Genomic DNA, 72,089 nt, shown 5'->3' with positions numbered 1-72,089 from the left:
TTAGTCTCTTAAGTAGAAACTTAAGTTGGAAAAGTCAACCGGATGTTGACATATGTGTAAACAATCTCGGATTTGAATTTTAATGGTTCCGTTAGCTCCGTTAGGTGATTTTGGCCTTAGGAGTGCGTTCGGAATGTGATTTGGAGGTCCGTGGTAGAATTAAGCTTGAATTGGCAAAATTAGAAATTAGGCGATTTCGGTCGGCAGTGAAAAATATGATATCGGGGTCGGAATGAAATTCCAGAAGTTGGAGTAGGTTCATAGTATCATTTGTGATGTGTATGCAAAATTTTAGGTCATTCGGACGTGATTTGGTTGGTTTCGGCATCGGTTGCCGAATTTGGAAATTTAGAAGTTCTTAGGCTTGAATCCGAGGGTAATTTGATGATTGGATGTTGTTTTGAGTGATTCGAAGGTTCGACTAAGTTTTTATGTTGATATATGACTTGTTGATATTTTTGGTTGAGGTTCCGAAGGCCTTGGGGTGATTCCGGGTGGTTAACGGATTTGTCGAAGTTGGAATTTGCAGCTGGAGCTGCTGCTACTGCTATTTTCGCACCTGCGGAAGAAAGCCTCGTAGGTGCGAGGCCGCTGGTGTGCGTGGGGAGTGCGCAGGTGCGGGCAATGCTGGGCCAAGGCTGGGAACGCAGGTGCGAAGAATTGGCCGCATCTGCGAGCCCGCAGTTGCGAGGCCTTGAGCACAGATGCGGAGATGAGAATTTTGGGCCGGTTTTGCATATGCGCACCAGGGACCGTAGATGCGAGTCCGCAGGTGCGAGAAAGGTATCCGTAGGTGAGGAAGCTGGAGGATTAAGTGAGTTGCACAGGTGCGGCTCCTTGGACCGCAGGTGCGATCGCGCGGGTGCGAGAAAATGGCCGCAGGTGCGAAAAACCTGGGCAGAAACCATAAATAGAACCCTTCGCGATTTTGGTGCATTCTTCACCATTTCTATTCGGTTTTTGGAGCTTTTGGGAGAGATTTGAAGAGGGAATCAAGGGGGTTTCGTTGAGGTAAGTTACTTGAGCCCTAATACTTGTATATATGGTGATTTTTCGTTATTTAATCATGGTAATTAGTGAAAATGAGGGGTTAGGGCTTGGAATTTTTGGAAAGTAATTTAAGGATTTGAAGAAACAAACGATGTCGGATTTTAATGAATTTGGTATGGTTAGACTCGTGAGTGAATGAGCTTTCTAGTTTTGTCAATTTGGTCGGATTTCAAGACGTGGGCCCGGGGGCCGGGTTTGAGCCAATTTTGGGTTTTGGTCTAATTTTGAAGCTTTTCTTGTGGAATTCATTCCATTAGTATATATTGATAGTATTGTACTGATTGTGAATAGATTTGGAGCATTTGGAGGCCGAGTCCAGAGGCAAGAGCATTGCGGGGTAGAGATTTGACCGGTTTGAGGTAAGTAACGATTGCAAATCTAGTCCTGCGGGTATGAAACCCCAGATTATGTATCATTCTACTATTTTTAGTGACACACATGCTAGGTGACAGGCGTGTGGGCATGCACTGTTGGGGATTTGTGACTTGGTCCATCCCGTAGCAACTGTAAAGTTGCATACCTTGTTGAAACCATATGATACTTATATGTTTTAGAAAGAATTCCTGTAAATTGGGCTGAATGCCATATTTGGGCCTTGCGCCAATGCTGTTTGGACCCTTAGGGGCTGTTTCTTACCATCCTCTCATTGCTTTCGATTGAAAATCTATACTCAGTCATGTTTATACTTGTTTACTGTATAACTCAGTTTTATGACTCTATTTTGATGCATATAAATATTTTGGGCCGAATGCCCTATTTTACTGAAATGCGTGAGTGGCTTGAGAGGTTTATGACTAAGTGAGGTCGAGGGCCTGATTTGTGAGGATGAGTGTGGATCGGGGCTGCCCGCCTGCAGCATACTTTATTATTATGGCACGTGAGTTGTCCGTGCAGCACGTAAGTTGTCCGTGCAGATTATAGCGCTTGGGCTGAAGGAGCCCCTCAGGAGTCTGTACACACCCCTAGTGAGCGCAAGTACCTACTGAGTGCGAGTGTCAAGTGCCGAGTGCTGAGTGACTGGGAGGCATGAGTAATTGTGAGGTATGCCCGAGTGACAAGAGTGATTGTGAGGTATGCCCGAGTGGCACAAGTGACTGTGAGGTTTGCCCGAGGGGCTGTTTATGAGTGATGTTTTGCCCGAGGGACTGTTTATGATTTTATCATTTTTGCTCACCTTTGCATTTTTCCTCTGTCTGAAAACTGTTGAAAAATAACTTTAAATGATTTTTTTTCTGAAACTGGGTTAAACGAGATGTTTTGATTCAAATCCTGATTTTTAAAAACATGTGGTATTTTACTGAGATTTCCCGATATGAATGTTATATGCTTTATTGCTCGTCACTACTGCTCAGTCTTTATTTATTGTTGTTACTTACTGAGTTGGCGTACTCACGTTACTCCCTACACCTTGTGTGCAGATTCAGGCGTAGCTGGTCACGGTAGCGATTATTGAGTGTTCTGGTTACAGATTTTCTTGGAGATAGCAAGGTAGCTGTTTGGCGATCGCAGCCCCTGCTCTTCTCCCTCTTATCTTCCTCTAGTTGTATTTAGCTATTTTTCAGGCTGAGTTAGCCTTGATATTATTAGACAGATTGTAATAGATGCTCATGACTAGTGACACCCCGATGTCGGACTTTTTCTTCCGCACTTTTATTTTGATTGGAACTCCTTTACGAAGGTTTTTATGTTAAATAATCTTGAAATTATCTTTAAAATAAAAATATCGGTTTGTTTTGGAAATGAGTCGGCTTGCCTAGTTTCACGATAGGCGCCATCACGACAGGGGTTAGTTTTGGGTCGTGACACTTTCCCTCACCGCCAGACCCAAGATCGAGACCCAACACCAGCATTACTTTACTTTTTCTTACTTTTTCCCTTTTTTAATTCAACGACAGCTTAGTACTCCATATTTAGTAGTCAACTTGGTTTATTTTTTTTTTAATTCAAACATTAATTTAATACTAGTACATAGAAGTCACTTTTTTTTTTCTTTTAAAAGCTCTCCATCTAACGCTCCAAAACTCAACTTCTCTTCACGATCTTCTACACAAAATAGAAAAAACTCTATTGGAGATACATTTTTCTAGACTTTGAAAAGTTAATAAAGAGACATAAAAATATTGATTAAAGACAAGGAGGAAAGGGGGATAAAATATTTCATTATATTAACTAGTTCCATTAATCAATAATCTTTATCTCTAACCATTTTTTATTATTATTTTATTTAAAAAAAATAAAGACAACTAAAACTCTTCTCCTTCAACGTTTACTTCGGCAAAGTAGCAAGTATCCATTGAATCTGCAACGTCGATTGAGACTTTTTGGACTACTTACAGACCTTTATTAGTCTTGATTTTGTTTACGTTTTTTATATTTTTGAACATTCTTTCGACCACGAACTCGTAATCAATAAGTTTTTAAAAAGTTGCACGCCAAACTTTATTACCAGTAATATTATTTTTATATTTACGTTAAAGATAATGGTGTCCCGCAGCGTTCAAATTCTGGGTCCACCTCCGGTTCCACATATGCGCGTTTGGACATAAGAATTGTGAAATTCCAAAAAAAAAAGTGAAATTTTTTTCAAGTGAATATGTTATATAAAATTAGAGTTTTGTTTGGACATGAATACAATTTAGTGTTGTTTTTGAATTTTTGTGAGTGATTTGAAGTGAAAATTTTAAAAAATAAGTATTTTTTGGAGTTTTTCAAATTTCCAAAAAATTTCGAAATTCAATTTCAAGTGATATTTGAAATTTTCATAGCTAAACACTGATTCCGAAAGAAAGTGAAATATTTTTTTATGGCCAAACGGACGCAAATCTCCTCACCTTTTGACTTTGGGATATTTGCTTTTGATCATATTTTCAAAATCCCTAACGATCGCCTATATCCCTAACAAGCATTCAATAAAGTGTGAGTCCCTAATATAATGTTGCCACAAATCAACCGCATGTTTTGTTTAAAACTCACACTTTCAACAAGGGCATAAATGATTTCTTCTTAGTACACGCAAGAGTATTAAAAAGGTTAGCTGGAGTTCCTTCTTCTAGTTATGGTTAACTGGACTTAATAGAAACTAGACTAGGGAGATGTTGTTGTTGTTGTTGTAGACTAGGGAGATGAAATTTTATCTGTTCTTTAAATTTAGTTGGCACACCAAATCATCCATTAATATGAATGACGTTAATATCTTTGTTCTTACTACTACCTCACATGAAACTTTGGAACTTAAGCCTCTTAAAACAATATACAATCAGACTTAAAAGTTATAGTGAGATGTTATGATAATACCAGTTCGTAATACTATCAACGCCAATAAGGAGGGATATCTACCGCATTAAGCCATTCAGGAAAAAAATATATATATTTTTACTCTAAAGCTTAGGACCTCTCTTTTTCTGTTTCCTTTTTGTAACTTTCGATTTGATATGAATATACATAGAAATGATCTTTTCTTTCTATTAGTCATACAGTTTCTATTACCCTATACTTTTTACTGTTAAAGGTAAAACAAATATGCATATGATCTTAAATCGTTCACTAATAAAATAACCCTGAAAATGCAAAACAGGATAACGAATTGGGATGGAGGAAACATGATATACATGCTATCTGGAGTATTAATGAAAGAATACTTCTACGCATTTGTAAATCATCATTAATATAGATCTTAAATTCCTACACAAGGAACAAATTGACAATAAAACAAATAAAATCAACAATTTGACATGATAATCATTATCATGACTCTTTATTTTATGAAATTCATGAATTGATGTTATAACATGCTAGCTGCGCTGTGACCATAACCGGAAGAAGACTGTCCATTTTCAAGAGCAGAAGGGATTATTTCTGAAGATTTAGCATGCAGATTTAGAGCTTCTAACTCTTTCTTTTTCCTAACTCCCTAGGTCTATCAAAACACGTTTAATTTTAAAATCTTAAACATTAAGAGAAATTATCAGGGTATCGCTGTGCGGTAGTAGGAGTCCATCGACGTCCTCCTCCGTGAAGATGATATCGTCCTCGGCGACTTCCTGGAGTCTTTTGCTATGAGTCACCGATACATTTGTCTTCTTTGCTGCTGAAAAGGATACACCATTAATCTCATTCCCTCTGAAAATTATGTTGATCATTAGACGAGAAGGATCTTCTCCTGTCTTTGAGGGTTCTGCATTATCCCAGTTGCGGCAGTAGTTATTTTTAGCCTGGTTACTTAAGAACTCTCTGAGATGGCTGTTTTTCAGCAATGTCGCCACCTCCACGCGTAGATGTCGGCATTCCCCAATTCGGTGACCATTAGTCCCGTGATACTCACACTATAGATTAGGATCCCTCTGTCTGGGATCAGATTTCATCGGCCTCGGGAACCGTACTTCCTTAATGTTCCTCATCGCCGATACCAGTTTTACTACGCTGACATTGAAGTTATACTCGGACAATCTAGGGTAAGTGGAATCCCGGGAACCTGATATCTTTTTGTCTTGTAACGATCTGTTATTTTGGCCACGATAAACTCTCATATCGGTAGCGAACCTGTCCGTCGTTCGAAATCTCAGTCACGTCCTTCGGCCCTTTCGTAGGGCAAAACTCGGCCTTTAGAAGACCGTCGATCTATGTCGAAATCATCCTTCAACTTTTCCTTATTCTTCTCTCGATACCGATCGTTGGTTGATGTCGGAAACCGAGCTAGTCATCCTCTATTCGTATCTCAGATTCATAGCTATTGTGGACATCTGCCCATGTTGTTGCATGGAACTCGACAAGACTTTCTTTCAGTTTTCGGGAAGCGTCAGAGCTCCTCGGGTTCAACCTTTTAGTAAATTCCTCAGCTGCCTATTTATCTGGAACGGCCGGTAGTAGCATCCGTTCCTTCTAAAATTCGATCACGAACTCTCGCAGCAATTCAGACTCTTCTTGCGCAGTTCTGAATATATATGCCTTTCAGGCATGTACTTTCCTAACCCCGACATTGGCCTTGATAATAGAATCTGCGAGCATCTCGAAGGAATCTATTGAGTGCTCGGGTAGAAGTGAATACCATGTCAAGGCCCCCTTTGTGAGGGTCTCCCCGAACTTCTTCAGCAAGACTGACTCAATCTTGTACGGAGCTAAGTCATTTCCTTTCACTACCGTTGTGTAGGTGGTAATGTGCTCCTGAGGATCCAAAGTCCCCTTATATTTTGGTACGTTTGGAATTTTGAACCGCTTCAGGATTAACTCCGGTGCCGCGCTCGATTTGAACGGCAATTAGGTGTATTTCTTTTAGTCCGGTCCTTTCAACACTGGCATCGCACCCGGGATTTGGTTTATTCGGGAGTTTATTTCCCTCATAAATCGCATGAGTTCGGTTTTAAAGGGAATATTCCCATTATTGTTACCACATCCATTGTCATTTTCCCTGGCTCCGTCGAAGTCGACTCCACCCCTCGGGGTGTTGTTATCAACCCTTTGTGCTGTTTGGTTTGCGGGAGCACTTGGAGGAACTAGACCCCTTCCATTCACATTGTTGGAAACACCCGACAACGCTTGTCTCAACTTTAATTTGTCATGACTTGATCTTGTCGCGAGAGATGGCCCATAATAGCCATTTGTTGTTCCCTTAGGATTCTCATCGTTTACACAACGTGCTCGTCTTCAGCATCATCAGGAATTTCCTCCCCAACTTGTCGTGGATATCGTCTGCCATGGACCGGTGTGGCTACATCCTCCTTGTTGCGGGTATCACTAATCAAATCTTCGTGTTGAGGTTGATTTCCTTGTGCCTCAACGTTGTGTGCGATGTTGACATTGTTATCTGCCATTTCTTTTTATGATTTTTCGCTAAGAAATAAAGAATTAAATAAGTTAGTAATAGATGCAAGGATCAACTCAATTACGCAACTGTCTAAGACCCACGGTGGGCGCCAAACTGTTTACCCATAAAACAGTATAGTTGAATTTGTAATGTGGTTTATAGACAAGCGAATCGATTTGATCTCAAAATGATAAATAAATTAAATAAAATGCAAGGCTTAGCATTGAAATCGAGATAAGGCAGCAAATAGCTTGGTTCCGGATGCAGAGCTTCCGAAGGCAATAATCAGAATATCAATAGACAAGAAATAAAGTGCTATTAATCTTTAGAATAATATGTAACACAAGTTTATCAAAAAATTCGCCCCCTTTACAATGGTTGTTGAAGTCACTATTTATAGTTGTACCTAGGGAACAAGGTCCTAGGATCAAGCCCCTCTTAAATGACAATTATGGGGGCCATTGATGAATGTGTAATGGCAGGCTATGAATGCCAAAATTCTCTATAACGGATACTGAAGAATATTCTTCATTGAATGTCATCGGGTGGCAAACATTCATTTGTCTTTATTAGCAATATTCCCTTCAGGGTCTTTCCGGTGCCAACCGAAGCTGCTGTCCCCGGTCTTGATTTCTACTTGCCTCGCTTTTTGTTTGTTTATATTCGGTAAAACGTGTCGCTCTATTATTCGAGTACTTCATACGAACTGATTTTACCCTGTACACCTAATTCCCAAACTTTTTTTCTCTTCAGTTTACCCTAATGTGCAAATTGCTCAAATCACCTGAACCTTTTATCTAAATCCACTATTAGCGGCGCTTGGATGAATTGTACGACAAATCCAAAGAGGAAGTGAGGCATTGACACCTTCATTCCCAGGATTTCATTTCTCATTCTACTTCAACTTCAATGAATTAAGGATTTCTGTTGGCATTTGATTCACTTTTCAAGTGCGTTTTAGGCATTTTTCATGGAGTTTAGAGTTTGCTTCAAGAAATTGAGCATAACGTTGTTGGCGGTCCAGTGGCGGATGAAGTGTACTAGTTATGGATTAAATTGAACCCATAACTTTTGATGTAGAGTAAAAAATTTTGTATAAAAATTCATTAAAACTAGAAAAATAGTAGATATGAACCCATAACTTTAAAAATATAACGAGTTCAATTCTAAAAACCTTATAATTTGAACCCATAGAGTTTAAATCCTGGATCCGCCTCTAGTTGTTGGTGATGAACTTTACCTATTTGGTGATGAAATTACAACAGTAAGACCGCTTTGCTTGCTCTCTGAGTAACTCAAATAATTGGAGGATTAATTAAAATGGTTTCTTTGTCATCAGTGATTGTTATCTCTTTATGCGTTTTGGTGTGTCTTACAAGTGATAATCAAATGGCTACTTGGTTCTTGGTATTCAGTACATTAGAATCTTTATAGACAATCTAAAAAGTTTTGTGTTAATCCAGAAATGCTAATGCAATACATCTTTACTTTTTATCGTTCGACTGTTATTTGCTAATGTTGATTTATCTCACTCTAATAGAAGTTGCAAACTTCAGTTATGATGATTGTTCACTATACGTCCTTCTGTGGCTAGTGTTTCTTGATTTCCGCATTCCGGGAACTTTGATTCTCTTACAGATGCTATTTGGCTTGAGCGTTGTTGAGGCTGTAATTTTGCTAGTTTTTGAGTTGTTCTAATACTTTATTTTTGTCTCTTCTAGCATTTTATGTTCTATCTTCTGTTCAAGTGTACTTAGTTGTAAGAATGGGCATTTATGTTTCTTCCTCGTTGCTCTCGATCTTTATCTTGCTATCAAAGTCATGGTAAAAATAGCACGGACTAGTCAGTTTTTGAACTGGTAATTGAAAAATAATCAACATTTGTAAAGTTATTGAAAAATAATCACTATTTTGCTGCAACACGGAAAGTTGCAGCATAATATACTGGAGATTGCAGCACCTGTGTATGAACTTCCAGCATATTATGCTGGAACTCCAGTATATTATGATGGAGTTCCAGTGTATTTATATTGGAACTCCAGTATATTATGATGGAGTTCCAGTGTATTTATACTAGAACTCCAGTATATTATGCTGAAAGTTCACATGTAAAAAATTCGAACTCCAGTATATTATGTTGGAATATTTTTCGGATTTTAAATAGTGTTTTTGTTCAGATTTATCTTTACATGAAAAGTAGCTAAATTTCGATTAATTTTGAAACTGTGGCTATTTTTCAATTACCACTTGTAAATCTGGTTATTTTTTAATTTCACCCCAAAGCATGTGGAGCTGAGATTAAAATCCATTATGCTTAGGAAGTTTTTCGAGAAAACTACCCTCTATAACCCCTCAAAAATTTAATAGCCCATATTTTTTTTCACTGACACGAAATGGCCCTTCGGCCCAAACTTATTGCATATAATAGCCCGAATTTTGTATATTTTTTGTATAGTGATAGTCTGTTTTGTATATTTTTTGTATAGTGACGGTTTATTTTGTATAGTGACAGTCTATTTTGTATATTTTTTTTCTATAATAACAGTCTATTTAGTATATATTTTGTATAGTGACCGTCTATTTTGTATATATTTCGTATAGTGACAGTCTATTGTATATAAATTATATAGTGGCAGTCTATTTAGTATATTTTTGTATAGTGACAGTCTATTTTGTATAAATTTTGTATAGTGACATTCTATTTAGTATATTTTTTTGTATAATGACAATTTATTTTTGTATATGTTTTATATCGTGACAGTTTATATTACTTTTGTATAGTGACGGTCTATTTTATATAACTTTTGTATAGTGACAGTCTATTTTGTAATATACCAATATTTAAATCTATTTTCACCGAAAGAAATATATAAATATCCATGTAAATATATACTAATGGTGGGACTGAAATTATGATTTCCATCAAAATCAACTAATGACATACATGTGGAAATAGAAATTTATTTGGTGAAAACTAAATGGAAAGAGAGAACTAATAATAATAAAAAGAAAAAGGGAAAAAAAATAAAAATTGCAATGGAAAATTTATTAGCACACTATTTGCTGCAAATTTAACTCTACCACTCATCCTAAGTAGTAAATACGGTAACAATTCTGCCCTAACTCTATGGTAGATACTTTATACATATTTTTTCACTGCCCCAAATCTAACTAAATATGGTCTTTCTTCGATAAAACTCCACCATTCCCAGCAAAATATGGCACCTTGGCTTAAAATTTTTGCCAAAATGACTCCCTCCTCTCCATCCAGCATGGTGTTCATATTCCATATTTTGTGTTCCTTCCAATACAGGGACCATTTTCTATGGTCCACTTGCGTAAATGGAGCAATACAGGATACGACGGTCATTAGGTGAAGGCGGTCCCCTCGGTAGTGGATCACGACGAAGGGTGTTGATTGGTGGTTCAATACGGAGGCGGCGCTTGCGACGGCAGCGTTCGGCAGCGGCTTCTTCAGCTGAGGAAAAGGGGTATGATCGCTGAGGGAGAAGGAAGTTAGGGTTTTGAGTGGCAGTGGTTTTGGGCTAGCCTTTTAATTAGTTTTGGGCTGTTAATTGTATGGGGTTATTTTGTGGCCATCAGGTGATATAAGTTTGGCCCTAGTGGCTACAAATGAACTTTGCTCTAAGTTTTTCAGCAATGCTCATTTGTTGCAAAATATGCAGCAAATATGGATAGTATGAATATTCATTTTATCCGCCGGTTAACCTACATCATATTAAATGTGGACGGATCAGATAATATATTCATTTTTGTCTAACTTGTTTTCGACCCACTTATACTTTACCCGACCCACTTGTTTGCCGCTCTTACTTATAAAGTAAGGAATCCTAAATATTCGTTCATTCGTTATGGGGTTTTTAGGGTCGAGATTAGCTCGAGAATATAAAACTCCTTAATATTCAATTGCCTATATGTTTCTCACCACGTCCAAAATCCAAATACCTAATGGCTTGAATTTACTCAAAGTTTTGGGTAATAATAATTTTTTAAGGAGAAAAGTTTTTAAAAAATAAAATATATTCCATAGTTAAATTTTAGCTGCAACCAATAAACTTCTTTGCAAAACATTAATTAGAAAGAAATGTTGAGGCAAAGGCACAGACGAAATATATGGTGAGTTTAAGTTTTATATATCGATGATTATATTTACAGAATCTCTTCTTCAGAACAAATAAAATTAATATGTAATTTTAAATCGGCCATAAGCAAGAATAATCATAAAATTCGAAGTAACACATTGAATTGGGATGGAGGAAATATACTCTATGATATACATGCTCATTATAAAGGATATTTATATATATATGTAAATCATCATTAATATAGATCGTATTCTCACGCAAGGAGCAAATTGACAGTACTAAACAAAGAAAATAAATAATTTGACATGATAATTATTCTCATACACATTCTATTTATTTTACATGAAAATCATGAGTTGAAGACTGTCCAACTTCAAGATGAGAAGGGATTGTTTCGGAAGATTTAGCATGTAGATTTTGAGCTTCTAACTCTTTCTTATTCCTAATAATGTCATCATCTACATGCAAATCTTCCTCCATTGATAGCACCACAGTCTCTGGTCGTCCATGTGGACCTTCAACAATGGCTTCCTTAACTCTCAGATGCTCGTCAATGTGCTTAACTTCTTTTTCTTCAACCATTGTTGTCTTGCTTTTCTTCTTCTTCTTTAAGTAGCAATGTAGTGCAAACAAAGCCATGCATAACAAAATGAAACCGAATGCTGGGAACACAATGATTATGAATGTGAAATTGTCCAAAATGGAAGCCATTGAAATGTTTTGAGATTTGATGAAAATTTCAATGGAGTTTTTGAAGGTATTGGGATGAGGAGGACAGAGATTTTGGCTAGTTATTTATAGGTACGAATTAATGCGATTAATTTTTATATGGATCTTTTTTTCTTGGATGTGTGTATTGCTTCCAAGATACCAAAGACTTGACGCTCATGTCAAGGGTAAGAGACTTAATGTTGATATTTTGATTGCTGTGGAAAACACTACTTCTTTGCAATATATATATATCCAAAATAAATCGTGAAAATGATTGGAGTGCTTTTGAGAAAATATTTATCTAAACTAAGTCTGTTTTATGGTTTGCAAGACAAGTCATCTTAACTCACTTGAATGGTCCACAAAGAATACTAAAATTAATGGTACACGGCCTCCAATTGCAACATTCATTCTTATTGTAATTTTTTCCAGGTAGCCATCTAAAAATAAAAGTTCTTTACTCAATATCAATGACAGTTTTAGAGTACATAACTTCAGTATCTAACTCGGCATAATAATAGACGTAAGACTATCTACCTTGTCATTATAGGCGGACTCAAAAATTGAAAGTGATAAAAAAAAATTCTAATGTCAACAAATTAAACCGATTCTGAAAAAGGATCGAACATACCGAATAGAAATAAAATCCAACATTTGTCATCTATTGCTCGCTGAAAACTAAAGTAACACCATGTTCGATCTTTTGTTATGAAAAGAATTTAAAAGAAGTAGCCTACTACAACTTCCCTCCCTCTTTTGTAACTACTCCTTGTATGGCTGGCTCTTTTAACGCTACAACTACTACTAGTCAAGGAGGTCTTTTGTTTGATGAACAAGTCTCCCAAGAAACTGGTTCTAAGCACTTTTGGGTTATGTAAATTCGGCTTAGTATTAATATAACTGATGTTAAGCTAAAAATCCATATTTTTGCATGTAATTTGCCTTGCATTATGCCTCGATCTTGTTAACTTTGGTGTCAATATTTGTGGCTCGAGCTTAATAATGAAGTTTATATGTATAGGAGTCAATTGGAAGTGATTTGGCAAGCTTGCATGCAAATTGATATAAAAAGGAAGAATTTAGAGGGAGTATGACATTGATGCCCAGGTTCGTGCCAGGCACCAACCAAAATATCAAGGGCAACGGAGCACAAAAGTGAAAAAAGTTTGGTGTCGAGGCTCGCGCCAGGTGCAAAGCGGGATGCCCAAGGGCGCATTGCGTCCTCTTTCGGCTAGGATTTGGTAGTTTCAACCCTACACACACCCAACATGTATAAAAGGAGTTCTAAAACTATTTTTTAGGGGAGAGACATTATTGGGGAGACATAAAGGCTACAGGAAAACTTGGAAACAAGGGATCACAAGAGTTTTCTCTCAGTTATTCTTCCTTAATCTATAGTTTAATGCTTTCAATTATTATCATGATTGTTAGTGTGGTTATGAGTATCTAAACTCTTTTATCTAGGGTTTGATGGAACCTTTAGAGGATGATTTTCTATTGCGTTTAATATAATTTTACCGTTGGATTTTATCTACTTGTTCAACTTCGTGATTATCTTAGTTGATTGAAGGGCACTCAATTGACTGTGCCTATTTAGTATGTATTGCTTGGAAAATGGTGCATATTTAGGTAGTTGTTGAACAACATCACTCCTACCGTATGTGAGGAATCAATATGGAAGGTTTAAAGGTGGATTAGGAATAACGAAACCTTAGTGCGATTTTAGTGAGCAGTAAACTAGTGCCAGCTAGAGTAGTTCGGAAGAATAGGTCTAATAAATTGTGGTAGTTGCTCGGAAGAAAATTACGGCACCCGAAGTACTCACGATCGGTAGATAATACTTAGGCGAATTTATATAAAACGTAGCGAGAAGAATTCCGATAATTGGGGAAATCATAACTCTAGGCTTCCTTAATCTTGTCTTCAACCCTTAGTAACTCTAGTTATTAATTTACTACTTTAATTTGCTGGTTAATTAGTTAGAAAACAGAATCTTAATATTTATAGCTTAGAAATTGTTCGAGCTTGTCTTCTTAGTGATACTTAACAGTTACAGCAAAACCTTAGTTCTCTATGGGATTTGACCCCAGACTCTTAGACCGGATTATATTTGCAGCGATCGCTTAGTCCTTTTTATAAGGCATAATTGAGCGTGATCAAATTTGGCGTCGTTGCCGGGGAACTAACAGTGTAGTTATAGCTGTAAATATTACTTGGTATCAAGTTTGAATGTTTATTTTGTTTTGTTTTTATTTTTTATTTGAGAGACATGACATCTTGGAATTATGGGAGTTTTGATGTTGATAACTCTACTGTTGATCTTCCTTATACATATTATGGAGAAAACCACTTGTGCCAAAATTATCAATATATTTCCGAGAGCGAGTTATGTGCACCAACTCAATCTTGTATATGGAATGTGTAGTGGTCAAGATGGTCACGTTTATGATTGTGTTTATGTTTCTTATCCTCCCCAAGCTCCTTATTATGATGGGTCTATTTCTTCTTGTGAAGTTAATAGGAACAAAAGAACCCGGAGATGCTGACCTAAAGGATATTATGGTTATGTTAAAGTGCCTTCTGGAACAATATGATGAGAAATCATCGCCGATACAAAAGTAAGAGGCAATTATTTACGACTTGAAGGCTTAAGTGAGTCAACTAGTTGAACCTTGTAAAGCACAATGAACTGACATTGTAGATAGAAGCCAAGAAGAGCGTGAATTAACGGCAGAAATCAATACTATAATGGAGCAGTTAAGGGTTGAATACCAACAAGCTAACCAACAAGATTATGATGATGTCGATGTTGAAGAAGTGGCATTTGAGTCAACCAAGAACCTTAAAGTGCGCTTGTCCTCACTCTAAGCATTTTTTTCATATTGTGATTGTATGATGATATGTAAATAGAACCATGAGAGCCAATTGAGGAATCAAGGTATGAGGAATCAAGGTATGAGGAACAAGGTGCCTACATTCTGGACTTTCTCGTACCAGAAAGACATGATTACATACTTAATCTAAAGGCCAAGAGGTGTAGAAGATTATATTGGCTACTTGGGTCAGTTAGAGTTATTTCACCACCCCTAGAGCATAGCCGAAACCTTGAAGAAAAATTGGGGATCCAATCCATAAGTTTAAAGTGGAGGCAAAAAGTGACTCACGTCTTGCCGCGACGTTAAATCAGGAGCTTGTTGGGAAGCAACCCAAATTTATTATATATTTTTTATTTGTTTACTTTTTTTTAATTGTGTTATTTTTGTAGGAGCATAGAAAGAAAGAAATTGGAAGGAAGCAAAAACAAACCAGATGGTTGGAACTAAGTGTGAGGTACTCGCACGAAGGACCAGGCTTGGAAGAAGTCTAGGTATCCCATGAGTTGTTGATATTTCGGTCTTTGGCCTACCAGGGAGTTTCTTTCACGCCCTTGTTATTTATGAGTGTGCATTGGGGACAATGCACAATTTTAAGTGTGAGGTGAGGATATTATCTAGGTGATTTTCTATGATATTTTAGTTGTGGTAGTTTAACTAAAAAATGAGACTTTTCCTGATGATGGATCTCTTGGAAAGATTTCTTGAGGGTTTAAGGTCCAATAAGAAATCCAAAAATATTTTTTTTATTTAGTCGTAGATAGATAATAATCCTCCTTGATTTATCTTTTGGCATCGATTCTTTTCCAGGGGATGTAACTTGAACCGGATAATTTTTATTTTTAGGAAATTGAGGGAAGAAAACTTAAGTTCTCTTATGTGTTTTGTGACCTGTTTGATGCTAACATAGTTAGGCCTTAGCATGCAAATTACCTTCCTAACATGTTTTGATGAAAAATTAATGCCGTGAAAGATTGAATAGCATGTCTGTGACGCTTTCTCTCAGTTACTTGACTCATTGTTCAAGTAGTGCTTTATTACTTAATATTTCTTGACTTTGTGATTACTTGCCTAAACTTGAGAGTTGGAATGGAACCATCCCAACTGGGGTCATGTGCATTGTATGATATGAGGTTTTGATTACATTCTATGATATCCTATGTTTGTCTAGAACTTGCCATATGTGCTAGTCGAAGCAAAATAAGAGAGCTTTGGGAGTCTAGGAGATGATTTAGGTATTTTTTTGATTGTCCATTGAGCTATTATGCCACTATAAATAAAATTATCCTTAGATAGCCTATTTGAGCCTACAAGCATTTTCTTTGGCACCTACACTACAAGTCGAGTCCCATATTATTCTTAATTGAATTTTTGTTGAACATGTACTTCTGAAAGCACTTAAGTCGCTAGAAGAATAAGGTGTGGTTGGGGTAACTTTTGAGTGGAACCATAGTAAGGCCAAAAGGTACATGTATGTTTTGGAAGATTATTAATTAGTCGGGCAACCTAAGTTAGTGGAGAGTGTTGAAAAAAAAGGAGAAGAAATAAAAAAGCAAAGAAAATACAAAAAAGGGATATATATATATATATATATATATATATATATATATATATATATATATATAGACAATACACCTTCTATTCATCGTGATCTGGGCTAGTGAATACATAGTTGTGCTTAAAGAAGAAGGGCCAAGTTGTATATGATTTCGTGGCATTGCTTGAATTGGTCATGAGAAGTGTGTATTTGAAAGTTAAGTGTAGTGTATTAAAGTACTTAGGAGGGTTAGTCACTATACCCAAAATATATCCTACCCGTCTCTTTCCTACATTATAACCCGTAAAGACCTAATTGATCTTAGACTTTGCGAGCTTAGATTAGTAGAGATATACACCATGAGTAAGCCTATTGTACAACCACGGAGTGCACATGAATTTCTTTGTGAGAGTGATTGGTTCTTTGTTCATATACGTGATGTCCTTAAATTATATTCGAATGCATATTTGAATGTGTGGACCTAAATACTCTCTTATTCTTTGGTGAGGCACATGATTCCATGACGGATATGTGACGTTATTAAACATCTCTTGATGAGTGAGTTCATGAGTTGAGAGTGTTTATTAGCGACGAGTCAGTCTTTAAGGTTGGGTGGTTATGGGCAGGTTGTTTGAGTGTTTTGAATTGGTCGCTAATGTTCAGGCATGTGAAACTTGAGAAAGGTATGAATGCATATGCAAAGGCTTAATTATTGGTATAAACCACAGTCATAGGTGTAGTGTATTGAATTGCCAGATATTTCTCCGTTGTATGATGTCTTGCGTGCATTGTTTGGTTAGCAAGGGTTTATATTGTTTGAGGTCGAGCAAGAGCTTAAGTGTGGGGTGGTGATGTTTGGCTAAAAATCTATGTTTTTGCATGTAATTTGCCTTGCATTATGCCTCGATCTTGTTAACTTTTGTGTTAATTGACGAGCACAACACACACACTTAAAATGTGCTCGCTAGTCAAAGATAGTATAGTGTATTATCGTATCCACGGGGATTAGATTTAAACAGTATTCTCGTAGTTTTCAGTTTGATTGCTATCCAGGAGGATCAACAATTGAGATTTATATGCCTAAGGATTGAAATTAATTAAGAATCTAAAGCTATTGACTAGTGACTATCAAAACAAAGAATAAACAACTAAGGTTATGTAACGACCCGGCCGGTTATTTTGAGAATTAGAGCCCCGATCCCCTAATATCTGATTTCCCCACATTTGTTTCTGCTTTTGGGATTTGCTGGGGTGATTGGTTATGGAATTCGGGAGTTTTGGGGCACTTAGTCCCTAGTTGTGAGTTTCAGCCTTAGAAATTAGACCGTAGTCGGAACTGTGTGAAGACGGATTCAGAATGGAATTCCGTCGACTCAGTTAGCTCCGTTGAGTTATTTTGAGCTTAGGAGCGCGTCCGGAATGTGTTTTCGAGGTCTGTAGTAGATTTAGGCTTGAATTGGCGAAAGTTAGTTTTTTGGCGATTTCGGCCGATAGTGGAAATTTTGATATCGAGCTCGGAATGGAATTCCAAAAGTGGTTGTAGGTTTGTAGTGTCATTTGTGACCTGTGTGTAAAATTTGAGGTCATTCGGACTAGATTTGATATGGTTCGACGTCATTTGTAGAATTTGGAAAAAATTCAAAATTCTTAGGCTTGAATCCGTGCTTAATTCATGATTTTGGTGTTGTTTGATGTGGTTTGAAGGCTCGACTAAGTTTGTATGGTGTTTTAGGATTTGTTGGTATGTTTGGTCGAGGTCCCGGGGGCCTCAGGTGTATTTCGGATGCTTAACGGAATGAATTTGGACTTAGGAAAAATCTGGTGCCTTTGTTGGTTCTGGTGTTTCGCACCTACGGAAGGGAGGCCGCAGGTGCGGAGAGAGTGCGCAAAAGCGAAACTGGTGGGGCTGGTGATGGAGCGTAAGTGATCAAGTTTGACCGCACCTGCGAGCCCGCAGGTGCGAAGCGTGGGTGCAGGTGCGGAGCCTGGCTGCCTTAGTGAAATGCGCAGATGCGCCGATTGGACCGCAGGTGCGAGGAATTGCCCGCAGATACGGCCCCTACCCGGATAAGTGACCTTCGCACCTGCGATAATTTTTTCGCAGGTGCGTGACCGCGGATGCGGCCCCATGAGCGCAGGTGCATAAATCGCTGGGTTGAAGAGGTAGATTCGAGGGTTCATTCCACATTTTTCATCAATTCGAATTTTAGCTCGGGAGAAGGCGATTTTTGCAATGGTTTTGAAGAGGAAATCAGTGGGTAACAATTCTTAACTCTAATTTGTGTATATTCATTAATCCATTATTGTTTTCCTCGTCTAATTATAGAATTTGAGGGTAGAAGTTTGGAAATGGGGGAAAAGGTTCCCCAATTGAAAATCTCAGATTTGAACGGGAATTTGACGTCGGATTTAGATGATTTTTGTTCGAGTGAACTCGTGAGTAAATGGGTGTTCATAATTTGTAATTTTTATCCGATTTCAAGATGTGGGCCCGGGGACATTGTTTGGGCATTTTTCCTAATTTCACGCTTTAGCTTCGAATTAATTAGTTAAATTAGTTACATGTAGTTATATTTATATTATGAAATTAATTTGAATAGATTCAGGCCATTTGGAGTTGGATACTCGTGGCACGAACGTGATATCAAGTTGATTTGAGTTGTTCGAGGTAAGTGGCTTGCCTAACCTTGTGTTGGAAATTTTCCCCTTAGGATGTTTGATATTAATTGAGGTGTGGGCGCCGTGTACGTGAGGTGACAAGTATGTACACGGGCTATTATTGCAAAAATCCCGTTTTTCCTTTCTAAATCATAAACTATTTTTTTTCCTTATTAAATTGCACTAATACGTTTAATTGTTTAGCTTAGACTAGAGAAGCATGCTTACGTGTTTTAACTGCCTATCTAACATTCTATGAGCCATGCTTAGTTAAGTCCCTACTTTCCTTATTTGTGTTCAGTATAAACTGTATAACTCGATGTCATACCTGCCATTTCATCTTGTGTTGCATATTTAAATTGGGACTACGAACGTATTCCGGGAGATCCCCCTGTCTTGCATATTTATTTTGGGACTACGGACGTATTTCGGGAGATCCCCCAGCACTGCATATTTACTTTGGGACTACGGATGTATTTCGGGAGATCCCCCAGCACTGCATATTTACTTTGGGACTACAGACGTATTTCGGGAGATCCCTCTGTACTGCATATTCATTCGAAACTACGGGACGGTATCCCGGGTGATTCCCCATTGTGTTTACCTTGTTCTGAGTCGAGGGCTCCCTTACTGTTAAATTTTCGAGAATTTCTTTAACTGTGTTACCATAAATTTTACTTATATTTTTTACTGTTTAATTTATTATATTTACTCCGGTAGGGCCTTAACCTGATCTCGTCACTACTCGACCAAGGTTAGGCTTGGCACTTACTGGGTACCATTGTGGTGTACTCATGCCCTTTCCTGCACATGTTTTCGTGTGCAGATCCAGGTGCGAGCTATCAGCCTCGGGGTTAGTACATGCTGCTGATTCTAGGAGACTTCAAGATACTTTTGCTTGCGTCCGCAGATCTTCGGAGTCCCCTTCTACTCCCTCGCCTAGAGACTTTCTTTATTATCCTCAGACTTTTGTATAGAGCTAGATAGATTATAGCAGCTTGTGACTTAGTGATATTCCGGGTCTTGGAAAATTATTTTGTATATACCGAGTGGTACTACTCTTGGGTATTCACAATATGCTGTTTATCTTTAAAATGTTGTGTTTTCTTTATCTTTTTTGTAATATTAGGCTTACCTAGTCGTAAAGACTAGGTGCCATCACGACACCTTACGGAGGGTTAATTTGGTCCGTGACATGTTATCAATGGGAAAAAATAGGGTCTTGACAAGATAGGTGCAAGATAATTATTCGGGATCTAACTCTAGATAATTCACTTTCAACGACCAAGTAAATCTCTTGAATTCACTTTATTATTAGTTCAAACGTTCAGCAAGAACTCCTCTCTCGATTAAGTCTTAAACTCACGAGATGAACAAATTTAAGCACTGTGAAGATATGCAAGAATGCGTAGTGGATCGGTCTTTAGGAAAACATCTTTCGATTATTTTCCTAACTAGGTTTAATCAATGATTCAACCAGCTTCTTTCGATTACCTAGAAGAATCTATGATCTTAACCAATAATATAATGCAAAGATATCACAAGTTATGCCTCTTTAGATTACAAGAACAAGTGAATATATATGCAACAATTAAATCTTCCAAAAACGATTCAAATACATAAAAATAGAGTTGTAATCCACAAACAATCATCAATACACAAAATCTAGTCAAAACCCAAAAGGATCTACTCCGTAGACATGGAGAAGTTCTTCACAATTGGAACTAAATTATAGAAAAATATAAATTCAATCCAAACTTGGATCTTGAGCGAGGAAGGAATAATGGATTCCTTGTGCTTGTGTTCCAATTCTTATTTTGCCACTCTAGATCCAAAGTTTTCCCATAAAAGTCCAGATCCCCTATTTCTAGGCAAGTTGGGCTTCATATAGATCCAAAAGAGTCATCTCCGAAATTACAAATATATGCCTAGGAGGAGTTTCTGGAGTTGGACGTGCGCGGCCGCACACCTTGACTAGTGTACTCCTCTACTTGCGCGCCCAGTGTGCGATCGTGTACCTGGGTGGCCTCCTGCTTAATTATTCGTTTCTTTCGTTAAGTGCACTATTGTCCGCTGATCCCTGAACATGACCCCAACTATATCCTTGGGCTTTTACTCAAACTCAAATCTCCAGAATAACTTGAATTCATTTCATAACATCTACAAAGCTTGGAATTACTCCTACAAGATATAAAACTTATAATTAGTACAAAATACTAGCGATTAAAGCTCAAACTCAATTAAAGTGCAGTAAATTAGAGTGCAACAAGCGACTAAAACATATAATTATAGCCTATCATCAACACCCCACATTTAAACCATTGTTTATCATCGAGCAATCAAACTACACTATATATAGACATGACTCTATTACACAACTCTCATAACTCACCCTACCAAGAATATTTAAAATAGATTAAGCACAATAGTGTAACATCCTAGTCTCAACATTTGACTCAAAAGTACCACGCATTATTCACAACTCACTTGCTTACTATAACAAGAAGTCAAGCATTACCTTTTCTTCTTGAATCAAGTGTCCTCACTCAACAATAGAGACTAATTCCACACACAATAGATTTTAACACTAGTTAGGAACTTTAGATAGAAAAGATTCACTCACTCTCTAAACAACATTCATATGCCACAAAAGATGAACTATATGCTTGCCCGTAGTGTACTACTCTACTTATTGAGTTTATTCAGTCAAGGATCAAATATGACTTTAACTGGTTGTAAGGTAGGTTGCGGGACGGGTAGGATGCATTTAGATATCATAGCGACTAAACCTTCCTATGCACTCTTAAAACAAACACTTTTACAATCAAAACCCCACACTCATGTCAAACCATAACTCCACCTTCATATCATTATACATCAGCCCCCAACTTCTTTAAGTACAAGTACATCAAGAGTTACCACTATCAATGAATATTTTTTTCCACAACAATACAACTACTTTTTTTTATTTTCTTTTTCAATTCAAGTGGCTCTTAATTTTTCAAAACAGTACACCTTTCTTCTTATTTCATAGTTCCACTCAAAAGCCAAACCAACACCCCACACTTTAACTTTTACAAAGTTCATAATAATTTCAAGTGTTCACGAGAGGAGAAAGGTTCAAATAGATGGTCAATTTAAACAATTAGGTAAGGCTTGTAATGTGGTTGCCAAATAAACAAGATTACAGGCTCAAAGGGGTTAACTAAGATACATAAAAATTAGGTGGTTAAAAGTATATAACTGGCTCAACAAAGAGACGCCTATATCATTTCCAAGACTGAATAAAACTACCATTTCGCTTTGCAAATACACTGGGCAAGTTCTAGACCTCAAATGCCATGCAGTGAATAATACAAAACCTCACACACATATGTCACACAACTAACTCCGGAGTGGATTGTCAAGATACTCTAGTCAAAGCAGTTAAGCAGAGTAAGAATATATAATTTAAGGTACTTATTTAAGAGTAAAAAACCGAGCCTAGATGTCACAATTGAAGCACTCACTATTCTCAAGGCATCGTAGAGTCAAGAGACATTGCCTTCCATTCATAATTTAGCCCAAAGTTTCCAACTTCTAAAACAAATGAAAATTAACTACCCCGATTCAATGAAAGACCCTTGGAAAAGAACCGCGGTAAAGAAAAACCAAGGGAAACTTAATACATGACCTACAAAAGAAAATCTTTTTTTTAAGTCCTGCAACCAACCAAAATAAATTAGAAATACCAAAATTCATATACATACTACACAATATCTCATACCCCACACTTTAAATAGTGGCATGTCCCTATGACACACATAGAAAAATGCGTAGGTGAAGATAAACTCCCATCATCAGCTCATTCTGTGTTGTAGACGGTGGCAGGGTCCACATGATAAGCCCGACCAAGTGCACGCAGCCAAGACATTAATTTTTTCTCAGATTTGGCATTTTGTGTAGCAAGGGTATTTACTCGATCTCCCAAATCATTGACCGAAGTACACATCCCCGCAATTTGTTATTCTAAAGCGCTCATTTGCGTCTCCCAACCGTTGCTTGAAGGTTCCCCAGATCCCCACTCTTGCGGTGGAGAGGTGGTGAATTCAGTAGCGTGCAACTCATGGATATCCTCGAGCACTTAAGAGTCCTCGCTATCCACCTCAGTAGGCCCAACAAGTTATTTTCCAATGATAACTTATCCGCATGGAATTTCTTTTCTCTCTTGACTTTACCGTATGTGGCCCTATTTTCCAGTACCCATGCCTTACGGAATAACCGGGTAACTAATGATGGGAAAAGGACCCATACCTTTGTAAAGGGCAATGAATGGTCATCTCTTCTTTAATGACTCGAGCTGCATCAAAATCATGTCCATTGACGAAGCACCAGATAAGAGCAGCTCTTGGACCATTAACCTTTGCCTGAAGGTAGCAGAAGGTTATTAATGATATATAACCAGCATTTCCCTTTGAAAGTAAGTGAGGCTGAGTGAAATTTATGCCCCTCATTTAGCCACACTACCTCCTTACCAGGTACACAAATGGTTGAAAAGAACAAGTTCCACAAGTATGGTTTCTCGCTGTGCGTGACATATGAGTCACCTACATGGTCCACTCTCTTCTGTCGGACCATGCATACATGGTCTTCATATTCCGGACAATTTGCATAGAATTCTCGAACAACCATTAAGTTTGCCTCGTCAGGTTCTTCGATGAAAACCTCAAGGCCTCGCCTGAGAAATTCATAGTGCACTCTAGGACACTCAGTTTGGAGAGAGCCAACATCAATTGCCCTCTCTAGTATGGCTTTTTTGATTACTTTACCTTGAAATCATTCTTGTGCTTCCCAAGAGACGAACTGGTTCTGATCATATTGGCGAGTGGATGCCGATGCCCGCGACCTTCATATGCCTGCTTGACCACTTGTGGAGGCACTTGTAGATTTTTATTTCTTTGAGGGCGCCATAGTGCCTGAAGGGTGGAGTAAGGGAGTGGGGTGTCGGCCTTGTTGTTGTTGTAGAGAGGAGAGGAAATAGAGGAGGCGCGAGTTAGGGTTTGCTTAGTTTAGGGGAAAGGAAGAGGGAAAATTTAGATTTGGGGGTTTAGAGATGGGGGTCCGAAATTAAAAGGGAAAAGGAAAAAACATACCTGTGCACGGTCGGTGCGCGGTCAGCTTATACCGTGCGCGGTCAGGTTATACCGTGAGCGGTCGCGCATGTTTGGTAGTGTACTGCTGAATATGCACGTACGGTGCACGGTCACCCCTTCAGGTTCGCGGACGCGCACGTTCCTCATCGTGAGGTGTTGCCCTTTTGCACGACCATATGCGCGAAGTGCCCCCCAGGTGCGCGGTCGCGCAAGGATACATTCAAAAGGGGCTTTTTAGACACCTCAGTTCCTACTTTCCGTGACACATACCTTCCTACACCTACCACATCATAATATACACTAATTTCTATCTATTCTACGCTATAAACAAAAGTGCAAAATCTAACTAGTAGAAGAGTTAGAGGTAGTTCTGAGTTATAGTCGTCAGCTTGACTCAACCGGGCATCCTCAACTGATTTTGATGCTCGAGGATTGCTGAGCAAATCCTCCAGCAAGATACAGTTTTAGCCTATGCCCATTTACTTTGAAACTTTCCGTTTCGTCCTTGTTCTGAATCTCAATTGCCCTATATGGTGATACATCTTTCACCACATAAGGTCCCGTCCATCTAGACTTAAATTTTTGGGGAACAATCTAAGTCTATTATTGTACAGTAGGACACTATACTTGTCACGAAACTTCTTTGGCTTGATCAAACGATCATGCCACCTCTTAGTCTTTTCCTTGAAGATCCTCGCATTTTCATACGCGTCCAGTCTGAACTCCTCCAATGCATTCATTTGCGCCAACTGGTGTTCTCCTTTAAGACTCAGATCAAGATTAGGAATCTTAATTTCCCAATAAGCTTTATGTTCTATCTCAACGGGCAGGTGACACGATTTTTCGTACACCAGTTTGAACGGTGAAGTCCCTATGGTTGTTTTAAACGCAGTTCTATATGCCCATAGAGCTTCCTCCAACTTTACAGACCAATCCTTATGGGAAGCACTAACCGTCTTTTCAAGAATTTGCTTAAGTTCAATATTAGCTACTTCAACTTGCCCACTAGTTTGGGCATGGTATGGAGTTCCTGTTTTGTGTATGACTCCATACTTGGACTATGATGACCCAAAATGTCATCTTTAAATTTAATAATTAATTATGTATTCTAAGACCTCGAAAAGTACTATTTATCATTCCTCGACTTGCATGAGCAATTCGTAAAGATTTCTGGAAAGTTTTTATGTGAAAAATGGATTAAAATGTGAATTAGAGCTTTAAAACTCAATTGAGTTGACTTTGGTCAACATTTTGAGCAAACGGACTTGGATCAGTATTTTGACAGTTTCTGTAGGTCCGTATCATGATTTGAGACTCGGGCGTATGCCCGGAATCAAATTCCGAGGTCCCTAGCCTGAGATATGGAATTTTGATGGAAAAAAATAATTAAAAATTTAAGTTTAAATAGTGACCGGATGTTTAATTATGTGCAAACGACCCTAGAATAGAATTTTAATGATTCCAACAGCTCCGTATGTTGATTTTGGACTTAGGAGCATGATCGAAATTTTATTTGGAAGTCCGTAGTGAAATTAGGCTTGAAATGGCTACAATAGGAATTTAAAGTTTGGAAGTTTGACCGGGGAGTTGACTTTTGATATCGGGGTCGGAATCAAGTTCTGAAATTTTGTATAGCTCTGTTATGTCATTTATGACTTGTGTGCAAAATTTGAGGTCAATCGGAGTTGATTTGATAGGTTTCGACATCGAAGGTAAAAGTTGGAAATTCTAAGTTTCATTAAGCTTGAATTGGAGCATAATTTGTGGTTTTAGCATCGTTTTAGGTGATTTGAGGGTTCAAATAAGTTCGTATGATGTTTTAAGAATTGTTGGTATATTTGGTTGAGGTGTCGAGGGCCTCAGGTGAGTTTCGGATGGTTAACGAATCAAAAGTTGGACTTAAAAAGCTACTACAATTTTCCCTTCTGCTGTATATTCTAGGCTGTGATTGAGCCCCAGATCGAGCCCACGATCAAGGCCTGAGTCGAAGCCAGGGATGAGGCTCAGTATCGAAGCCACGATCGAAGGTCCAGCTCGAGGGCCATGATCGAAGGCAAGGCTCGAGGGCCAGGATCAAGACCCAAGATCGAGGGTCACGATCGAAGTCCCAGGCTCGATGCCATGATCGAGGCCACGATCGAAGTCCCAGGCTTGATACCATGATCGAGGCCATGACCGAGTCCCAGGCTCGAGGCCCTGATCGAGGCCATGACCGAAGCCCAGGCTCGAGGGCCACGATAAAGGCCAAATTCCGAAGGCTGCCTGGGCAGTTTATAAAAAAAGAACATTCATCCTATTTGCCATTTTTTACGAACTTGAGCTTGAGCAGAGGCGACTTTTGGCAGATCTTCAAGGGAAAAATATTGGGGTAAGTGATTCTAACTCGAATTTGGTCTACATATACAAGTATATCATTGTTTTCACCATAAATTATTGTTTTGAGATTTAAATTTGGGAAAATTTTAGAAATCTCATAGAAATGAATTTTTGAGATTTCGGTGTCGATTCGGAGTCGAATTTGAGTGAAACTGGTATGGTTGGACTCGTAATTGAATGGGCTACCAGATTTCATAACTTTTGCCGGATTCCGATATGTGGGCCCCACGGACAAATTATTAATTAATTTCGGGATTTTATTGAAAATGTAGTATTTTCTTATAGAATTGATTCCTATAAATTTTAATGATTGTATCGAATTATTTTTGGTTAGATTCGAGCCAATCGAAGTTGGTTAATCGAGGAAAAGGCCTACTAGTGGATTAAATTGGAGCAAGACAAGGTAAGTCTCTTGTCTAATCTTGTGAGGGGGAAATTAAACCATAGATGATTAAAATTAAATAATTATTTTTAATTGTGGGGGCTACGTGTGCACGAGGTGACGAGAGTCCGTGCGTAGCTACTATTAATGCTAAAGTCCGGGTAGTTTAGGACCCAAATCATGAATTACTTGTGTAAATTATATTCTTTGTTTAATTGATATTTTTTGATATATATATATATATATATATTGTGAATTGTTAGATAAAAATATTAAAGGATGAAAATCTCATATACTTGATTTTCTGTTTAAATTAATTAATTGTTAAGAGAAATTGTTCTTCCTCCTGAATTTATCTTATAATAAATATACTCTCATTCCGGAGGTACATAAGAAAATGTCCTCCTTTCTTGTGGAGCGGGCCGAACGCCTCGGCAGGATAGATGCATCTATGGATCGTGCCGCACGTCCCTCGGCAGTGTACACGAAACTTTGGATCGGGCCGAACGACCTCGGCAGAAATCGTGCTTAATAATAATAATAATTACACGATACTTTGACTGCTTATTGCAGCTTGTAAAGCTATTTGATATATTGGAATTTTATTGAAATCGAAGGATTTAATATATATATATATATATATATATATATACACGGAGAATTATTGCATTTTGAAGGAATTTAATTATTTCTGTTGGTTAAATAAATTATTGTTATATTCTGGGAATTATGCTGATTTAAATATTCTAGTCTACTTTCAATTATTATTATTGACCCATAGTGAGTGTCAAAGTCGGCCATCTCGTCTCTACCACTTCGAGATTAGGCTTGATACTTACTGGGTACACGTTGTTTACGTACTCATACTACACTTGCTGCACTTTTTGTGCAGGATCTGAGACAGGTACTAGTGGAGGACCTATCATCACATATCCATGTCATCCCGAGGATAGTGGTGAGCTGCCTTTCTGAGCCGTTCTGCAGCTACCAGTATCTCTTCTTATATTTATATTCTGTCTATTTCATTTCAGACATTATTCGGAGTTTTGTATAATCTATTAGATGCTCATGCACTTGTGACACCGGGTCTTGGCACACACATTGGTAAAATTTGGTATTTTATTATTTTCTTGAATTAAAAGTTTAACCAATGTACGCTTGATTTATCACAATATGGTATTGTCACAATATGGTATTAGAGCCCTTGGTTCACGCAGGTCTCACAAGTTATGAGCAGACCTAATAGAGTCTTGCGGATCGGTACGGAGACGTCTGTACTTATCTTCGAGAGGCTATATGGTGTTAGGAAATTACCTTTCTTCATATTCCATCGTGCAATTGATGTAGTACTAAATATCCTTCTCTTATTCTCTCACAAATGGTGAGAACATACTCTAATGAGATTCCAGACCAGGGAAGAGCTACTCCCCCAGTTGCTAGTGGCCGAGGGAGGGCTCCAGGCCGTGGTAGAGGGCGAGGACGTCCCAGGACTATTCCAGTTATGCCGCCAGTGGGTCCAGCAAAGAATCCCATTATTGAAAAATAGGGTGAAGTGCCTGTGGCAGAGCCAGCTCCGGTGGATTTCACATCTGCGGCGGGATTCCAAGATATTATGGGTCGTATGTTGCGGTTCATGGACAATATGACTCAGGTCGGTTTATTTTCGGCAGACCTAGCCACATCTCAGGCGGGCGGGGGAGCACAGACCCCAACCGCACAGGCTCATGGACAGGCAGCTGATGTATATCAGACCCAGGGTGCACTACGCGTGGGTGGAGCCCAGCCAGTGCCAGCAGCTACACCTGAGCCCAGGCCAGCTGTAGCCTCCGATCCTCAGAAATTATTGGACCGATGGACTAGACTACACCCTCCTGTCTTTGGGGGTGAGCGACATGAGGATCCACAGGACTTCATTGATCGTTGCAGGGACAGACTGCACAACATGAGGATATTGGAGTCTCATGGGGTAGACTTTGCTACTTTTCAGCTAGAGGGTAAAGCCCGTAGATGGTGGCAGTCTTATGTTCTTGGCAGACCAGCATATTCTCCTCCCATAACTTGGGATAGGTTCACCCGTATCTTCCTGGATAGGTATTTTCCACCCTCCCAGAGGGAAGAGTTGAGGTTTCAGTTTGAGCAGCTCCAGCAGGGTCAGATGTCAGTGACCGATTATGAGGCGAGGTTTTCTGAGTTATCTCGCCATGAACTTATGATACTCCCTACTGAGGCGGAGAGAGTGCGGAGGTTTATTGCGGGTTTACATACTGGCATTCAGGCCACTATGGCTCGAGAGGTTGAGATGGGTACTTCTTATAAGCTAGTCGTGGAGATAGCCCAGAGGATTGAGGGTGTACGTCAGCGTAGCCGAGAGCAGGTTACTAGAGATAAGCGGTTTAGGTATTCTGGAGAGTTAGGAGGTGCCTCGTCTGGGGGCAGAGGTCAGTTTGTGAGAGGGCAGTCTAGCAGGCTCCCATATCCAACACCCCGCCTCCTCAGGGTGCTCCAGTACGACCTTATTTCAGTGCTATACCATAGAGTTCTTATCGCCCACCAGTTATTCAGGGTTCTTTCCGTGGGTATTCAGGTCCCCAGGGCCAGACACTTAGTCAGCAGCCCATCACACCAAAGAGTTGTTACGAGTGCGGGGATCCCAGTCACATGCGGAGGTTTTGCCCCAGGCCTCGGGGTAGACCAGTACAGCAGGGTCAGCAGCCTATGCTTACCGGACCAGTTGCTCCACCAGTAGTCCGACCACCGAGAGGCGGAGGACATGTGGGTAGGGGCCGTATTAGAGGTGGAGGTCAGCCAGGCGGAGGCCAGCCAGTTGGTGCTCCAGCTCGGTTCTATGCCTTTCCGGCTAGACCAGATGCAGAGGCCTCAGATGTTGTGATTACAGGTATTATTTCTATTTGTGGCAAAGATGCCTTAGTATTATTTGATCCAGGATCTACATATTCATATGTGTCATCTCTATTTGCTCCATTCCTGGGTGTTTCTCGCGAGTCCTTGAGTACTCCTGTTTATGTGTCCACTCCTATAGGCGATTCTGTTATTGTGAACCGGATTTACCGGTCCTATATTATTACATTTTGTGGTTATGAAACTAGAGCAGATCTTTTATTGCTTGAGATGACAGATTTTGAAATTATTCTGGGCATGGACTGGTTATCTCCATATCATGCTATTCTAGATTGTCATGCCAAGACTGTTACCTTGGTTATTCCAAGATTGCCTAAGCTGGAGTGGAAAGGTTCGCCTGTTAGTTCATTTAATCAAGTTATTTATTTTATAAAGGCTCAACACATAGTTGAGAAGGGTTGTTTGGCTTATCTAGCCTATGTTCGGGATACTACTGCAGAGACTCCGGCTATTGATTCAGTGCCTGTAGTTCGGGAGTTCTCCGATGTATTTCCGTCAGATCTTCCAGGTATGCCACCTGATCGTGATATTAATTTCTATATTGACTTGGCTTCAGATACCTAGCCTATATCAATCCCACCGTATCGCATGGCTCCGAAAGAATTGAAAGAATTGAAAGAACAGCCTGAAGAGTTACTAGCCAAAGGGTTCGTTAGACCGAGTGTATCGCCTTAGGGTGCACCAGAATTATTTGTGAAAAAGAAGGATGGAACAATGCGGATGTGTATTGATTATCTCCAATTGAACAAAGTCACTATTAAGAACAAGTACCTGTTGCCGCGTATTGATGATCTATTTGACCAGTTGCAAGGTGCTAGGGTATTCTCTTAGATCGACTTGAGGTTAGGGTACCATCAATTGAAGATTCGGGATTCGGATGTTTTGAAGACTATTTTTCGGACTAGATATGGTCATTATGAGTTTCTGGTGATGTCCTTCGGTTTAACTAATTCCCCGGCAGCATTTATGGATCTGATGAACATGGTATTCATGCCATATATTGATTCGTTTGCCATTGTATTCATTGATGACATATTAATCTATTCGTGCAGTAAGGAGGAACATGAGTAGCATATGAGAGTAGTGCTTCAGACATTGCGGGAACAAAAGCTATATGCTAAGTTCTCTAAATGTGAGTTTTGGCTAGAGTCTGTAGCATTTTTGGGACATATTGTATCGAGCAAAGGTATTAAAGTTGATCCCAAAAAGATTGAGGCAGTTCAGAATTGGCATCGTCCCACTTCGGTGACTGAGATTGGGAGTTTTCTGGGTTTAGCAGGTTATTATCATCGATTCGTGGAAGGTTTTTCATCTATTGCAGCACCTTTGACCAAATTAACCCAGAAGGGTGTTCAGTTTCGATGGTCCCATGATTGTGAGTCAAGCTTTCAGAAGCTCAAGATAGCACTGACTACAGCACCTGTGTTAGTGTTACCATCTGGTTCGGGAATAAATACAGTGTATTGTGACGCGTCACGCGTTGGCTTGGGTTGTGTATTGATGCAGGAAAGGCGAGTTATTGTATATGCTTCACGTCAGCTGAAGCCCCACGAGAAGAATTATCCAGTACATGATTTGGAGTTAGCTGCGATTGTTCACGCTCTAAAGATTTGGAGGCATTATCTTTATGAGGTGTCTTGTGAAGTTTACACTGATCATCGCAGTTTGCAGCATTTGTTCAAGTAGAGGGATCTAAATTTGAGGCAGCGCAGATGGATAGAGTTACTAAAAAATTATGATATTACTATCTTGTATCATTCGGGCAAAGCAAATGTGGTTGCAGATGCCTTGAGCAGGAAGGCGGAGAGTATGGGTAGTTTGGCTTTCATTTCAGCAGAGGAAAGGCCATTAGCCTCGGATATTCAGTCTTTGGCTAACAAACTTGTGAGGCTGGATATTTCAGAGCCCAGCCGAGTTCTTGCATGTGTGGTGGCCCAATATTCACTATTTGAGCAGATCAAGGCTCGCCAGTATGATGACCCATACTTGATGGTTCTTCGTGAAACGGTACTACGAGGTGGTTCCAAGGAAGTTACTATTAGAGCGGATGGTGTTCTGCGACTCCAGGATTGTCTATGTGTTCCTAATATGGATGGACTAAGGGAAAAGATCCTGGAGGAGGCACACAATTCTCGGTATTCTATTCATCCAGGTGCTACTAAGATGTATCGTGACTTGAGGCAACATTATTGGTGGCGGCGAATGAAAAAGGACATAGTTGAGTATGTATCTAGGTGTCTAAATTGCCAGCAAGTTAAATATGAGCACCAAAGGCCAGGTGGCCTACTTCAGCAGATGACTATACCAGAGTGGAAATGGGAACGAATTACTATGGACTTTGTTGTTGGGTTGTCGCGGACCTTGAGGAAGTTTGATGCAGTTTGGGTGATTGTTGACAGGTTGACCAAGTCGGCACATTTTATTCTTGTTGTGACTACGTATACTTCAGAGAGGTTGGCCCAGATTTATATTCAAGAGATAGTTCGGTTGCACGGTGTGCCAATTTCCATCATATCAGATAGAGGCCCTCAGTTTACTTCACATTTTTGGAGAGCAGTACAGAGTGAGTTGGGGACCCGTATAGAGCTCAACACAACCTTTCATCCGCAGACCGACGGGCAGTCAGAGCGGACAATTCAGATTTTGGAGGATATGCTCAGGGCATGTGTGATCGACTTTGGAGGTTAGTGGGATCGTTTCCTGCCTTTGGCCGAGTTTGCTTATAATAACAGTTACCAATCCAGCATCGAGATGGCTCCATTTGAGGCTTTATATGGTCGGCGATATCGTTCACCTATCGGATGGTTTGAGCCAGGTGAGGCTAAGTTATATGGTACTGATTTGGTAAGGGATGCCTTGGAAAAGGTAAAGTTGATTCAGGAGCGACTTCGTATAGCACAGTCCAGACAAAAGAGTTATGCGGATCAGAAAGCGCGTGATATATCATTTATGGTAGGTGAAAAAGTTCTCTTGAAGGTTTCGCCGATGAAGGGAATTATGAGATTCGGGAAGAAGGGCAAGTTGAGCCCAAGGTTTATAGGCCCATTCGAGGTGTTGAAATGAGTTAGGGAGGTTGCTTATGAGCTTGCATTGCCTCCCAGCCTATCGGGAGTTCATACGATTTTTCACGTATCTATGCTCCGGAAGTATCATGCCGACCTATCACATGTGTTAGACTTCAGCACAGTTCAGCTAGATAATAGCTTGGGTTATGAAGAGGAGCCAATTGCCATTGTTGATAAACAGATTCGCCAGTTGAGGTCCAAGAGGATTTCTGCAGTAAAAGTCCAGTGGAGGGGCCAACCAATCGATGGAGCGACTTGGGAGGCCGAGGAAAACATACGGAACAGATATCCACACTTATTCAGCACTTCAGGTATAATTCTAAACTCGTTCGAGGACGAACGTTTGTTTAAGAGGTGGAGAATGTGATAACCCAAAATGTCATCTTTAAATTTAATAATTACTTATGTGTTCTAAAACCTCGAAAAGTACTATTTATTATTCCTCGACTTGCGTGCGCAATCCGTAAAGATTTCTGGAAAGTTTTTATGTGAAAAATGGATTAAAATGTGAATTAGAGCTTTAAAACTCAATTGAGTTGACTTTGGTCAACATTTTGAGCAAACAGACTCGGATCAGTGTTTTGACAGTTCCGGTAGGTCTGTATCGTGATTTGGGACCAGGGCGTATGCCCGGAATCAAATTCAGAGGTCCCTGTCCGAGATATGAAATTTTGATGAAAACAAATTAAAAGTTTAAGTTCAAATAGTGACCGGATATCTAATTATATACAAACGACCCCCGAATAGATTTTTGATGATTTCAACACCTCTGTATGTTGATTTTGGACTTAGGAGCGTGATCGAAATTTTATTTGGAAGTCCGTAGTGAAATTAGGCTTGAAATGGCTCCAATAGGAATTTAAAGTTTGGAAGTTTGACCGGGGAGTTGACTTTTGATATCGGGGTCAGAATCCAGTTCTGAAAATTTTTATAGCTCCATTATGTCATTTATGACTTGTGTGCAAAATTTGAGATCAATCGGAGTTGATTTGATAGGTTTCGACATCGAAAGTAGAAGTTGGAAATTCTAAGTTTCATTAAGCTTGAATTGGAGCATAATTCGTGGTTTTAGCATCGTTTTAGGTGATTTGAGGGTTCAAATAAGTTCGTATGATGTTTTAAGACTTATTGGTATATTTGGTTGAGGTCCCGAGGGCCTCAGGTGAGTTTCGGATGGTTAACGGATCAAAAGTTGGACTTAAAAAGCTGCTGCAATTTTCCCTTCTGCTGTATATTCTGGGCTGTGATCGAGCCCACGATCGAGGCCTGAGTCGAAGCCAGGGACGAGGCTTAGTATCGAAGCCACGATCGAAGGTCCAGCTCGAGGGCCATGATCTAAGGCAAGGCTCGAGGGCCAGGATCAAGACCCAAGATCGAGGGTCACGATCGAAGTCCCAGGCTCGATGCCATGATCGAGGACATGACCAAGTCCCAAGTTCGAGGCCATGATCGAGGCCATGATCGAAGCCCAGGCTCGAGGGCCATGATCGAGGCTAAATTCCGAAGGCTGCCTGGGCAGTTTATAAAAAAATGAACATTCGTCCCATTTGCCATTTTTGACGAACTTGAGCTTGAGCAGGGGTGACTTTTGGAAGATTTTCAAGGGAAAAATATTGGAGTAAGTGATTCTAACTCGGATTTGGTCTACATATACAAGTATATCATTGTTTTCACCATAAATTAGTGTTTTGAGATTTAAATTTGGAAAAATTTTAGAAATCTCATAGAAACAAATTTTTGAGATTTCGGTATCGATTTGGAGTCGAATTTGAGTGAAACTGGTATGGTTGGACTCGTAATTGAATGGGCTGCCGGATTTCGTAACTTTCGCCGGATTCCGATATGTGGGCCCCATGGACGAATTATTAATTAATTTCGGGATTTTATTAAAAATGTAGTATTTTCTTATAGAATTGATTCCTATAAATTTTAGTGATTGTATCGAATTATTTTTGATTAGATTCGAGCCAATCGAAGTTGGTTAATCGAGGAAAAGGCCTACTAGTGGATTAAATTGGAGCAAGACGAGGTAAGTCTCTTGTGTAATCTTGTGAGGGGAAATTAAATCATAGGTGATTAAAATTAAATAATTATTTTTAATTGTGGGGACTACGTGCGTACGAGGTGACGAGAGTCCGTGCGTAACTACTGTTAGTGCTAAAGTCCGAGTAGTTTAGGACCCAAAGCATGAATTACTTGTGTAAATTATATTATTTGTTTAATTGATATTATTTGATATATATATCATGAATTGTTAGATAAAAATATTAAAGGATGGAAATCTCATATACTTGATTTTCTGTTTAAATTAATTAATTGTTAAGAGAAATTATTTTTCCTCCTGAATTTATCTTATAATAAATATACTCTCATTCTGGAGGTACATAAGAAAATGTCCTCCTTTCTTGTGGAGCGGGCCGAACGCCTCGGCAGGATAGGTGCATCTATGGATCGTGCCACACGTCCCTCGGTGGTGTACACGAAACTCTGGATCGGGTCGAACGACCTCGACAGAAATCGTGCTTAATAATAATAATGATTACACGATACTTTGACTGCTTATTACAGCTTGTAAAGCTATATATATATATATATATATATATATATATATATATATATATATATATATATATATATATATATATATATATATATATATATATATATACACACGGAGAATTGTTGCATTTTGAAAGAATTTAATTATTTCTGCTGGTTAAATAAATTATTGTTATATTCTCGGAATTATGCTGATTTAAATATTCTAGTCTTATTTCAATTATTATTATTGACCCATAGTGAGTGTCAAAGTCGGTCATCTCATCTCTACCACATCGAGATTAGGCTTGATACTTACTGGGTACACGTTGTTTACGTACTCATACTACACTTGTTGCACATTTTGTGCAGGATCTGAGACAGGTACTAGTGGAGGACCTATCATCACATATCCACGTCATCCCGAGGCATAGTGGTGAGCTGCCTTTATGAGATGTTCTGTAGCTACCAGTATCTCTTCTTATATTTATATTCTGTCTATTTCATTTCAGACAGTATTAGGAGTTTTGTATAATCTATTAGATGCTCATGCACTTGTGACACCGGGTCTTGGCACACACATTGGTAGAATTTGGTATTTTATTATTTTTTTGGATTAAAAGTTTAACCAATGTACGTTTGATTTATCAATTGTCTTGCCTAGCTGTAGTGTTGGGCGCCATCACGACCTATAGGTGAAATTAGGTCGTGACATGGACGGTAGTGCAGCAAATTGTTTGTACACAAAATATGACCCATTGTCACTGATAATCACTTGAGGTGTCCCAAATAGGGTGAAAATGTTCTTCCGTAAGAAATCACACACCACTCGAGCATTATTGGTTTTCTAGTAGGGATTGCTTCGACCCACTTGGAAACGTATTCAACAGCTACTAGGATATACTCATAAGAATTCAACGATGGGAACGGACCCATGAAGTCAATGCCCCAAACGTCAAAAACTTCGCATACCAGAATGAAGTTCAAAGGCATCTTGTTCCTCTTGCTAATATTACCTACCCGTTGACACTTGTCACATGCAGCTACGTACGCTCGTGCGTCTTTGTACAAGGTTGACCAAAAGAAATCGGCTTCCATTACCTTAGCTACAGTGCAATTTCAACCATAGTGTCCTCCAGCTGCTCCATCATGGCAATGAGACAAAATGCTCGCCATCTATCCTTCAAGCACACATATTCGAATCACACCATCTGCACACAATTTAAACAAGAAAGGTTTGTTCCAAAAATAACTTTTTACCTCACCTTGAAGCTTCATTTTCTGATCACGAGAGAGGTCACGTGGTAACTATCCGCTAGCTAAAACATTGGCTAAATCAGCATACCAAGGTGGTCTTTCAGAGACCGCAGGAATGGAGAATATTTGTTCATCAGGGAACTCTTCTCTCACGTCAACTGTTTTAACTGGGGGTATCTCAAGTCGAGATAGATGATCAGAGACTTGATTTTCTGTGGCCTTCCTATATTTGATCTCCAAGTCAAACTCTTGGAGCAACAACACCCACCGCATCAGACGCAGCTTGGACTTCTTTTTACTCAACGGATATTTTAAGGTGAGTGATCTGTGTGTACAGTCACTTTGCTCCCCACTACGTATGATCTAAACTTGTCAAAAGCAAAGACCACAACAAAGAACTCTTTCTCAGTAGTGGCATAGTTGACTTGAGCATCATTCAATGTTCTGTTGGCATAGTAAATAGGCCTAAACATTTTATATTTTCTTTTCCCCAGAACTACCCCTACAACTACATCACTGGCATCACACATCATCTCAAATGGATGGCTTCAATCAGGTGTCACCATAATATGATCACTTACCAGCTTTTCCTTTATCAATTCGAATTCTCTTAAGCATTCCACATTGAAAAGAAACTTGGCATCCTTTGCTAGAAATGCAGTTAACGGTTTGGTAATGATGGAGAAGTTTTTGATGAACCTCTTATAGAATCCAGCATGCCCAAAAGACTCTTTATGCCCTCCACAAAAGTTGGTGGAGGGAGCCTAGCATTTACGTCCACCTTGGCTCTGTCAACTTCAATTCCACGTGCAGTTACTTTGTGGCCCAAGACAATTCCTTCTTTCACCATGAAGTGACACTTCTCTCAGTTAAGAACCAAGTGTGTGGCTTCACAACATTCAAGAACGAGCACTAAATTCTTCAAGCAGTCTTCAAAGTCATCACCAAAGAGGATGAAATCATCCATAAATACTTCTAGACACTTCCCATTTAAGTCAGAGAATATAGACATCATGCACCTCTGAAAAGTGGCAGGTGCATTACACAACCCAAATAACATTCTCCTGTAAGCAAAAATACCTGACGGGCACGTGAATGTGGTCTTCTCAACATCTTCTAGGGCAATGAGTATATGATTGTATCCTGAGTACCCATCCAAGAAGCAATAGCATCCATGTCCAACCACTTTTTCTAGCATTTGATCAATAAAGGGGAGTGGGGAGTGGTCCTTCCTTGTTGCATCATTCAACCTTCTATAATCAATGCACATTCTCCACCCAGTGACTGTTCTTGTGGGGATCAATTCATTATCTTCATTTCTCACCACTGTCATGCTGCCCTTATTAGGTACAACTTCTACTGGACTAATCCACTGGCTATCAGAGATGGTAAAATTACTCTCGCATCTAGCAATTTTATGATCTCCTTGTGTACTACCTCCTCCAAATTTTTGTTCAGCTTGCGTTGGGGCTGCAAAACTGGTTTGCTATTTTCTTCCAACATGATTTTGTGCATGCAAATTACTGGACTGATTCCTTGAATATCAGGTATACTCCAGCTAATGGCCTTCTTGTGCTTCTTCAGTAGCTCCACCAGCTGTCGCTCTTGTGTATCTGTCAAGTCAGCAGAAATAATCACAGGAAAATTGTTAATTTCAAGAAAAGCATATTTTAAGTGTGTGGGGAGGATTTTTAAATTCCACATTAGGCTTAGATGCCTCCTCTTTTAATTTCTCCTCATCAACCACTTGATTCTTAGTTTCAAGAGCTTCAACCTCTCTCTCTATTTCAAGATCTCCATCATCCACTGTGCTAGACTTAGTAATGCACATCTCTAGAGTATCTTCTACAAGCTTATCAAACTTGTAATTTTCAGCCAATTCTTCAACCACATCCAGCTTGAAACACGAGTAGGTGAACGCCTCGTCACTAGGTATTTCATTATCCTATTAATCTGAAATATCACTTTTTCACTACCTACTCTGAGCATAAGTTGTCCTTCATAGATATCAAGGATAGCTCTGCCTGTACATAAGAATGGCCTCCCCAGGATAAAAGGCACTTCCTTCTTCACCTCTAAATCCACCACAATAAAGTCTACGAGGAAAACAAATTTGTCCACTTGCACTAGAATATCCTCAATGATTCCCTCAGGAAAAATGGTGGTATGGTCAACCAGTTGTAGAGATACTGGTATTGATTTAATCACTCCAAGCTCACCTTGCAGTTTCCTGAATACAGATAGAGGCATTAGGTTTATAGAGGCACCAGAATTGCAGAGGGCCTTATCGAATTTTCCACTCCCCAACGAGCATGGTATGGTAAAGCTTCCTAGTTTTCCATACTTTTGGGGAATTTTATTTTGTAATATGGCACTGCAGTGGGCATTCAACTTGACCACAATTGTCTCTTCCAGTTTTCTCTTTCTAGATAAGATTTCCTTCAAGAACTTTGCATAAGCAGGCATCTGAGTGAGTACCTCCGTGAAGGGAATGTTCACATAGAGTTTCTTGAGCATTTCCAAGAATCACCCAAAACATTTGTCAAATTGTTTTCGCTTCATCTTGTGGGGGAATGGCAGAGCTGACATATGTCTACTTTCTTAAATCTCCATTTGTACCCTACTACTCTGACCTTTCTGCTCTTCACTTTTTTTCTCCACTGGTGTCTTCGCCTGATTTCTCACCATCTCGGGTCTAGCTTTCACCACTGGATCAACCAATGTTTTGCCACTTCTCAGAGATACAACTTTGATTGTTTCTTTTGGATTCTTTTCAGTGTCAGAAGACAAAGTCCCAGGAGTCCTCTCAGATAACATATTTGCAATTTGTCCCAATTGACTTTCTAAATTCCGGATGGTCGTGCCATGCTCTCGAGTGGCTGTCCCCCGAGTTTTAAATTTTTCATCTGATTTATTGATGAATGCCTTCATGATATCTTCCATACTAGACTGATTTGGTTGTTGTGGTTGGTATTGCTGTCTCTGATGGTTTTGGAAACTTGGTGGTCCTTGACATTGGGGCCTGGGATTATTTTGCTTCCATGAATTCAAGATTCCACTAGGTGAACTCCACGAAAAAACTGGATGTATTTGACCCATAACATTATAGTTATTACCGCCTTGGTAGTTTCCTCTATTAAAGTTCCCCACTGCGTTGACTTCCTTAGCTGATGCTTGACATTCATGTGTAGGGTATCCCAATCCACATAAGCCACATTTTGTTTGCGGCTCACTTTGTACCTTAGCTAATGTCAGCTTTCTTATCTCCTTAGCCATAGTGTCTAACTAGGCTTGCATGGATGTGTTAGGGTCCACCTGGTAAACCCCAATTGATTTTCTTCTATCATTACTCTCAGTCGGCCACTGGTTAGCATCCTCAGATAATTCATCAAGGATTAAGACAACCTCCTTTGGTGTTTTCTTCATTAGTGGACCTCCACATGCAGTATTCAGAGTTCGTCGCGAGGACGGTGTCAGTCCATCCCAAAAATCCTGGAGTTGCATCCACAAATCAATTCAATTGTGCTGATACTTTCTGACTATTTCCTTGAATCATTCCCAAGCTTCAAAAACCATTTTTGTCTCCTTCTGGCAGAAATTATAGATTTCCCTTTTGAACTTTCCTGTTTTTGCAGCCGAAAAGTACTTGTCAAGAAACTTCTTGGTCATATCTTCCCATGTCCTGATAGAACCTGTGGGTAAGCTACGAAGCCATTGCTTTGTGTCATCTTTCAGTGAAGAGGAAATGCCCTTAAGTAGACAACATCCTTTGATACTCCATTGTATTTAAAGGTGTTCATGATATCGTCGAAGTTCATCAAGTGAGTATTAGGATCTTCGTTCATCCCCCCTCTGAAAGTACATTTGTTATGGATAGTTTGAAGTAAGCCTTACTTCAATTCGAAGTTGTTTGCTTCTATGGGTGGGGGTCTAACACTTGACAGTCCTTGATTATATACGGGCCTGGCATAGTTACCCAATGATCTCCCAGTCCTGGGTGCTGCATTCTCGAACTGATCTTCAACCAAGGTTCGGTTTAGATTGAATCTTCGACCCCCATCATGGTTGACAGTCTTATCAACGATTCTTCGGGCTGCTTCTTGTTGTGCTGCTTCTCGTGCATCTAACTTTACTCCCCCCGTTTTCTCGATTTTCCATGTTATCATGAGTCAAAGGTCGAACCAAGAATTCTTCCATTAAGTCTTTTTCTTTTCTCAGTTGTCGCAGGCGTCTTTCCAGCTCTAGTTCGTAGGGTATCAATTCCATTGAAGAGGATCGCGTCATACACCAGAGAAATCAACCTGTATCCTGCACACAAGTGAGAAACTCGTGATGAACGAATTAAAAGTAAAAAAAAAAAACTAAATTCCTCAATTAGCACTACAAAATATTTCAACACTATTGATTGCCAATCCCCGGCAACGACACTAAAATTTGACGAGCGCAATACACACACTTAAATTGTGCTCGCTAGTCAAAGATAGTATAGTGTATTATCGTATCCACAGGGATTGGATTTAAACAGTCTTCTCGTAGTTTCCAGCTTGATTACTATCCAGGAGGATCAACAATTGAGATTTATATGCCTAAGGATTGAAATTAATTAAGAATCTAAAGCTATTGACTAGTGACTATCGAAACAAAGAATAAACAACTAAGGTTATCAGTGGGAGAAAATAGGGTCTTGACAAGATAGGTGCAAGATAATTATTCGGGATCTAACTCTAGATAATTTATTTTCAACGACCAAGTGAATCTCTCAAATTCACTCTATTATTAGTTCAAACTTTTAGCAAGAACTCCTCTCTCGATTAAGTCTTAACCTCACGATATGAACCAATTTAAGTACTGTGAAGATATGCAAGAATGCGTAGTGAATCGGTCTTTTGAAAAACTTCTTTCGATTATTTTTCTAAGTAGGTTTAATCAATGATTCAACAAGTCTCTTTCGATTACTTAGAAGAATCTATGAAGTTAACGAATAATATAATGCAAAGATATCACAAGGCATGCCTCTTTCGATTACAAGAACAAATGAATATATATGCAGCAATTAAATCTTTCAAAAACTATTCAAATACATAAAAATAGAGTTATGATCCATAAATAATCATCAATACACAAAATCTAGTCAAAACCCAAAAGGATCTACTCCATAGACATGGAGAAGTTCTTCACAATTGGAACTAAAGTATAGGAAAACATAAATTCAATCCAAACCCGGATCTTGAGTGAGGAAGGAATAATGGATTCCTTGTGCTTGTATTCTTCCAATTCCTATTTTGCCACTATAGATCCAAATTTCCCCCATAAAAGTCCAGATCCCCTGTTTTAATCAAGTTGGGCTTCATATAGATCCAAAAGAGTCATCTCTGAAATTACAAAAATAGGCCTGGGAGGAGTTTCCGGAGTTAGACGTGTGCGACCGCGCACCTTGACCAGTGTACTGCTCTACTTGCACGCCCAGTGCGCAATCGTGCACCTGGGTAGCCTCCTGCTCAATTCTTCGTTTCTCTCGTTAAGTGCACTATTGTCCGTTGATCCCCGAACACGATCCAAACTATATCTTTGGGCTTTTACTCACACTTCAAAGCTCCATAATAGCTTGAATTCATTCAATAACATCTACAAAGCATGGAATCACTCCTACAAGACATAAAACGCATAATTAGTGCAAAACACTAGCGATTAAAGCTCAAACTCAATTAAAGTGCAGTAAATTAGAGTGTAATAGGTGATAAAAATACGCAATTATAGCCTACCATCATTAGTATTTGTGACTCGAGCTTAATAATGGTGTTTATATGTGTAAGAGTTAATTGGACGTGATTTGGCAAGCTTGTATGCAAATTGAAGTAAAAAAAAAAGAATTTGGAGAGAGTATGACTTTGGTGCCCAGGTTCGCGCCACACAACAACCAAAACACTAAGGCAACAGAGCACAAAAGTGGAAAAAGTTCGGTGAGGTTCGCGCCAGGCACAAAGCAGAATGCCCAAGGGCGGATTTCGTCCTATTTCGGCTAGGACTTGGTAGTTTCAACCATACAGGCCCCCAACATGTATAAAAGGGGTTCTAAACCTATTTTAGGGGAGATGCATTATTGGAGAAGAAAAAGGCCGCGGGAACACTTGGAAGTAAGGGATCACAAGAGTTTTCTCTCCGTTATTCTTCCTTAATCTATAATTTAATGCTTTCAATTAATATCATGATTCTTAGTGTGGTTATGAGTAGCTAAATTCTTTTATCTAGGGTTTGATGAAACCTTTTGGAGGATGATTTTCTGTTGCGTTTAATTTAATTTTGCCATTGGATTTTATCTACTTGTTCAACTACGTGATTATCTTAGTTGATTGAAGGGCCCTCAATTGACTGTCTTGAGATCTTTTTTTTTATTCTCCGGCATGTGCCTATTTAGTGTGTGTTACTTAGAAAATGGTACATATTTAGGTAGTTATTGAACAACATCACTCCTACCGTATGTGAGAAATCAATACGAAGGGTTTAAAGATGAGATTAGGAATAACAAAACCTTAGTGCGATTTTAGTGAGCGGTGCCAGCTAGCGTAGTTCGGAAGAATACATCTAGTAAATTGTGGTAGTTGCTCGAAAGAGAATTACGACACCCGAAGTACTCACGATCGGTAGAAAATACTTAAGCGAATTTATAGAAAATGTAGCGGGGATGATTCCGATAATTGGGGAAATCATAACTCTAGGCTTCCTTAATCTTGTCTCCAACCCTTTAGTTACTCTAGTTGTTAATTTACTACTTTAATTTGCTAGTTATTTAGTTAGAAAATAAAATCTTAATATTTATAGTTTAGAAATTATTCGAACTTGTTTTCTTAGTGATACTTAACAGTTACAGCAAAATCTTAGTTCTCTGTGGGATTCGATTCGAACTCTTAGACCGGATTATATTTGCATCGATCGTTTAGTCCTTTTTATAAGGCATAATTGAGCATGATCAATAACTATCATTCTAAGAAAAAAAAAGAAAAAACTAAAAGAATTTTAGACTTTTGCTGTTTTTCTTTTTTCACCATCTGTTAAAATACATTATTATGTTGTTCCTACTAATTTGCTAAAACTTTTACAGATTAAATTACAACATTAATATTAAATAACCAATAACGAAACATAGATAACTAATTAATGATTTAATAAAAATTTGGAAAACATTTAAATTTTCTTTAGTACTATTTGAAATTACTCAATTATTATCTTTTGTTGCATCAAAAAACTTCATTATTAGCAAATCGTCTCATATTTATTCTTGTCGTTAATATAACTTCAGATTTACCATTTATAATTTACAGTTATTCTTTGTGAGATACGTTGTGCAAATTGTATTAACAGTCAAGTTAACTACGTGTGACTTATAAGTTACGATTTTGAGCCGTGGAATCAGCCACTAATGCTTGTATCGGATAGATTGCCTATATTATATCTTTTTGGATTTGGCTTTTGCCCAATATTGTGTGAACGCGTGGTACTTTGTTCACCGGGCTGCTTTTATGCTGTGACAAGTTTAAAGACAAAAACGAAACTTTTTGTTAATTGTAGGTAATATTAGATCGATTACCATAATACAAGGCTAATTTGACCTTTTCCTGATATAGAAGTTGAATTGATGACCTCATAGCTAAGGATGTTTCCCGAAATTGGTTAAAAATATACATATGTGAGGCGTCAGGCGAGTATCTCTTGTATGATTCTACCATTTCCCCCTTTTGTAATATGTTGGAGAGTGACAGAGAGAGAAAGTGACGGCGCCAATTCAGCAATCATCGTCATCATTTCCTTCTCCCCCTTCTTTAATTCTTTCTTATTCTGATTTATTATTGCTGGACTTGGCAACCACAACGCATATCTATGCAGTCGCCGCCTCCTCTTTTTTAATTCAGCATTATCGCACTACAGCTCTGAAATTGATCTCCTTCGGCAATCGACTCTGGAACCAGGTAATAGCCTTCGCGCAGAATTTGGCTAATTTGATGACTGCGTTTCACTGTTAGCCTAAATTTGATTTAACGTATTGGTTTTCTGTTGAATTGTTAAATTCTTTTTGTTGGATCGTGCAATTGTTTTTCCTGTGTTCCTTGTTTTGCTGATGAATTTTTTTAATACGGAAGTGCTGGTTCATCTCTCGAAGTTGCTATATATATAGTGGACTGATGAAGAAAACATAGTTCTTACGGTTAGATTAAATTAATCTGCCTAGTGCCTGCTTATGGGTTCTGAACCTGTTAAAACATAGGAATATTCTTTTTCCACGTTAAATATTCCTTATCATAGAGTAGACTCTGAAGATTAACTGTTAGTAGCTATGTTATTGAGAGATTATGCATAATTTGGAATGTGTTAGGATCGGGAACTCGGGTAGTGCGGAATTTAGCCAAACAACGGTATAACAACAATAACAAAGACAATGGAAGTTGATAACAATGATAATTAAAGCATATAAATAAGACACAAATTTAACATGGTTCGGTCAAGTGACCTACGTCCACAAGCGGAGAGGAACAATTTCACTATACCAACAAGAGTACAAAAGAGAGTACAAAATTAGAGTAAATACTCTAATTAATCCCAAATACCCTAAGAGAATAACCTCACAAGATTACTCCAAAGAAAGGGTTAACACAAGTGCTTCCCAACACTTAACTCTCATACAAAATACTCTTAATAAGGGAGGAAATGAAGAAATAAGAAATGAAGACTCAAGTCTTGTTGGTGTGTTTAAAATGAACTAATAGCCTTCCCTTTTATAGGCAAAAAAGTCTTGGCCTCTTAGGTGTGAAAGAAGAGATACAATTTGTGCAAATGATGTCCACCACACAATGCAATATTTTTGGGTCCAAAAGAATATTGCCAACAAAGTCTACACTTTGCAAAGATGTTTATACTTATGTGAGATGGACTCCATTAGCCAAAATATTGGCCATATTATAAATCTCCACTTTGGCCTAATTTTGGATGATATAGTAAAATTGCTCCACCCTCTCCGCAAAAGCCCCAATGGACATATGTTAAAATTTAACGCCATCAAAATCAGACAAGTTGTCTGATACCGAAACTGTAGTAGGGCCTATAACAGTGGATCCCAATAAAATATACAACGAACCAGATATGTGTGCTTTCTTGATCACAAGAGCACCATGAGAAACTTTCAGAACTCCACCTTCACTTGTGTACTTAACCCAAAAGATTCCAGAGTGCCCAAAGAGATGAGATTTTTCTTCAAGTCAGGAACATGTCTAACATCGGTGAGAATTCTCACCACACCATCGTGCATTTTGATTCGGATTGTACCTTTTCCAAAAACTTTGCAGGCAACATTGTTGCCCATCAAGACAACTCCACCTCCAATAGATTCATATGTGGTAAATAAATCCCAATTTGGACACATATGATAAGAACAACCCGAATCTAAAATCACTCATTGTTAGATTTGAAACTATTATTAGTTGCTAAAAAAATAGTTCCCTCAGTCTCATCAGCAACTACACTTGCTTCGTCAGTGTCAGTATTTTTGTGCTCATTTTTCCTTTCCTTATGTTTTTCTTTATTTTTCAGCTTATAGCATTCATAGATAATGTGACCTTTCTTATGACAATAGCGACCCTCTAAATTATTATATCTGGATATGGAGTCGGATTTGCCCCTAATAAACAAGCCAACTTCCGCTCGAGTTCCACTAGCTTCTCCAGTAATATCACTATCTATATGTTCTTTTGATTTTAAGATAGATTTAATATCGTTATAAGAGATATTATCCTTTGCATAAATCATAGATGCTTAAAAGATAGGGTAGAGAACAAAGCAGTAACACGGCTTGATCCTCATCTTTAATTTTAGCATCTATATTATTCAAATCCATAAGAATGGAATCAAAGGTATCAAGATGAGAGAGAATAGAGGTACCTTCACCCATATGAATTGTATAAAGCTTCTGCTTCATGTAAAGTCTATTTTTCACCGTCCTCTTCATATATAAGGTTTTCAATTTTTCCCACATGCCTTTGGCTGTGGTTTCTACAGAAACTTCATGTAAAACTTCATTTGAGAGATTTAAGATGATACCTGATTTTGCCTTTTTATCTATGATGGCAAACTCCTCGTCCGTCATTTTATCCGGCTTCCTCTCCTTTCCTTGCAACGCCAAGTCTAAGCCATCCTGAATTAGGATAGCTTCCATCTTTAACTGCCACATTCCGAAGTTTGCACTTCGGTCAAATTTCTCAACATAGGTCTTTGTTAGAGTCATTTTGACTATTGAAACTAACCCGGTTAGATCCGGCTCTGATACCAATTTTTTAGGATCGGGAACCCGGGTAGTGCGGAATTTAGCCAAACAACGGTATAACAACAATAACAAAGACAATGGAAGTTGATAACAACGACTATTAAAGCATATAAAGAAGACACAAATTTAACGTGGTTCGGTCAAAGTGACCTACGTCCACAAGCGGAGAGGAGCAATTTCACTATACAAACAAGAGTACAAAAGAGAGTACAAAATTAGAGTAAATACTCTAATTAATCCCAAATACCCTAAGAGAATAACCTCACAAGATTACTCCAAAGAAAGGGTTAACACAAGTGCTTCCCAACACTTAACTCTCATACAAAACACTCTTAATAAAGGAGGAAAGAAAGAAACAAGAAATGAAGACTCAAGTTTTGTTGGTGTGTTTAAAATGAACTAATAGCCTTCCCTTTTATAGGCAAAAAAGTCTTGGCCTCTTAGGTGTAAAAGAAGAGATAGAACTTGTGCAAATGATGTACACCACACAATGCAATATTTTTGGGTCCCAAAGAATATTGCCAACAAAGTCTACACTTTGTAAAGATGCTTGTGCTTATGTGTGATGGACTCCATTAGCCAAAATATTGGCCATATTACAGAATGAATAATTGCACTTGATATTTAATTGGCAATAAAGAACTCAGCTGGATGTCATTGGCAAATGGTAGAAGCATTTTCAAATGTTTCAAATGACTATATAGTGGGGAGGAGAGGAGGTATGAAGGAAAAGAAAGGAAAATGGGGTTTGAAAAATTTTTAATAAGTATCTTTTAATGTTAAAACTGACCAAACGGTGCATAGAGAAGGAGTAGGCGTAATCTTTCGTAATTTTGTTGGTACTGTATAATGTTAATTTTATGTGTACTAATAAAACATTACATTTTTACATAAATGTTCCTATGGCCTATCATTCCCCGCTCATTGTGTTGGTCTTCCCTCATACCATAAACATAAAACATGTATGTGAAAAACGATTCATGGTGTTGGTCTTTTCTTGAAGGAAATGGCTACAGCGTCTGAAAAAGATCTTGGTGATACTACTGGCACTGCACCTGTCACATCTACAGATAATGAAGCAAAGACAAAAACGAAAAAGAAGAAAGGATTATTGTCAAGAATATGGAATGGTCTATTTGGTTCACACAAAGATGACTTTGAGAAGAGATTGCAAAATATTTCCAAGGAGGAGGCTGCTGTTATTGCCAGAATAACAAAACGATCTCATCGTTGGAGAAGGATGACTAGGCATCTCATTATACTTTCTGTACTTTTCGAGGTAATGCTACCATTTTGTATTCTGCTGTTCTAATGTGTCCTGAATAACAGGGGAAAAAAACCTGAAATTCTTTATCCTGAAATATCTCTACCTTTCCAAAGCCTTCTGAAAAATCTCTACCTTTCCAAAGCCTGCTGAAAAATCTCTACCTTTCCAAAGCCTTTGAATTCTTTCTTTTTGTTTGTGTATCTTGCCGTTAATGATCACTTGACATTTGACATTTGACATTTGACATATTCAGTTTGTCTTCTTTTACTGGGGAAAGTTATCTCCTTTATATTCAGGTTTTGTTGCCACAACATGTTATGAGAAGTTTCTAACTTCTCTATATCAAAATTTAAATAGTATAGTCAGTAGATTTACTCAAAGATAAATTTCTCCTAACCCTTGGAAGAAAAATGTTAGCTGTTTTGGGGCAGAGAAGTGTTAGAATAATTCTTGCTAAAAGATATAAACTATGTTATGATGTAAATGGCTCTTCTAGATTTAGTAGAGGGAATGGGATTCTTTGACTGATTTGTGGTGTTTCTTGTGGCCGAAATAATAGAGAAAATGGTCTTTTGTGGGTTAAGAATAACAGAAAGGTTCGTTGCCAATTTGAGATTGTTCTGGTTTGTGAAAATTGAAAAGTGACTTAGAACATAACTGTGTTGTTCTAAGGATGGATACTGATTTATGATGTTAAGTGCTGGGTAAAGTGAAGAGACTCTTAAATGGAAGAATTTGATGGAATGAAATATGTTTAATTGCACAAAGCAAGTAGAAGAGAATGAGGGAAGAGAAATAATTTCCCACCTAATATTTCCTCGAATGAACCCCTAGGATGAGGGTGGGAGAGCATCCAAAGCAACTGCATTCTTCTGTTTAAGAAGCCATAGATATCATCTGATATTTCTCAACCACTGTTTTAGAACTTACGGAGGTGGATCTGAGCAGCTCACTTTCCTATACTTCAACAATGATGGCTAAATATTAAAGAAAACTACTCATGAGTCTCCGGCTGGTGCAACCTCTTTACCTATTAAAATGAATATTAAGAAAACTACGCATGACGTCACACAGTCCAAATCCAAACCCCAAAAAAATTGGATACATATTTCATGAAATCATACAAACCTTTGTAAACAAATAAGAAAAAGTGCACCAATTCTTTTATTTATCTGATAAATGGTTATGATGGCAAAGGTACACGTGTCAACACTAGAGTGCCACCACTACTACCACCGTAGCAGCGGCCACCCACCGCCGTCCAGGAATGTTCTCCCGCGAGTTGTGACTACGTGGGACCATTTGATTGTAAAGGGTCGTCGTATAATTGTTGTACAACCATGCAGGAGTTTTAAGTCTGAGGATGAATATGTGAAGGGAAGTGAAATCAAGAAACCTGTGAACAAATTGGTTGGAACTATTAGGTCTGCTGTGTGGAGTTGTTCGAAGCCGAGTTTGAGAACCACAAAGAAGTTTAAAGAAGCTATTCAGAAGTTGGAGGAGATATTATTCTTGTTGGCATTATATGTTGGAAGATATATCATCACAATGATGAGCACAGGTGTGTCATGTTCGTTGCATTTCAGCTGTTAGGTGGAGATAGCCAGATGAATGAGTTGATATGTTATAGCTGGCTTGGGGGAGTTATTTATCGGGACTATGATAGGCTTCAATTTGGTTTTGGATGAAGTTGTTCGAGCCGGGGTTCATAATGTCGTTATAACTGGAAGTACAAGGGGACTAGGAAAAGCTCTTGCCCGCAAATTTTTCCTTTCTGGAGACCGTGTCATTATTACCTCTCGCAGCCTATGTTGCTCGGACTCTCCAAAAGTGATGCCGCACCTGTGTCGGATCCTCCAAAAATACACTAAATTTGGAGGATCCGACACACACCCAACAACATTTTTGAAGAGTCCGAGCAACATAGCTCGCAGCCCTGAATCTGTCGATTTGACCATCAAGGAGCTTGAGGAAAATCTGAAGCAAGCTGTGAATGCTGCCACTGGTTCTGCTAGAAAAAAATTGGCAAATGCAAAAGTTGGTGGTATGGCTTGTGACGTCTCTGAACCTGTTGATGTTAGAAAGCTGGGCAAGTTTGCTGCAGATGAACTTGGTTACATTGACATTTGGGTAAACAACACTGGGACAAACAAAGGTTTTCGACCCTCGCTGCAGTTTACCGACAATGTATTCAAGAGATTGTCTCCACAAACCTGATTGGTTCTATACTATGCACTAAAGAAGCCATCCAAATCACGAGAACCCAAAGCAAAGGTGGACATGCCTTTAACATGGATGGTGCAGGTTCTGGAGGATCTAGCACCCCTCTAACAGCTGTCTATGGATCAACAAAACGTGGTCTCGGGCAGCTTCAATCATCCCTTCTGAACGAGTGCAAGCGGTCAAAAGTTGGAGTGCATACGGCCTCTCCGGGCATGGTCCTAACTGACCTTTTGCTGAGTGGCTCGACTATCCAAATAGACAAATGTTTAACATCATTTATGAAGATCCAGAGACAGTTGCTAGAACACTAGTACCAAGGATGCGGGTTGTAAAAGGAAGTGGAAGAGCCATCAATTAATTGCCTTAGTAACCACATGGTTGAGATGGGGCCGATGGTTTGATGATCGGGGAAGAGCACTGTATGCTGCAGAGGCAGATCGACTCTGTAACTGAGCTGAAAACAGAATACGCTTTCCGTTCACAGATGCCATGGAGATGTACATAGAGAATACTTGGATCTCTGTGTTCTCACTCTTGGTGGTGTGTGCATTCATGATACTATCAAGCACAGGTAGCACATAGACTGGACTTAGGTGCTAACCTCTATTGCCTCAAATAGTTTGGAAGATAGGAAGCCCATGAACAATGACGCATCTAACTCATGTCACTCCAGCGTCTAATTTGATCATAAAGGAAAACACGCATATCCTATTTGGATGGGTGCATGGATTTTACCGCTGCATCCATTGAATGCTTCAAAAATCATCTACGCTATGGCATGATAGTGTCAGTATATGATATTGGATGTACAGGAATTGACTTTGGTTAAGCGTAAAAATGAAGGTATTAGATACACATTTTAGCAAAAATCAATGTAAAAGTTATTGGTATTGTGATGTTCTAAACCATGGATCTCTTGAAACAAGTTTTTCGCCAAAAAAAAAAAAAAAACTCATGAGTCATAACTTGACGTCTAATACTGCATGAATCAAGATGAAGTATGGAAACATGAATGTTCAAATTAGAAGCCCATTGCCCAGTATTTTTAGGAACTCACTAGAAGATGCTAAAGTACTTAAATGGTATATGAACTCTCAATGAAGTGGGTTGAGAACCATGAGGTCTCAGGTTTAAATTCCAGCAGAGGAAAAATAGCTAGGTAATTTCTTCCCATTTGTCCAAGCTTGGTGGACAGAGTTACATGGTATTGTTGCTGGTGAGAGGTAGCAGGTATCCCATGGAATTAGTTGAAGTGCGCGCAAGCTGGCTCGGACACCACTGTTATTAAAAAAAACTGACGAAAGTTAAAATAACAACTAAAGTTAAAATAGAGAGATTGTTCAGGGAATGATGAAAAGTAGAGAAAAGATTCTCCTTTCTTCCACCTCATGTAGCATAAAGACTAACTGGTGCATCATGATACCTTATCAGGGAGCACCTTGGCCACGCACCTTTTCATTTTTCTCTGCCTATTTTGGAGGTTTTGCAGTGGAGAAATCACGCCTTGATGATTTATTTTTTTTGGTAATGCGACTTATAGTTCAGTTTGTGTAGTTTTGGAATGGCAATGATTCCGCAAAAGACTTGAACCAATGTTGAAGGTCGGGTGAAGGAGCTGTTTCAGGGGAAGGAGGAATAGGATATGTGAGAGACTAGTTAAAGGCGGGAAAACCCTTTTCTTTGTGATGGGATTTGAACCATTCAAATTTTGAATTCAGATTTAACGACCAATTTTCTAGTATAAAATTTCTAATTCCTTATTCCTATTTTCTAACATACTGATTCATAATGTTATGTTAACAATTAAAATTATTCGTCAAGTATATTTGGTGATGCTCTCCTAAAACAGAGCTTATGAGCTACGAGTTGCACACAGTAGCAGTTTAGTACATGCACGTAAGCGGCACGTTAATGAGGTGAAGTACCCAGCTTGTGCTGTTAACCGTGCCAGAGTCTATATTGAAATTGCACATACACATATGAGGAAACATATTTTTCATGTTGTGATCAATGTGTTTGATGTTATATGTATGTCAGTCTGCTCGAGTTTTTTTATCCCTTCACCACATATTATATTACATATTTACTTATGTGTGTAGTATTGAGGTTATCTCAATTCAGGTTATGGCAGTGGTTTATGCTATTATGATGACAAGATCACTCGTGCTAAACTGGAAAATGAGGGCATTGCGAGTATTACCAATGTTTCTATTGCCTGGCTCATCCTTCATTACATATTCAGCTCTCAGAAGCTTCACGAGGATGAGTACGTAGTTCAAGTTCTCTCAAAGTTCTCAAATAATTCTTTTTTCCCAATTCTAGCGTAGTTCCTTCCATTTTCTCTTTTTCTTTTTTCTTTTCCAGTGTGGCTAACCTTCATAACATTAGAAGATATAATTTGTCCTTTCTCATTTCTTTCTTTTCCTTCTAATGCTGGCAGTGGAAGTAGGGTTGGATTTCAGTGGGCAAAATTAGTAGATAACTGAGAGATAATGCAAGTATTTTTTTCTCAAGTTCTATTGTTAAAATTTCGAACCTACGGTTCACAACTCAATTTAACCTAGGGAAGAGCATCCCTTGTTATTTATACAATATGAGTTGACTTAATAAATGATAAAGCTAGGTAGATTGACTGCTGAGTGCTTACATGCCAATGGATTCACTAAGTAGAGTTTCAAAGAAGGCTGGTGAGGTTAGAAATAATATTAAGTTGTTAAAGTCAACTGCCTAGGCAGAAACATTTGCATTCAGTATTAGGTGGGTCGAACTTCTAGCTTCATTAGGTAGCTTTCATAAAGTTTTTAGATAGACACGACTTTTTTGTTTTTTGCCGCTCTTTTGAATAGATAATGTTGCTCATTTTGTTTAATAGATTGAGATTACTTCTAGTAATTTTTTTTCCCCATTTATTAGTATCTCTCTCTCTCTCTCTCTCTCTCTCTCTCTCTCTATATATATATATATATATATATATATATATATTATTATAAAAGCATGAATATAATGTTAGTTTACAAAAATAACCTTTTAATATTAAGCATAGTGACTCACAATAAAAGGACATAACCGAAATTCTACACATTAGCCTTGTACTCCTATTAGTTTTAGGACATAATACAGGTTATAAATCCTACATGATTACCTTTAGAAATTCTATTAGTATAATCCTAATACTTTTAGCCATGTAATCCTATTACTTTTAGGATATACTTCTTTAAAAAATCCTATTACTAATTTAATTTGAAAACGTATTATATTCTTCAATTACTAATTTAATTTGAGAATGTATTATATTGTCCAAATCCATTTAAAAAAAGGAGAGCTTATATTATTATAAAAGTACGAATACAATATTGATAGGCCAAAATAGCCCTAAAATATTAAATAGAAGAACTCATAGGGAAAGGACATAACTGTAATAACTTTTTTTTTGGACTACAATAACTTCTATGTTAATTTAAAAATTTAAAAATTAATAAAATTTTGTCTATTTAATTCTTATTAAAAATATGTAGGAAGGTTTGATAAAATCAATTTCATAAGAATCCTCTATATTTGTAATATGTTATCGCTCGATAATATCCAATACTAAGAAAAAAATAAAAGTAATGTTAAATGGACTACATAAAGCGTTGAAATTGAGAGAAAAAATCCTCACGATAATATATTTTTACATTATATTTGAACTGTTTTCCTACTCAAATAATATTTTATTATTATTGATTTCTATATTGAAAAATATACCTAATTATTAAAGAACAACTAAGAATTTTTTTATGAATATAAATGTGAGAAAGAGAAAGAAAAAGGTTGGTAAGAGTCAATACCATTAGTGATTTTGCAAACATAAAGATCTAAAAGTGGAATGTCAGATCGATCTTTTTACTCTTTGAAAATAGAATTTATGGTGGATAAAATTATAATTACGATTAAATATTCAAAACAAGAGATGAACTAAAATTAAGAATCTGAATCAAAAGAAAATAAATTATTTTATTATGTTAAGACCAAATAATCAAAATTTCAATTAATTATTTAGCAAAAGAATCATTGTAATTATTTTTTAAATTCATCATATGAGTAAAATTATTTTTCAAGTTAAAAAAAATATCTTATGGTACATAAATTTATTCCATAAAAAGAGCGTTAGAGAGTTAAAAAAAATTAGACCACAAAGTAAAAAATATTAATATAGTATTAAAAAGTCCATACAAATGATTGAGAAAGCACAATCAAAGTTAAATCCTGAACAAAAACAAGCTTTCAAGACTATATTATAAAGAGTCGATTCTGGTATAGCGGGATTATCCTTTGTAGATGCCTCCGCCGGAATCAAAATAATATTCTTATGTCATGCATTACTTGGAAATGTCAGATCAAGATGCATGATACAGTTAGCAATAATAACAAGTGGTGTACCATCAACGATTTCATTATGAGGTCGTACAACTCACTTTAGATTTGATATATCTCTTCGAACAACTGAAATAATCATCACAAATATATCAAAGCAGAGCAATAGTGCTAAATTTATAAGGAAATCCAAATTGATAATATGGGATGAAGGGCATATGGCTAAGCGTCAAAGAATCGAACAATTGCCTAGAGTTTTAGAGATATATTGGATATCAATGAACCGTTTGGTGGAAAAGTAATAGTTTAGGAGGTAATTTCTGTCATGTATTATCAGTAGTTCCAAAATCGACAAAAGCAGAGACTGTAAAAGCTAGCTTGCCAAAATTATACTTATGGCCTCAAATGAAAAAGATTCAAATGACAAAAAATATAAAAGTAAGAACAGATCCAATATTCAGTGACTTCTTGCTTCTAGCTGAAAACCAAGAAGAGCACCCCATAATAAATGATTTGGTTCTTCCAGAACATTTGGTTATCAACCCCAAGGGTAATAATAGTGTATTTAATAAGAATAATATTTTCATCATTAGATTAAAATGCAATTTGTGCAAATTAAATGATGGAAATTAACTTAGCTAGCAGAAATGAATATGTTGATCAACTAAATAACAGGTTGATTGCTAAGTTTTGTGGTAAAAACAAAATATGTTTTAGGTTCAACTCAGCATAAGATGATCAATACCAAAATTACTACCAAGAAGAATACTTAAATACTTTAATATCAAATGGCCTTCTACCATCCAGGTTTGCTGTCAAGTTTATTATTTCTTACTTATGTTAGTGTCACCATATATATAATAGACTAAGTTAAAATTGATCTTCCATTGCATATAGGTTGATTTTGAAGAAAAATATGCCCGTCATGCTACTGAAAAACTTAGATCCGCCGAATAGCTTATGTAATAGTACACAGTTAGTATATAGAAGTTTTGACAATAAAGTCATACATGCAGAAATTATGATATTGGTCAACGTGCTTCTAAGTATGTGTTTATCCCCGAAATTAACTTTCGTCTTCCAAAACTAAAGAATATCCTTTTAAATTTGTATAAAAATAATTTTCAATATGTTTATGTTTTGTAATTATAATAAATAAAGCACAAGGACAAACATCCTAAATATTGGACGATATTTACAACAATATATTTTCTTGCACGAATAACTATATGTTGCACTTTTAAGAGGGATATTAATATCGACAACAAGAGTTCTGGTTATGGCAGAACAACCAAAGCATTAGAAGGAAACATGCACAAAAAAAATCGTCTACAAAGAAGTATTCGGTAAGGTACCATCATATTAGATGCCTTTAAACTATAATACATAATTATCTAATTAACATGACTAAATTGATCATTTTTGTAAGTTCTGATGTTGTCCTTTCATTTTGAATTCACGTATTATGCTAATGTAATAATATTTTTCGACATTTAGATGATTGTTGTATTATTATATATAAAATTTCTCTCATTAATTAAAATTTTTTCTTCCTTCATATAAGTAAATATTTAAATCATCGTGTGTCATTATTAACGTGCAACGCACGTTTATAGATACTAGTATATATATATATATATACTGGTGCTTTGTATCAGAAAGATTGATGAAATATATCTATCAAACAGTCTCTTGTTTAGTTTATCAACAAATTACCTTGGTTGGTTTCGCCTGCTGAAGATGTTTGATTAATAGTCGGGTAATGGACTGTTTGTAGTAGAGAACATATATTAATACATAAGTAAACAAATCAATAATAAATAGTCAAATACAATATATATTTATCATGTTAAATGCAATGAAATTTCTATTCTGGCATTTCCTAAAATTTCTTCTAAGATCATGTTGTATCTTAAAGATAAAATAAACGGGATTCTGGTGATTTTACATTTGAGAAGTTCTGAAGGTCAAGAGAATCAATGAAGTTATATGTTAAAGTATTTCTAAATTTACAATATATTTCTAGATTCACAATATCTGCGTGCTGAAACAATTTTGAATCTGGTCAATTTTTCTTTAAAGTAACTTTTGATCTTGGTTCAAAGGGAATTTGCTGGTAGAGAGGATCCTTAATAAATATGGATCTTCATGTTCACCTTCTCCTTTGGAGCATGGAGAGCATGCTCTCATGTTATTCTAGTTGGCATAATATTTGGTAAGCTGACTTTGTGACTCTGTGTAGCTCAGACCATTTTTTGCCGTTTATTCCGGGTGTCATCTTTATAGTATGTTGGAACCCTCTGAAATTTTTAACTTTACCTATCCGAAACAGACGGCCTATGGAAAATGTGTTTGATTGGATGTTATATGATAGAATGGACTACTACTAAGTATGGTGGGAAGACTGGAAAGGCTTGATCCTCATAAAAAAAGACTGAAATAGCTTCATGCTACTTGTTGGCAATGGTGGTTCAGAGGGTACGAGAAGATAGAAAAGAGACCATGGAATTTCAAGTGAAAGTTAGTGGCGGTAGAAGATGGAAATCTCGTTTGCATTTTCTTCTCAGGAAAACTAGAAGCGAAAAGGTAGAACATCAGGACAAAACCCTGCTTATAACAATAAAGCACCAACAACATACAACAACTCCTCAACATTGAGCTTCTCTCCTTTCTGTGTTTCTCTTGAGGACGTGTGCATTGAATTGTTAAGAGTAACTTCAGTTTGGCAATCAGATGAATATTTAAAGACTCCAGGGAATGTGAAAGTCAAAGGAGTCTTCAACCAAGTCCTTTTGATCACCTCAAACGATATTCATTGTAAACATTGTTTAAGAAGTTGCTGAAGATTCATACTATTGATGCTTTTGCCTTAGAATGAATTATATTTTTTTGATTTTCAATTTTAAACCCTTCACGTGTGGCCTTGCAGATGAACGCAAGGATCAGAAAACTTTGGAAAGGCTTCAAGCTGAAAGGCAAGTCAAGATTGATGAACTCAAAGAGAAAACAAATTACTACTTAATGCTGCAGCTCATTCAGGTAATAACAATATGCGAGTTTTAGGGCTTCTACGGAGCTCTTTGCAGATAAGTTAACCTTGCAATTGCATTAGGCAGCACATTCAGGTGATAGCAATATGCCAGTTTTATGGCTTGTGCTAAGCTAGTTACAGATAAGTTATCATGCAGGTGCATTAGGGAAGACATGTTTATAACCTTTTTTCACTCCTTTCTCTTCACCTCTTTTACAAAGCGCCTTTATGTCCCAAGTCGGTATGAGATGCTTGGGATTTCATTGTTCAGATCTTTTATGCAGAGGTATGACCCTGACCCAGCATCTAAGGCAGCTGCAGCCACTGTGCTTGCATCCAAGCTCGGTGCAGATACTGGGTTGAAAGTGTATTTGGGAGATGAGTCTAAGCCTAATGCCCCTGCTGGAAAGAGCAATGATGTAGAAATCGTGCAGTCTGCTGGACTGAGAAATAGGAAGCAAGCCAGATCTGGTAGCCCAGAGAGTGCTGCATTGGATCATTCTGAAGGAGAAATGATTCATGATGTACAGCATGAAGGTTCTAGTATGAACCAACATCAGCAAATGGTTGTCAACCATTACAATCCAACAGGTTCAAGCACACTAGACGGGGGATGGCTTGCACGAATTGCAGCATTGCTTGTGGGAGAGGATCCAACCCAATCTTATGCTCTTATCTGCGGAAATTGCCATATGCACAATGGTAAGATCCGATGATATGACCATTGGCCCATATATAGCAGTGTGGGTTTCACATAACAAATAGTGAATTACGTAGTCACTATAAGAAAACGGAAAAAGGTGTATAATAAAACTTCTTCCGTTGTTTGCAGGACTTGCTAGGAAAGAAGACTTCACCTACGTAACGTACTATTGCCCTCACTGCAATGCCCTTAATAGGCCTAGGCAACTTGATGATCATGCCTCTGGTTCCGGTACACCTAATATAGCATGCACAACCGTTGTGGCTGATGCTGATTTGGTCAAACAGGACGGTGGATCCACGGAGGAGAGAATCTCCGCAAGTAGCAGCCCTGTAGTAGCTGCCTCGGCAACAACAGAAGGTGACTTAATAGTCTCCAGTACTTCTAGCAGTTAATACGTAACAGCTTGAAAGGATTTGTGCAGGCAAAGTGATCGAATAACTATATATATATCTTGTAAACATCTAGTAGAAAAACAAAACTCAGTGATAGCTGCTTCCCCAGCTGCCTTTCCTCCTACCTCCTTAATATCCATTGTTTTGTAACTAATATTATTGCACATTTGGACCCAAAAGCATATTGTTACACATTTTAGGCTGTTAGAAGAGGTGTTGAATTTCGTTCCGGTTGCGGAATCCTGCAGTTTTCTTGATTCATTTGTTTAATTCATTCTCCGATGTACTTGGACAGATCTCGTCTCTTTTTATGTAATAAAAGTGGTTGCAGTTAACTTATTTGTCTCAAAAGAAGAAGAAAAATCTCTTGCTCCATTGGTCCTATTTTAAGGTCCCTTGCGGTGTTCGTTATATTTTGTTAGTCCATGCTATGTTAACTTTTATTTGATCTAATATTAGTTCTCTTCTACCGTTTGAGCTTACAAAGAATGATCATCGCGCGGTATAACCTGGTTAGTTACAGTAACTTCTCTTCCTTATCCAATCCTTTTGTGATGACTGTTGGATTTGACATTTTCAAGTTCAAATTGGACTTTCTGTATTTTCGGTTCGGCTCATTTCAAATAGGTTAGTATTTTGTATAAATTCCTCTTTCGGAAAACTTTTATAATTACCTATAGATTCATAAAATATTTCATAATCTATAACTAGTGATAAAATAATATATTCTACAACTAATACATGATAAATATATACCATAAAATACATTAGGTTACCAATATAACACAACTCATGATTATGCTGCCTCCTCCATAAAATAGGCACTCTAGCTTGGGATTCGTTCATTCTTTCGAATTCATTCTCCATCTTGTATACTTACAATAGAAATATTAGGTATATATTGTATACTATTATAAAGATAGAAATATTAAGTAGCTTGTCAACTACTCAAAAACCATACCTCATCCATACAATTATATATATATATATATATATATATATATATATATATATATATATATATATATATATATATATATATATAGAGAGAGAGAGAGAGAGAGAGAGAGAGAGAGAGTATATATTAGGGATATGAAAAGTGGTATATAATTTTTTTATAAAAAGTTAAAATTTTGAAATAATTTGTATTTATGTAATATTTTAAAAATGGTTGTAATTCATTTAAATTACTTGTAAAAATGTTAGTATTCTGTATAAATTCCTCAGTCTAATATTGGTAAACTCATTCAACAGTCGAATAGTCCACGATTCAACTCAGCCAGCTTAAACAAATTTGATCAGGCCCAAATAATGTTCTATCCAAGCTCAAGCCTAACGTTTGGTGTAAACTCAAACGCTATGTTCAAAAAAATTGATAGCAGCATTCCTTAAGCTAACATGCACACACTTATTTCAATGGGTATTTATTACTTTTCACCAATCAATTTTGTTCATTAAAACTTAAACAAATAAGAAGAAATCAACTAACATTTTTTTTCTATGTTGAGATTTAAACATTAATTTTTAAAGTTTACACTCCCTTCATTGACCTCAAGACGACACCTTTGAGCATAATTACTATATCCAAAATTAGAGAGAGCACGTCACCATGGGACCTCAAATAGAACATTATTTTTTTTTATATAATGATCCACATATTGACGGAGGAGTTAGGCATGATTCCAACATGTATATTCCAAAAATCATAATTACACGGAGGAGGACATAGAACTTGACCACTCTAACAAATTGTAGGTCGATAGATTTCTACCTAATAGCAAAAAGAGAAGGATTGATGGGTAACAGATTAACGGTCTCATCTCTAAGCTTAAGGATCTGAGGTTTGTAAAAGGCTATTACAAACAATTAATATGTGACATCAGAATAAGTCTATGAAATTCCATCAGTAATATTGTAGTGTTTTTTTTTTTTTTTTTTTTTGAATCTGAAATTGGGTATTCCATCTTGATCAAAACTTCAAAAAACCTCTAACTTGACTAGGCATGAAAACAGCTTCATTGAAGATATCATGATTCCTTGTTTGAACTCCCAAATTAGCCAGATGATCTAAAATAGAATTACCTTCTCTAAATAGAAAACATACTTGATTTTGTTTAAGCTATCAAAGCACAGTTAAGCAACTAATAGTCTGAAATGAACTCACTCTACTAAAAATTAGTTCTCCGAAAAAGTTAAGGACAGACGATGTGATACAAGAAGGTCCAGTATGCAGTGGTATTATCATACTTTATTTTATTTCAATATTTGGAAAATAATGAATATTGCCGAGATAAATACAAAGTAAGATATAAGTCAGAAGTGCAATTTTTTATGTTAAAAAAAGAACAAAGAAAAACTTGTAAATGTAATGCAATAAAAATAATGGGCGTTTGGACATAAGAATTGTAAAATTTCAAAAAAAAAAAGTGAAATTTCTTTTAAGTGAAAATAATATTTGAAAATTAGAGTTGTGTTCGGACATGAATATAATTTTGGATTGTTTTTGAATTTTTGTAAGTGATCGGAGCGAAAATTTTGAAAAATAATTTTTTGAAAATTTTCAAGTTTCAAAAAATTTTCAAATTCATATTCAAGTAAAAATTAAAAAAATTTATGGTCAAACACCAATTTAAAAAAAATAAAAAAATTCTAATGTGCAAACGGGCTCGTAGTTTTGAAGAAACTGAGATATTATTATTGTAGGGAGCTCTGTTGTCTGCATGGGAGGGAGCAGAAAGCGGTAGGAGTAGGAGATTTAATTTCAGAGTTACTCCTAAAAAGGGTTAGAATCTTAATATGATGATTATATTCTGCTACAATTACTGTTAACAGTACCAGTCCTAGTAAATGATTAGACAGTAAACCATTTATTGCAAAATTTACAATTTCCATTTAAAGCCAATCAGTTCCTTCGGCTGTTACTATTACTGTCACTCCTCTGCAAATACGAAATAGAGTACAACAGCTTAAACAATCAGTTCAGTTCCCTCGGCTTTCTAAAAGAATATTTATCTGAATTTGGATTGAGAAAAAAAGCAGATCTTTAAGTACAGAGAAGTATCAAAAGGTGTTGTACTTGTATCAATAGTTTGACTAGACACTATAAAAAATATACTTTCCCCGTTTCAATATAGAGATAATACATAATTACCCATAATTACCCCGTTCCTACTTTACCAATTGCACCTTCAAACTTTACCTTGTTTTTGTTCAAAGTACAATAAATATCACCTTCGTTCAAGAATAATATATGACACGCACCAATCATGTTTTGATATGTGTTTTTCTTTTTAAATTGTTTATATTTTTTTTATTCATTATTTATTTTAAAGTTATCTTTTCTTTTTTCTTTCTTTGCTCTTTTTCCGTCGCATTGCCACAACTAGCTATTTTCTCTCTCATTTTCTCCATTGCAAATTGCTTGTACTCAATTCTTTTTTCCAATAATTTAATGTATCAACTTTTTAGTAATCCATCCATGTTTTTAAAAAAAAGCTTTACAAAAGCCACCATCATCAAAGAAAGATGGCATATGGCTTTTCAGTTTTCTTCAAATTTCCGACATTCAAATCAATGTAACTTCGAAATTTAGCTTCAATTTGCAACTCCCAGAAGGTTTAAATAGCCAACTCTTTTGAACTTTGAGGATTTAAAACACCCGTGTCGGACTTTCGGAAAACCCGCAATGGAGTTCAATTTGTAGTTCGAAAAACCCAACAACTAAATTTTCGTTCTTCGCCTTCAATCCTTTTCATAATTAAGGATATTGAACAATGACTTGATAGTGAACTATAACAAGGACTAATGGAGGTCTGGCCGTCTAGATGAAGAACAAAGAAAATAGAAAAATGAAAATGGAGAAACAAATAGAAAGTGGGTGCAAATGAAAAAGAAAAAGTCAAAGGAAAAAAATGGAGAAATAATCAGATTTGGGTAAATTTTTTACTTCTCACGCGATATGATTGCGTGCAAAATGTTATAGGACCCCTTCAAAGTAAAAGGGTGCATGTGAGAATTAGCTACAACCCAGCGAGGTATTTATGTATTATCCCTTTCAATATATATAATTATTTTTTAGTATGTGTCAAAAAAATAATTTCTTTCCGCTACAAAAAATCATCTTTATGCAATGATTTATAATGACATAAAATATATGTCCCTTATTTTACACTACAAGTTCAAAAGTCTTATTTTTTTTAAAAAAATTCCGTGTCCAATCAAATAGGTTCACATCAAATGAAACAGAGGAAGTATAAATTTTAAATGTGTTACGTATATTATTTGTGTGTGACTATAAAACATTGTGATCTTAAATTTATCATAGATTTATGTGATTATAAAAATTTGTCATGAAGAATATTATGAACAAAATAATAAAGTAAAGCTAAATTAATTTTACACATAAAAATATTTTATTCTTTTTAAACAAAGGAAAAAACATTGTATCACATAAATGAAAACATAGGGAGCAGCGGCCTCCTATCAGACTTTAACCAAAATTTTAAGTCTAGGGTGGGGGACGGATTTGGTGAGCATGGGCGTGAACTGAAATGATTGCCTTGTCAAAACCATCATAAAAATGACACTCTATCGTCACTATATATAAAAAAAAATAACCAAAAAAATATATAAAATTTATATATATATTTTTCTATATACGTACATTTTAAATGTTATATACAAAAATTATATACTTTTTTGACTATCAAATATAAATAATTTTTGACGCGGGCTAAAAGTGATAATACCCCTTTGCCAAAACCTCGCTCCTTTTTCCAGCACCGTATATTGTACGATTTAATATACACTTTTAGTAGCTCCTTTTTAGTTGAATTTATTAGTAGTTCTAAGGATATGTGATATAACTTGACATTAATCGTACTAGAAGTGGAAATGTTTAGATTCTTGGCTATAAAAACGAAATATGGATTATTGAATAAGGAGAGTGAGTATGCTGAGTAAAACAAGCTCAAGAGATTTATTATTCAATAGGAGAAGTAGTCTTTTCTTCCAATGTCCACCTGCCATGTGCTTACAGGGATTCCCCCTTTTATAGTAAAGGAATCTTACTTTATTTAGAATAAAAAATATATAGTGGAGAACCCATGATGAATTGTCTCTTCCTCGATTTCCGCCAAGATTCTCTCCCCTAGTGCGGTTGCAACGGCTCTTGTCTGCGAACTCGATACTGGCTCGAGCTCGATATTGGGTCGAGCCCTTGACCTTGGTTTGAGTTCGATATTCGGGGTGAGTGTCAATCGATCTGTGCGTCTTCGACATTCGGGGTGAGTGTCAATCGGTCTGTGCGTCTTCGACTACCTTCACGTTGCCTTGCGGTTCGATTTGGTCATGGGCTCGATAATGATACCGAGCCGACTCCGCGATCGGTCTTGGAGCTCGAAGCTTGTTTGTACTATCTTCGAAACTCATCTCAAAGTCTCACTTCGGTCGCTTACCATTCAAACTCGATCAAACATACGAGGGCCGATATCTATTTCGACCGTATATAGATAGTCCCCTCGTTTCTCAGGAAGAATGTGGTGAGAAGCGATATGATTTTCAACGGCTCGATCGGGTTATAAGCTGACGTTTTCACTGGGTTCGATCATGACGTACGTGATAGCTGTCCCATCAATTTTGTCTTTCAAGGTATTTAATGCATGTCAGACGGTGGTCGGCCACCGCTGATACTGAACCGCCATGGTATAAACCTATAAATAACCCCTCAATTTATCATTTACCACTTTTACATCTTCAATCTTCCAAATTTTCTTCACTCTTTCTGCCTCTATTTCGCCGCTAGTAGAGCCACCTTCACCAGCGTTTGGCACCATCAGCCTTTTTCGCCACTCATAGAGCCACCTTTACCAGCGTTTGGCACCATCAGCCTTTTATCTTCCTTTTCTTTTCTTTTTCTTATGTCAATGGCAAAAACTTCAAAAACCGTACCTCAGAAGGAGAAAGCTTCCTATTCACGGTCATCCGGTGACAAGGCGCCGGTGGAGCCGCCTCCCCACGAGTATGTTCCTGGCATGTGTACTCTAAAGATCGATTTAAAGATTGAAAATCCTTCGTCGGTTTCGGGTTGATGTGAGCACGTATCGATGTACAAGTGCTCGATAACAGAGGGCGATCTCGAGGTTATGAGGAAAGACTGCAACTGGGGTCCCGATGTTGTATTGCAAATTCCCTCTTCCGAAGAGAGCATCACCACTCATATGGAGGGTTTTTTAAGTGTTTATACTTACCCCTTCATGTTGGGTCCCGTCGATCCAGTGATCATTGATTTTTGCAAAATATATCAGGTCTCCCTCGGTCAAATTCATCCTTCTCTATGGCGCATAGTAATCTTACTTCGCTTCTTCTCCAACAAGGTCGGGGAGTTGGATTTCACCCTAAATCACCTCATACTATTGTATCGGCCTCAAATCTTTCGAGGACTAATCAGGCTCCATCGTCGGGCATCAAAAGATTTAATGTCGAGCATCAACGAAGACAAGGATCGAGGTTGGATGGGCCGTTATATTCGGGTGAGGATCCGAGACCTCATCCCAGAAGATAAGATGTCGTTCCCCGAGGAATGGAATTTTGACCGTAAGTGATTTTCATAAGGCGTTGCTTTTCGTATCTTTCTCTGATTCTATCTGATATCTTTCTCCGATATACATCTTCCCCTTGGATGCCACAAGCGGTATTCGACCTCGAGGATTGGGTTCGGAAGTTAGCCTCGACTTTCTCTTATGCCGAACGCGCTTGTCGTGATTTGGAAAAAGGTAGATTGGAGGCCAAGAATCACGGTAAGGGTCACTTCTCATGTTTTTTGAAATATTTTTTATGCTCCATTTGTTACCTACTTCCTTTCATGCAGGTGTAACAAAGGATGCCGTTTTGAGGCCTTCGAGTGGTGAGGAAGGAACCAAGTCCCCGGTCCCGGAACCGGGGAAAGATAAAAAGTGAAAAGTTGTCTCTCGGTTAGAAGACCCCAAGCCCAAAACTCTAAGGGTGAGGAGGAAGGCAATCGCTCTTTCGACGGACTCGGTCCAACGACTAAGAGAAGAAGAAGAAAAAGATGATGATGCTTCGGCTTTGGTGATCCGATCTGTGAAAGCTATCGAGGTCGCCAGACCTTCTGAGCCGATGACGGCTATACCGGTCGGGGTCAGTTCCGATACCCCGAGTATCGATCAGAGCGTCTGAGCGATTCGCTCAGGACCATGATAGTGCGTCATTTGCCTTCTCTTTCGACCTTTTCTGAGGAGGCGTTAAAGGAAGGTCGAGAATTGAAGACCCTCGATACGGGCAGATGCACCAGTGTAGGGGACCCTTTTCGGGATTGCTTTACTGGAGTCGATGATGCCTCCGATATTAGTAACACTTCTCTTCTCCTAGAAGAGGCCCAACGTTTCATTTCTTGGGTAATGATTTTACTGCGCCTGGTTTTTTCATTCTTTTCTAAACCTGACTTGTATTTTTTTCCTACTGTGTAGGCCATTAGAAAGTTTCGAGTTGACCTCAGCCAGTGTAAGGTCGAGCTTCAGAAGGTCTCGGAGGAGAGAGATGCTCTGCGGCTTCTTTGCAGCCAAAAGAACGAGGTTATAAAGGACCTCCAAACAGATTTGGCTAAGGCTCGTGAAGAAGATGTCGAACTAGATAAGCAGGTGAGCCTCGTTCTGTTAGAGTATGGGTTTGACCCAACTATGGAAGCTAACCCTTCGTTATCTCAGCTGCAGCAAAAGGTTGAAAATATTGGGTTGCTTTGGGGAGAAGTCAATCAAATCAAGGCCGAATGTGACCGGTGGAAGGAGACTATCGCCCGCCTGGCTGCAGAAAAAGAAACCATCTTGGCCAAATTATTATCGGCCGATGTTCAGCTTCGAAGCGTCAAGCAAAAAGGTTCGGCTCAGGCCAAGAGGGTCGAGGAGCTTGAAACAAGGCTTGCTGAGGCCAAGGCGAAGATTGTGTCGTCGAAAGTCATGGCGGACAAGTCCATTTTCATGTATCGGGCCGATGCCGAGGCTGCTCAAATGGAGGCAAGAGAGGCAGTGGATACTGCTGACACTCGAGCACATTGGGCTGCCGAACTTGCTAAGTGTCGATCTCGAAGGGAGACCCTCGAGGAGATGCACACTCGAGATTTCGACCTTGCTGAAGAGATAAAAAGGGCCAAAGAACTCAAAGCTGATACTGAAGCCTTGGCTTCTGATGGCATGATGATGATGATGATGATGATGATGACGGTAGCAAGAGCGGGTCCGAAAATGGGGGGTAGCCCGGTGGAGAAGAGACCGCTCTCGATGATAACCCAGAAGCTTAGCCCTTAGCTTCTTATATGTTGCATTTATTTATGTAAACCATCTTTGTATATCTATACAAATATCTTTTTCTTTTACTGACTTGCTTCGTGAAGATTTCATTCTTGCCATACGGATATTTTCATGAGGATTTAGGTGATTTCATCGAATTCGGCCTTCATAGCCTTTATGGCCGAGTGAGTGTTTGCTCGAGCTCGAAATAAAAGTAGCCCACATGCTTAGTGGTCGAGTGAGTGCTTGCCCGAACTCGAAAAATAAGAGTAGCCCACAGGCTTAGTAGTCGAATGGACATTTCGAACTAGAAGTAAGATAGCCCTTAGGCTTTGATAATTGAGTGAGTGATTATTTTGAACTCGAACTCAAAGTATTATAGTCCGTAGACTTTTATGATCGAGTGAGTGATTGCACGAACTCGAAGTAAGATAGCCCTTAGGCTTTGATAATTGAGTGAGTGATTATTTCGAACTGGAACTCAAAGTATCTTAGTCCATAGAATTTTATGATCGGGTGAGTGATTGCTCGAACTCGAAGTAAGATATCCCTTAGGCTTTAATAATTGAGTGAGTGATTGTTTTCGAACTCGAACTCAAAGTATCTTAGCCCGTAGGCTTTTTATAATCGAGTAAGTGATTGCTCGAACTCGAAGTAAGATAGCCTTTAGGCTTTAATAATTGAGTGAGTGATTGTTTTTGAACTCGAACTCAAAGTATCTTAGCCCGTAGGCTTTTTATGATCGAGTGAGTGATTGCTCAAACTCGAAGTAAGATAGCCCTTAGGCTTTAATAATTGAGTGAATGATTATTTTCGAACTCGAACTCAAAGTATCTTAGCCCGTAGGCTTTTTATGATCGAGTGAGTGATTGCTCAAACTCGAAGTAAGATAGCCTTTAGGCTTTAATAATTGAGTGAGTGATTGTTTTTCGAACTTGAACTCAAAGTATCTTAGCCCGTAGGCTTTTTATAATCGAGTGAGTGATTGCACGGACTCGAAGTAAGATAGCCCTTAGGCTTTAATAATTGAGTGAGTGATTGTTTTCTAACTCGAACTCAAAGTATCTTAGCCCGTAGGCTCCTGTTTGAATCATGAAGCAGGAAAATCTTTTCAAAGTGTGAAATATCTGAAAAAGAAAAAACATTATCCTTTATAAGCCATTATACATGTGTTTGTATCTTGTGCCAGAGTTCGAGCCAAACTACGTGGGCATGGTTCGTCTTGACCATTTGGCCCTTACACTTTTCTCTATCGAGACTCTGTTCGACATGAATATTATATGAAACAACTTTCTTGTGCCGAACTTGATTTATTCCGATTGGTAGCCCCCCAGTATTTGAGGATGATTACGAAGGAGCCTCAGATATTATTGATTTGTCCTCGGGTAGCACATAGTTGTTGCCTCGTTAAAAACCTTGCCGGGAAAACCCATTTGGGATAAAAGTCGAACTAAGGAAAAAGAGTACAACGCGTGCTTTGAAACCAGAGGACTTGATGTTTTTTTTGTCCAATTCCTGCAATGAGTTAGTGTCGAGTATACGTATATATACGATAGAGAAGAGAAAATCATACCTTAACAATAATATCGTTTGAGAAGCGATATGTTCCATTTTTTTGGTAATGGTTTTCCATCCATTGCTCCAAGTTTATATGACCCTTTCCCGACTATATCAAGGACTTGATAGGGTCCTTCCCAATTTGGGCCGAGCTTCCCTTCATTAGAATTTCGAGTGTTGATGGTGACCTTCCTTAGGACCAAGTCCCTGGTCTTGAAATGGTGGAGGTTGGTTCTTCTGTTGTAGTACCTTTCAATTCATTATTTTTGTCCAGCCATTCGAACCACTGTCGCTTCTCGTTTTTCATCTAATAATTCGAGACTAGTATTCATTGCCTCGTAGTTTGATTCCTCCCATGTATGTCGGAACCTTGCGCTTGGTTCCCCGACTTCGAGCGAAATTAAAGCTTCGGAGCCATACACTAAGGAAAATGGAGTAGCTCCTGTACTGGATTTAGATGTTATCCGATATGCCCATTGGTGCAAACCTTTGACATTTATCATATTTTCGAACGAACCCCTTAGCGTCCTTCTCCATGTTATCCCAGTAGTATCCTGCTCTGATGATTTTGTGAATTAGTGGTTTGGGGATGGAGTGGTTTCCACAAGTGCCTTCATGGACCTCACGTAAAACATAATCGGTGTCCCATGGTCCCAAGCATACTGCCAGTGGTCCGTCAAACATCCTTCTGTACAATGTTCCATCTTCAATCAACGTGAATCGAGCAGCCTTGGTTCATAGAACCCTCGATTCTTTAGGGTTCGATGGGAGTTTACCGCTCTTTAAATATTCAATATACCTATTCCTCCAATCCCAGGTTAAGCTTGTGGAGTTTATCTCGGCATTCCCTCCCTCGATTATAGATCTCGAAAGCTGAACGACAGTCCCCGAGTCGATCTTATCTTCTTCGACCGATGTCCCCAGATTTGCGAGTGCGTCGGCCTCACTGTTTTGTTCTCGAGGCACATGTTGTAGGGTCCATTCTTTGAAACGGTATAGAGTTACCTGTAGTTTGTCCAAATACCTCTGCATCCTATCTTCTCGAACTTCAAAAGTTTTGTTCACTTGGTTCACCACTAGCAAAGAGTCACATTTGGTTTCAATGACTTCTGCTCCCAAGTTTTTAGCTAGCTCGAGACCTGCAATCATGGCCTCGTATTCAGCCTCATTATTAGTTATTCTAGTAGTTCTGATGAATTGCCTAATAATGCCACATGTGGGAGGTTTTAATATGATGCCTAGCCCGGATCCCTTCACATTTGAAGCACCATCTGTGTAGAGGGTCCAAACCCCCGACGATGTACCTGATTTTAACAAGAGTTCCTTTTCAACTTCGGGTACGAGGGTTAGTGTGAAATCGGCCACGAAGTCTGCTAAAATTTAGGACTTGATGGCCGTTCGAGGTTGATATTCAATATCGTACCCACTGAGTTCGACGGCCCATTTGGCCAGTCGGCCCGATAGTTCGGGCTTGTGCAAAATGTTTCGAAATGGGTAAGTTGTTAAAACGCATACGGGGTGACACTGAAAGTATGGTCTTAACTTCCTAGAGGCGCCTATCAATGCAAGCGCCAATTTCTCTAAGTGTGGGTATCTAGTCTCTACCTCTCCTAAGGTCTGACTTACATTATAAACAGGAAACTGCGTACCTTGCTCTTCTCGAACTAGGACGCCACTTACCGCGATTTTCGATACCGCTAAATATAAGTAAAGCTTCTCATCTGTCTTTGGAGTGTGAAGCAATGGTGGGCTCGATAGGTACTGCTTCAGTTGTTCTAGTGCATGTTGGCATTCTGGGGTCCAGGTGAAATCGTTCTTCTTTTTTAGCAGAGAGAAGAATTCGTGGCTTCGATCTGATGATCTTAAAATAAATTGGCCTGAGGCAGCTATCCGTCCGGTTAGCCTTTGCACTACTTTCACACTATCCACGACGGTGATGTCTTCGATGCCTTTGATTTTGTCGGGGTTGATCCCCATCCCCCGATCCAACACCATGAACCCGAGGAACTTGCCTGATCCAACCCCGAAGGCACATTTCTCGGGGTTGAGCTTCATGTTATATTTCCTTAAAATTTTGAACGTTTCCTGCAAATGAGTCAAATGGTCCTCTGCACGCAGGGACTTAACTAGCATGTCATCAATCTAAACTTCCATCGATTTACCTATTTGTTCTTCGAACATTTTATTCACTAGGCGTTTGTACGTAGCCCCTGCATTTTTTAGCCTGAATGGCATTACATTATAGCAATAGGTTCCATACTTAGTGATAAATAAAGTTTTTTCTTGGTCCTCCGGGTTCATGCTAATTTGATTGTACCCGGAATAGGCATCGAGAAAAGTGAGGATCTCGTTGCCGGCTGTGGCATCGATTAAGCGATCAATGCTAGGCAGTGGAAAAAAATCTTTGGGGCAAGCTTTGTTTAGATCTTTTTAATCTACACACATTATAAGTTTGTTTCCTTTTTTGGGGACTACAACCACATTGGCTAACCATTCGAGGTATTTTACTTCCCGAATCGACCCTATTTTTAGAAGTTTAGTTACCTCATCTCTTACAAATGCATGTTTTACCTCGGATTGAGGTCTTCTTTTTTGCTTCACCGGTTTGAACCTAGGGTCCAAGCTTAGCTGGTGCGTTGTTATCGATGTGGGATCCCTTTCATATCTAAATGGGGCCAAGCAAAATAATCTATGTTATCAATAAGAAATTAAACAAGTTTTTGCCTGAGTTCGGGGGTCAACCCTATTCTTAGGTATACCTTTCTTTCGGGCAGACATTCGATTAATATAACTTGCTCCAGTTCTTCGATCGTTGATTTGGTGGTGTCGGAGTCATCAGGGATGATGAGAGCTCGAGGTGTCGGAAACTCTTCCTCGTCATCTTCTATTTCCTGCTTCACCGATTCGGTCGAGACTGGTTGCTGTGATTGCTACTTGGTTTCTCCCCTATCTTTTGTGCTCGACTTTTCTAAGGCCGATAACGTTGGTATCGGTGTTATCTCATCGACCACAAATATTTCCTTCGCAGCATGTTGCTCCCCGTACACTGTCTTCACACCGTCTGACATAGGAAATTTCATCACTTGGTGTAGAATCGAAGGCACTGCCCTCATATTGTGGATCCATGGTCTTCCAAGTAGGGCATTCTACGTCATATCGCCTTCGATTACGTGGAACTTGGTGTTTTGGATGGTTCCAGCTACATTTACGGGCAGAATAATTACCCGTTTAGTTGTTTCACTGGCAATATTGAAGACGTTTAAGACCCGAGCTACAGGCACGACTTGATTATGTAAACCGATCTTCTCCACTACCCAAGATCGGATGATATTCGCAGAGCTACCTGGATCCACTAAGACACGCTTAACTTGAACTTTATTTAATAGGATAGAAATTACCAGAGCGTCATTGTGAGGTTGAGAGATGCCCTCGGCTTCTTCGATTCCAAATGATAAAGTGCCCTCGGGTACATAACCTCGAGTTCGTTTTTCCCCTGTGGCCGGTATCTTGCCGTATTTGAGCACGGGTCCCTGTGGAGTATCGA

The 72,089-nt window shown here is 38.2% G+C and overlaps 3 protein-coding genes and 1 pseudogene across 3 annotated transcripts; 2 read left to right on the top strand and 2 right to left on the bottom strand.

Moving 5' to 3' along the window:
* Positions 1-11,289: 11,289 nt before the first annotated feature.
* On the bottom strand, positions 11,290-11,667 carry LOC104119782 (protein TRACHEARY ELEMENT DIFFERENTIATION-RELATED 6-like). Its single transcript, XM_009631364.4, has one exon. It carries the CDS (start codon positions 11,665-11,667, stop codon positions 11,290-11,292), a length of 378 nt encoding a protein of 125 aa, XP_009629659.3.
* A 24,788-nt stretch (positions 11,668-36,455) lies between these two features.
* On the bottom strand, positions 36,456-37,254 carry LOC138894530 (uncharacterized). Its single transcript, XM_070179232.1, has 3 exons — positions 37,104-37,254; positions 36,986-37,053; positions 36,456-36,767 (listed from the first exon to the last, which is right to left on the bottom strand). Exons 1-3 carry the CDS (start codon positions 37,252-37,254, stop codon positions 36,456-36,458), a joined length of 531 nt encoding a protein of 176 aa, XP_070035333.1.
* A 6,787-nt stretch (positions 37,255-44,041) lies between these two features.
* Positions 44,042-59,020, top strand: LOC104104999 (uncharacterized protein At2g24330-like). The gene is made up of 6 exons (XM_009613228.4): positions 44,042-44,368; positions 47,717-47,992; positions 52,325-52,469; positions 57,486-57,595; positions 57,872-58,289; positions 58,420-59,020. The coding sequence occupies exons 2-6, from the start codon at positions 47,720-47,722 to the stop codon at positions 58,683-58,685; spliced, it is 1,212 nt and encodes a 403-aa protein (XP_009611523.1). The 5' UTR covers positions 44,042-44,368; positions 47,717-47,719; the 3' UTR covers positions 58,686-59,020.
* On the top strand, positions 48,001-52,317 carry LOC104104998 (probable chlorophyll(ide) b reductase NYC1, chloroplastic; annotated as a pseudogene).
* Positions 59,021-72,089: the final 13,069 nt, after the last annotated feature.

This window comes from Nicotiana tomentosiformis, chromosome 6 (genome assembly GCF_000390325.3).
Source record: "Nicotiana tomentosiformis chromosome 6, ASM39032v3, whole genome shotgun sequence".
NCBI classification, from domain to species: Eukaryota; Viridiplantae; Streptophyta; class Magnoliopsida; order Solanales; family Solanaceae; genus Nicotiana; species Nicotiana tomentosiformis.
Note: the sequence above shows the minus strand (reverse complement) of the source record. Positions and strands in the feature narration are given on the sequence as shown.

Bases quoted from the DNA above. Each gene is read 5' to 3' on its own strand.
- LOC104104999 (XM_009613228.4), top strand. From the start codon at position 47,720: ATGGCTACAGCGTCTGAAAAAGATCTTGGTGATACTACTGGCACTGCA. The intron at 47,993-52,324 runs GTAATGCTACCA...ATCTCAATTCAG, and splicing joins TACTTTCTGTACTTTTCGAG to GTTATGGCAGTGGTTTATGC. The intron at 58,290-58,419 runs GTAAGATCCGAT...CGTTGTTTGCAG, and splicing joins AAATTGCCATATGCACAATG to GACTTGCTAGGAAAGAAGAC.
- LOC138894530 (XM_070179232.1), bottom strand. From the start codon at position 37,254: ATGGTGAAAGAAGGAATTGTCTTGGGCCACAAAGTAACTGCACGTGGA. The intron at 37,054-37,103 runs GTTCATCAAAAA...CTGCATTTCTAG, and splicing joins CATGCTGGATTCTATAAGAG to CAAAGGATGCCAAGTTTCTT. The intron at 36,768-36,985 runs GTAAGTGATCAT...TGACAAGTTTAG, and splicing joins AATTGATAAAGGAAAAGCTG to ATCATACGTAGTGGGGAGCA.
- LOC104119782 (XM_009631364.4), bottom strand. From the start codon at position 11,667: ATGGCTTCCATTTTGGACAATTTCACATTCATAATCATTGTGTTCCCA.